The 70,125-nt window shown below is 34.8% G+C and overlaps 5 protein-coding genes and 1 long non-coding RNA gene across 10 annotated transcripts in view; 2 read left to right on the top strand and 4 right to left on the bottom strand.

Annotated features, from left to right (window-relative positions):
- Positions 1–15,087: 15,087 nt before the first annotated feature.
- Positions 15,088–19,857, top strand: LOC126698196 (argininosuccinate lyase, chloroplastic). Its single transcript, XM_050395242.1, has 6 exons — positions 15,088–15,486; positions 16,186–16,566; positions 17,437–17,585; positions 18,109–18,400; positions 18,845–19,009; positions 19,397–19,857. The coding sequence occupies exons 1-6, from the start codon at positions 15,157–15,159 to the stop codon at positions 19,643–19,645; spliced, it is 1,566 nt and encodes a 521-aa protein (XP_050251199.1). The 5' UTR covers positions 15,088–15,156; the 3' UTR covers positions 19,646–19,857.
- A 565-nt stretch (positions 19,858–20,422) lies between these two features.
- Positions 20,423–37,346, bottom strand: LOC126698197 (kinesin-like protein KIN-4C). Of its 3 annotated transcripts, XM_050395244.1 has the most exons (13): positions 27,130–27,253; positions 26,884–27,024; positions 25,884–26,003; positions 25,686–25,802; positions 25,520–25,600; positions 24,354–24,425; positions 24,121–24,214; positions 23,988–24,019; positions 23,166–23,248; positions 22,327–22,389; positions 22,069–22,213; positions 21,476–21,928; positions 20,423–21,046 (listed from the first exon to the last, which is right to left on the bottom strand). In XM_050395244.1, exons 2-13 carry the CDS (start codon positions 27,016–27,018, stop codon positions 20,915–20,917), a joined length of 1,527 nt encoding a protein of 508 aa, XP_050251201.1. In that variant the 5' UTR covers positions 27,019–27,024; positions 27,130–27,253; the 3' UTR covers positions 20,423–20,914. The 3 variants fall into 3 exon arrangements, with proteins under 3 accessions (XP_050251201.1, XP_050251202.1, XP_050251200.1); XM_050395245.1 differs by lacking the exons at positions 26,884–27,024; positions 27,130–27,253 and adding an exon at positions 37,284–37,346; XM_050395243.1 differs by having other exon boundaries at positions 26,884–27,244.
- LOC126698198 (uncharacterized) lies at positions 35,664–36,139 on the bottom strand. The gene is made up of 3 exons (XR_007646407.1): positions 36,027–36,139; positions 35,831–35,947; positions 35,664–35,744 (listed from the first exon to the last, which is right to left on the bottom strand). It is a non-coding gene; the product is annotated as an uncharacterized LOC126698198 (long non-coding RNA).
- Positions 37,347–38,000: 654 nt separating the features above from the next.
- Positions 38,001–48,727, bottom strand: LOC126698195 (kinesin-like protein KIN-4C). The gene is made up of 28 exons (XM_050395241.1): positions 48,518–48,727; positions 48,097–48,253; positions 47,847–47,993; positions 47,605–47,757; positions 47,256–47,509; positions 46,839–47,017; positions 46,506–46,630; positions 46,026–46,062; positions 45,816–45,907; positions 45,610–45,726; positions 45,405–45,518; positions 45,208–45,291; positions 44,892–45,099; positions 44,483–44,583; positions 44,022–44,120; positions 43,820–43,933; positions 43,626–43,742; positions 43,429–43,509; positions 42,246–42,317; positions 42,073–42,166; positions 41,945–41,976; positions 41,683–41,768; positions 40,828–40,899; positions 40,479–40,706; positions 40,208–40,352; positions 39,604–39,681; positions 38,718–39,293; positions 38,001–38,567 (listed from the first exon to the last, which is right to left on the bottom strand). Exons 2-28 carry the CDS (start codon positions 48,229–48,231, stop codon positions 38,226–38,228), a joined length of 3,882 nt encoding a protein of 1,293 aa, XP_050251198.1. The 5' UTR covers positions 48,232–48,253; positions 48,518–48,727; the 3' UTR covers positions 38,001–38,225.
- Positions 48,728–58,188: 9,461 nt separating this feature from the next.
- On the top strand, positions 58,189–65,266 carry LOC126698185 (mechanosensitive ion channel protein 3, chloroplastic-like). 3 transcript variants are annotated; one of them, XM_050395228.1, is made up of 14 exons: positions 58,190–58,465; positions 59,006–59,174; positions 59,286–59,345; positions 59,835–59,986; positions 60,951–61,074; positions 61,170–61,267; positions 61,367–61,480; positions 61,709–61,769; positions 62,163–62,312; positions 62,492–62,602; positions 62,762–62,929; positions 63,040–63,153; positions 63,767–63,823; positions 64,075–65,266. In XM_050395228.1, the coding sequence occupies exons 2-14, from the start codon at positions 59,094–59,096 to the stop codon at positions 64,951–64,953; spliced, it is 2,169 nt and encodes a 722-aa protein (XP_050251185.1). In that variant the 5' UTR covers positions 58,190–58,465; positions 59,006–59,093; the 3' UTR covers positions 64,954–65,266. The 3 variants fall into 3 exon arrangements, with proteins under 3 accessions (XP_050251186.1, XP_050251185.1, XP_050251184.1); XM_050395227.1 differs by having other exon boundaries at positions 58,191–58,465; positions 59,829–59,986; XM_050395229.1 differs by lacking the exon at positions 63,767–63,823 and having other exon boundaries at positions 58,189–58,465; positions 59,829–59,986.
- A 3,739-nt stretch (positions 65,267–69,005) lies between these two features.
- Positions 69,006–70,125, bottom strand: part of LOC126699102 (O-fucosyltransferase 31-like) — a 4,934-nt gene continuing 3,814 nt past the window's right edge. The window contains exons 8-10 of the mRNA XM_050396682.1: positions 70,091–70,125; positions 69,741–69,938; positions 69,006–69,417 (exon numbers count right to left, since the gene is read on the bottom strand). The exon at positions 70,091–70,125 is cut by the window's right edge and continues 193 nt beyond it. Of these exons, the coding sequence (XP_050252639.1) occupies positions 69,208–69,417; positions 69,741–69,938; positions 70,091–70,125 (443 nt within the window). The 3' untranslated portion in view covers positions 69,006–69,207. The remainder of the gene's footprint in view (positions 69,418–69,740; positions 69,939–70,090) is intronic.

The raw sequence follows: 70,125 nt of genomic DNA, 5'->3' as shown, positions 1-70,125 counted from the left end.
TTAGTGTTTTTTTTTTTTTTTTGAGGAACCTCTAATTTAGTTTGAAAGTAAACTTTATCATTTAAAAAAATTTAATCTTGTACAATACTAATATGTATAGAACTGAGGCACTAGTTGCTTACACGTGTGTACATCTAAAAATAAGGATATGTGAGTTTTACAATTAGAAAAATGTATCTTATAATCTTATAAATAGCTACTTTCACGCTAGGAAATCTATCACAAGCAATCCATAAAAGGATGCTATGAGATACTTTTTCCACAAGTAGAAGGGGCATGTACCTTTTTATATGGGTCAATGATATAGTAACATTTTTCAGAGTTTATTGAAATGTCGATTTGTAATTTGATATAATGTTACTTTTATCAATTAAAAACAAACATAACATTACTTTTATACGATCATATTAATGACATGATTTTTATTTTTTACTATAATCAATTACAACATGATTTTTTTTTAATGAAAACAAAATGATATGTAATTACAATTATTGGGACAAAATGATTTTTTTCTTTTTCTTTTGGGTCATAGAATTATTGTTTGGATGCCTATAAAGCCTCTTTTTTTTTTTTTTTCTTCACAACTTGCTAAAACAATCATTTCACTTTATATGAATCCTAATAGTCAAGATTTTAAGATGATAGAAGTTGCAATTGCTATAATATTACTTTAGAATATACGAATCCTAAAATAGTGAAAAACAAAATTATGAAAATTTTAAGGTCACTATAGAGTATAGATGAGACTTGAGAGAAGCGTGGAATTGAATTATTACAAAGTTGAGTCCATGTGCTGGGTCATGGGTGGCTACTTGGAAATTGGACAGAAGGGGCTCGTAGAAATTGTCAATTTTGGTCATGATAAATGATAATGGCGACGTGGTGGCTTGAATGACCACGCACTTGTGTTGCGTGCATGAATTGCCCAAGCAACTTTAACCCAATAGTATACCAATAGTTTTAGTGTGTTCCGCCTTTAGTTTTGGGGGGTTTTTTACTCCACAATGACGCACGAGCGGCACGTGCTCCAATTTAAACAGTTTTCTTTACAATTAAAAACATAATATAGATTTGACTAAAATTCCTTGAATCTAATCTAAACTTTTGTTTTTCCCAATTTTCATGTTAGTCGGCAATGGAATAGAGTAGCTTCCCACCTTACTAGGCACGCAAATTTATCTCTCAATTTATCAGTTTGAATGAAAGATGTATTACTAAACAGTGAAAATATAATTATGACTGATTTGACTTTACTTTCATATTGAGGTTTATGTTTTTTTTTTAATAGAAAATAATATATTATGTGATAGGAGTTTAAGTGATAATTTAATGGTAATGATATCTGTGGGAAGAATATATTAATAGAGAAAAATTATAGTCTTAGGACCTTAATTTTAAGTTAGTCTTGTATACTTGTAGCTTTGTAAATGTGGGTTGTATCAAGTGTTTTACAGGTAGTAGAGTAAGTTCTAGTGTTTAGAATCAGTTGGGATAACTAACTAACTGTATATCTGTGTTCTACATGTGGGTTGTATCAAGACTGTTGTACAGGTAGTAGAGTGAGTTTATGGTTAGAATTAGATGGGATAACTAACTAATTAACTGTATTGGACTGTGGTATAACTGATCGTGCCAACTATGTTTAGAAGAGTATTCCTTCTCTCACTCTCATTTCTTTCTATCTTAGGAGGTCAGATTCCCTTGAAGTAATCACTGCCATACTTCTTATAAAATTCCAACATTTCCGTACTTAGGATATATAGCTTAGAAACTTAACATATAGGCTGATTCCTAGTTTCCTTCAACTCTTATTAGGCTAAGTACTTGATGTCGAGGAATTACATGAGGAAAAGAGAAAGAGAGAAATGCCTACCAACTACATAGAATTGGCCTAAGAAGAGTTGAAGAAAATTCCAAGAATTAACTCTCTGATTGTCATTGCATCATTTTGTGATATCATATGTCTAAGATTTAGACTCCACTTTCCACCCTTACTATCTACCTATTTCAAATATATATTATGTTGTGGTCCAAATAACAATTCATCTTAATCTCCATGTAATAGGTTTTAAGGTGATTTTTTTTTTTTTTTTGAATAATTCAATAGTTACAACAATGGGGAGGTTCGAACCTCAATTCTTCTTATAAAGGAGATAATACAATGTTATTAAATTACAAGGTTTTTGAATGATTATTTCAAACCAAATTATTGGACATCTTTATCCATCATGTGCTAATATAGAAATTAAAAGTTTTCTTCTAAATTATTTTGGAAGAAAATTCATCAGACCCACTACTAGACGATTGATATAACCATTTACTATTTTATGTGTATATTTAGTCACATTATTTATTTAATGAGTAATGTGAATAGTTTTCCAAGCAGCGGCCCACATGATGGACTAAAAGGGATTCCTCTAGGCGAAGGAAATTGTGCTCAAATAAAATTATTCACTCCAATTGAAGTTAAACCTTCGCCTTATATTATTATATTTTGGACATTCTATATTTATTTATAAATTATACCATTCAATGAGAAATAAACCTCTACTCAAAAATTTAAAAAAAAAAAAAAAAAAAAAAAAACTTATAAAAAGAGGGTGTCACTGTTATCTGTCAACTATTTGATGGCGTTGTCATATTTTTATTAACTATTCAGAAAAATTTTAGATAAGTAATAATCCAGTTGAGAGATATTAGTAAATATATATCTCACTATATTTTACAAAAAATAGACTTGAATTCTCTAAATTTATAGGTAGATTATCCCTATATATAATTTATCTTTTGATATTTATTTATTTATTGCTGAGTATATATATGTGAGTATTTAGTTTTGTTGATTCTCAAAAAAAAAAAAAAAAAGTATTTAGTTTTGTCGTTTCCACTCAGCATTTTCATCATTAATATTGAGAAGTATGTTCATGTTGTTGCATTACAGAAACTTCAACCATTTCTCGGTCAACAATATGCGGCTCTCTCTCTCTCTCTCTCTCTCTCTCTCTCTCTCTCACATGTGGGCTGTTGAATTTATTTGTAAACCTGATTTGAGTAGACCATTTAGTGGATGTGAAAATAACTCTTCCTATGAATGCCATTAATATCACCTTATTAAATTAATGATAATCAAATCACAAGAGGAGAAGGAGAATATGACCACGTATTTTATGGTCCTACAAGTTTTTCCAGGAACTGGGGCATATGATTAATTATTAAACAGTCTTTTTTTATTTGTACTTTTTAAAATACATTCACTACAACTAGAAAGTAGAAAGTCTACCATACTAACATGTTTCTTGGTATATGGCACTCATGCTAGCAATAGGGTTATATACATATTATTGGTAACTTACATCACATTGCTTTATAAGTTATAACTCTATATTTATATATATAATTGTGATAAGACTAAATAACATAATATATAAAAATAAATTGGATGATAAGTTCTACCATGTCATATGAATATGATACCCTTTTTTTTTTTTTACTTTTTTTTTTTACTTTTTTTAAAAAAAATCTTAATAGTCAATAATAAGGTCATACATGACAATAAATTTATCATATTTGCTAGTAACTTATATGATTATATCACATAAAACTATAATTCAGTAATTCTACTATTAGTATATTACAGTTAACTTATCTGGTAAAGTTTTTGATAATTGAATTCTCGATTTGTAGTTTAATTTTCACTTACGCTCAATATTGACTAGTGTGAGTATATTCGTCAGAAACTAATATTATAAATTGAAGCTCTATAAATAAATAAATAAATAAAAAGTAATTCTATTGACATTATATTCTCAAAATATTAGAGATTGAATAATCCATTAACATATGCGATTCCACCTTAAAAAACAACAAGGCTCATATGGCCAATTCCACGCACATCCTACCAATAAAAAGTTGAGGCTAATCTTGTTTAGTTCATCCACATCCACGGCCTAAGATGAGGACAAAAGTAAACATGTTGGTACTACAATGCCAATCCTCCACCTAAAAAAGACAGGTCCACAAAGCTCTAACTTACACAACCCCACCCCACTACTGTGATTTAACAAGTTGTCCATGAATGATTCCATCAGGTTATTTATTCAATCATTCATGGCTGACAATGACAATTATTGATTTCATCGACCAGACAATCTTGCGCAAGCCACATGCCACTGCCACCTCGGTCCTGTGACAAATTAAGGCCATGAAAATTTCACACCGGTGATATATTTCAACTTTATACAAATATGATATATATTGCACAAACTATCCTAAACGAGTGTTTGAGGCATGCAAACTATCGATTGGGGTTAGTATAACATTAATTTTAATTTTATATGACAATTAAAAAATATAGTTTTCGATGTAAATTTATTGACTTTACATTATTGTGATGGTAAGAATAATATGACGTGTAATAATATTATTTTTATATGATTCCATTACAAATACAATTTTTATTATATCAACTTAACAACTAAGGAAAATGTTGTGAATTTTTTTTTTTTTTTTTTTTTGTCGTGAATTTTATATATAGCTCTTTGGCTCTAAGAAGAATGATGGTAAGACACATCACACACCAAATACTGAACCTAGTATATTTTAACATCAATTATAAAACTTAAAAGATTGTTTGGCCGGTTACACGTTGGTGTTGATCCTCTAGCAGGAATTGGGGATCTGAGAGGTTGTGATTAACACTTATCAACAGTGAATAAAAAATAGTACCTAAAACTTAATACAATGTCAAGGAAAGTTAAAGGTCATCATCTTATAAGAAGTCCATGTCTAAGAAAAAAATGTTTTTCAATCAATATATATATGTGTGTTGGGGGTTCAAGTTACATCCAATAACTTGTTATTGAATTAATATTTTGAAAATCCAACCGTTGAATTACATGTTCTATGTGCTCTTAACATGCATGCCAATTTTCATATCAATCAGTTGTTATTTACCATTTGATCCATAATATCATCTTTTTTTTTTAGAATATTAAGAAACTTAGATTGGTGTATATCCAAAAGGGTTTAACTCTTAAATACACAACACGAGTTTTAAATCTCTTTAACTCACACTCATTTTTCAATGTGGGATTAACTCACTATTTTTTCTTTTGAGAATGCTAAATATTTTTAACACACACACGGGGAGAGGGGAGAAGGTTTTTTAAAGAAACTTACAATGGTGTATATCTAAAAAAGCCTAACTCTTGGATACACAGTGTAAGATTTAAACCTCTTTAACTTACACTCATTTTCCATAAACTCATCTTTTTATATATTATTTTAAACTACAAAAATTTGAATTTTAACAATTGATTGATAACATGACTATTAATCTTTGATCACCTTAAAATTTTGTAAGCATGGAGAATATACGAAGATAACGTAGTCTAACAGTGGATTTGTCAAATATTCGCATCCAATTAAAAAATATTGAGTGGTGTAATATTACTTAAAGTTATATCATGTGTAACTTGAACTCAATATATATATATATATATACACCACAAATTTTTTTCAAATAATAGCACAAAGTTTATTTAAAAGATGGGAATTATACATGAGACATGTACTTGAATTATATACGTGGACGGTTGGAGGGATACTAATTGAAAAAGGAAGGAGAATGCGCAAGCAAATGCCTAACCATTGTTTAAAGATCAATATATAGCTTCTAGTTTCTACTTTCTTCTTATTATTTTCTTCTTAAAAAAAAAAAAAAAATCTACTCATTGTCTCTTTCAAAATTCCTCCACTTCTATCAATATATGATATATTTTTCTTTTCAATTTTTTTTAATGATTTTAGAAGTCGCGTATCCTTTTTTTTTTTCTTTTTCTTTTTTTCGCATTTTGTATTTTGTATTTTGAATAATTGTATTGCATTAAAATTCATTTTAACTTTTCTAAAATTTTATACAAAAAAAAAAAAAAAAAAGCTCATTTTAAGTGTCTTGAATTTCTATTTCTTCTTTAGTTAAGAGTCTTCCACGTTAGAGATCACTAAAAGTAAAATATCTTTGTAAGGCTTAGGATAGGAATAACATGTATGACTAAGTAATGAAACCGATATTGTCTTGAAAATAAGGAAATCATTCGTTGAAAAGTTATCCTTAACGTGGAACAAACACCAACCTGACTACCTGAGTCAACACGGTGCTTTTCCTTTTCTTGAAAAATAATCATTTTCATCTCTTTTTGTACCTATTCATAATTTTTTTTTTAATCATTTTCATCATTATTATTATTCTTCTTCTGGTAAATAGGCGATATATTAAAACTCAAAGAGAAGCAACAGGCCCATGGCAGGTCCTATTTACATACAAACCAATCCTATCATCCTGAAGAATTTGCAACACATCCACAGGTGGATTCAAAAAATTAAAAAAATCTATTTCCTGCTCCACTCCCATTTTGGCCAACAAGTCTGCGCATCTGTTAGCTTGCCGGTAGTAGTGCTTGATCTGAATTTGCTGAAAACAGGATAGCAGCTTCTTGCAATCATCCATTATAGGGGATATAATAGTGTTATCATAGTTGTAGTTCCTTAAGACATCAACCATTGCTTTAGCATCCAACTCTACAACAAGACATGGAATATTAAGAGAAAGGCACAAGCTGAGACCATCCCTTAGACCCCAAAGTTCAGCTGCAAAACAGTTCGTAGAACCTATATGCCTTGTGAAACCCGCTATCCAACTCCCATTATCATCTCTAACAACACCACCGCAGCCTGCTTGACCAAGTCTACCCAAAACCGACCCATCGGTGTTCAATTTCTTCCATCTAGTCACAACTCGAGTTGGGCTCCTAGGAGAAGCTACATAACACAGAAACTCCATAGCTTGGTTCACAATTACATTGGAAAGATTTTGGTTTTGGCTCTTCCTCTTAAAAATAAGCATGTTTCTACTCTTCCATAAGTTCCAAACTGCTACTGGAAATAAAATATTCCATGGAGGATTACCTTGAAAACAGCTTCCCCTATCTTTGCTATTGATCTTGATCCAATCTTGTAAGTTGCTAGTCCAAAACACTCGGTCAGTCCTTTGAATTCCCAGCTGCCGCCATACTTCTTTAACATTATGGCAGTCCCTAAGAGCATGAAGAATTGTTTCCGAGGCCCTTTGGCAGATTGGGCATGACTCCTCCTCAACTACTCTTCTTTTCACAAGACAAGCCTTAACCTCTATACTTCCATGAGCACACATCCACAAGAAGGTCTTGATACGGGGCAAAGTGTTCAAACTCCAAATCCACCCAAAATCATGCACACCCAAGTCAGCTTCCGCTCCCATGGCAATGGAGTAAGCACTCCTTAAATCAAAAGTGCCTCTTGGATTGCCCATCCAAGAGATTCTCTCCCTTCCTCTACTAGTGAAGGGTGTAGGTATGGCTTGAATCAAGGATTTTACATCCAAAGGCAATTCAAAAGGAATTTTGCTCCAATCCCACCCCGTATCTGTAAGGACATCCTTAACTTCCAATTGAGTTGCACCTTGAGTTAGAGGCCCTTGAATCAAATTCCGGAGAGGGCCTTTGCTCAGCCAATTGCCCCTCCAAAAACTAATATTACTATCCCTGCTAATCATCATCAAACTACCCTTCTTAAAGGTCTCCCTACCTCTTTTTATGACTGTCCAGACCTGGGAGCATGGTAATCTGTCCGGATTTCTAGCATTAAGCCTTCTATTGTTATGGTACTTTTGCCAAAGGACTTGCGCTCACAAAGCTTCGCTCTCCGTGTGCAGCCGCCAATTAAGCTTGGCAAGGAGGGCTGTATTTCTACCTTTAGCTTCCTGCAACCCAAGCCCCCCTTCCTCTTTTGTTCTAGTAACTTTTTGCCACCCCACCCAGTGGATCTTCTTGGCGGTATCCGTGGTTCCCCATAGGAAATTTCTATTTACCCGATCAATCCCATCCAAAATTCTTCCCGGTAACTTAGTGCATTGCATAATATAGGATGGTATAGCAGCAGAAGAGGCTTGAATAAGGACAGCTCGACCCACAAAGGAAAGCATATTCGCCTTCCATCCTGCAAGTTTTTGCTTCACCCTATCCAAAACAAAGTTGTACTCATGGGAGGAGGACCTCGGATGCATAATAGGAATCCCAAGGTACTTACCAAGCGAAGGAGTTGAGGCAAAGCCAAGAATATCACTTAAGGATTCCCTAGTATCCCTATCCACATTAGGCGAGAAATAGACTCTAGACTTCGCCTCACTAATAGTTTGCCCAGATAAGCTACAAAACTCATCCAAAACATCTCCAACAGTAGAACAATTAGTGCCATCAGCCCTAGCAAACAAAACCAAATCATCTGCGAAAAACAAATGAGAGAACGCCGGCCCACCGCTAGACGCCTTAACTGGCTGCCAAAGTTTAGCATTACATTTTTCCACAATAAGTTGACCCAAATACTCCATACAAAGAATAAACAAGTATGGAGAGAGCGGGTCTCCTTGTCTTATCCCTCTTGAAGGGTATATAGGCTCCAAGGCTTCACCATTAAACAAGATGGACGTAGAAACGGTGGAGATGCAACTCATGATTATATCAATCAAATCAACCGGCAAATTTGCTCTAATGAGAACTTCCCTTATGAAACTCCACTCAAGCTTGTCGTAAGCCTTCTCAAGATCGATCTTCAAGGCCATATAGCCCACTTTCCCCTTTTTCTTACCCAAGGAATGAATAACTTCTTGCACTATGATTGCATTATCAACTCCCTTCCTACTAGGAACAAAGGCTGCTTGGAGGGGTGAGATGAGCTTCTCCAAGTGTGGCCTTATTCAGGCAACAATGATCTTAGTGATGATTTTGTAGACGGTATTGCATAGGCTAATCGGCCTATAGTTAGCAATCGTTTCCGACCCTTGGATTTTTGGAATAAGAGCAATGTGGGTCTTGTTAAGATATTCCGAAACTTTTCGCTCCAGAAACACCTTCTTCAATACATTAACCACCGAGCTACCCACAATCACCCAAAACCTATGGAAAAAGCCAGCATGCAAACCATCTGGACCCGGTGCTTTGAAAGCTTTCAAGGACCACAATGCCGCTTTAATTTCATCCTCCGAAGCAGCCCCCCCAATGCTTTGTTTTTCCTCTTCAGAAAGACTAACCTGCCAACGGGAACTAGATGGGACATCTCGGGTAACACAGGAAAAAGAGGAGGTATAAATACCCTCAAACCTATTCCTAATGTACTCCTTGATAGCCTTTTCCTCACACATCCACTCACCCGCTGAATCCTTGATCGCCAAAATCTGGTTCCTTTTCCTCCTAACCAAAGTAGATACATGATAAAAATTAGTGTTTCTATCACCTTGAACCAACCAGTTAACCCGAGACTTTAAGGCCCAAATCTCCTCCTCTTGACTATGCACAACCTCCAGCTCTTTAAACAACTCATTTTGAAGATTGATGAGAAAATTTGAAGGCCTATTAGTTAAAGCTCGCTGGATGCCATTAAGCCTTGCCATGATATTCTTCTTCCTATTAAAAACATTCCCAAAGTGCAATCTATTCCACCTTGTAGCTTCATCAGTGAACTTACTAATGGCATCCACAAGCATTTCAGATTGACTCCAAGACCGAGACACAATGGCAGGAAAAGTGGGGTCAGACAGCCAACAAGTTTGGAACTTAAAAGGTCTAATTCTCCCCCCACCAACTCTTGGCTGCATTTCCAGTAACACTGGACAGTGATCAGAGTGGCACCTGGTAAGATGCACCACTTTAGCTTCCGGATATAACAGACACCAACTGGGATTCACAAAAAATCTATCTATCCTTTCTTGAATTAGGCCATGGATATCTCTTCTATTAGTCCAAATGAACCGAGGCCCAGAAAAACCAATGTCTATCATACTACACTTATCCAGACATTCTTTGAACAAAAGAGACCTATTGACACTAACTGCTCTACCCCCAAATTTATCCTCACCTATAAGCGGTTCATTGAAATCACCCGCTACCACCCAGGCCATGTTATGAAGATCAGCTACATTTGCTAAATTATTCCACAGAATATGTCTTTCAGCAGTCCTAGGACTAGCATACACAGCAGTAAACATCCAGCTAGAGTTTGAATTCCGTACCTTAACTACTGCATGAATCTCCAGCTCAGTGCTTGACAGAGGTGTGACCTCAACTCTATCCGAGCTCCAGAGCATCCAAAGGCCACCAGAATACCCAATAGTCTCCGTATGATAGGCTCCGTCAAATGGCATCCTATCAGTGATCTGCTTAGCCCGATCACCCCCAATTCGAGTTTCCATTACAACCATTATAGCTGGATTATGATTGTGGACCAACGTACTAACATGTTTAAGAAAAGAGGGCTTCGAAGCACCCCTGCAATTCCATACTATTATATTTATAATGATATTGGAGATCAAAGAAGAACCACTTATCAACAAAAGGTAGCGGCTTTGCCTTCACCCTCAAATTCCATCCGCTCCGCCTCAGCATGACTCTCATCTGTCCCAAGCTCGGCGGCATGATCAGCTTGAGCTGAAGTAACCCCTACTCCATCTCCAGTGCAGCCACGAGTAGGTAGAGCACACCCATCAATTGAATCGCTTGAAACACTATTGCCGTGATTAAGCTCCTTCAAAGATTCCATGGGAATTTTGCCATAACCCATATTGGGTCCAAAAAACCTGCCTTGCCCATCTTTGCGCTCACCTTCATCAGAAAAAATCTCCAAGTCCATGGCTTCATGGACTCTGCCTTGACCCATATTATTACACGATTCAGGCTTGCCATCTTCAGAGATACAGCTGCCACGCTCACGGAGAGAAAGGTCACCTCTGGTTGTTGGCCGGTAGTGAAGAGAAATTGACTAGGACAGCCCATTTGTTGACCGCCACGTTTGCTGTGACTGGAACTAGCAGCGAGAAAGTTAGGTTCATGAGGCCTGATCGGCACCTGAGCACTAGCTGTGTTGGCTTCTTCAACGGCGCTCCCTAAATTAGTTTGGGATGCCCTTTGACGTGCAAGTAGTTTCTTGCCCTTGACCGAAAATTTGAGGCTTGGGTTGGGCTTACTAAGGTCCACATCAAACCGGGTACTAACCTAGTCCAGCTCTAACAATTTTTGGCTACTCTCAACACTACCCTGGGCCCGCCAATTGGGCTTATTTACAGTGCGTTGAATAACGCTTTCTAAAACAGGCCCATGCACCTTCCGTTTGGACTCCCTTGCCTTTTCGCTCCTGGGATCAATTCGGTGCGGAATAAAACTTGTCCTCAAGACCGCCTCACTTCTCTTGTGCAGCTGCTGAGTATGGCCACTACCTTGTACTATAGGGACCCCACCACTCCTCTGATTCTTCATCCCATTTTTTTTTCGTGTGACCACTACCCACGGCCCGTACCTATCATCTGTACCTTCATTCTGCTCCTTAGCCAGCACGCTCTCAGTGGGTCCCTGAAAATCTTTGTCAATATCTGCAACATGTTCATTGCATGAACCAACATCCCGCTCCCCTTCTGCCACCGTCTCCGCCTTCTTTGATGGCAAAACTTGCCGGACAACTTGCGGGCGGTACTCTTGCTTATGCCCCATCCTCCCACAGACAAAACACAACTTATGTATACCTTCATAACAGATAGGCTGCTCAAACTTGCCAATCAAAATAGCCGTGGCTAGAGGTTTATTCACATCCACTTGAACACAGAGCCTAGCAAATCTTCCTCTCGATTCAGAGGCCGTATGCGTATCCACCCTTAAGACATTGCCTATCGTCTTACCGATTTGGTGCAACGCTTCTGCATTATAATATTCAATCGGCAAATCATTTAGTCTTATCCAGACAGCAATGGAAGAAACGTTAGCCATCGCCGGACAAAAGTTTGGCGTCCACGGCCTGATGGAAAAAAAGTGCTCACCGATAAACCACGGTCCCCTTTTCAGAACAGTTTCGAAATCTTCTCTCAAATAGAACCTTGTGAGAAAGAACCCATTTCCTAAGCCCACGCAATCTAATCTACCCACTGGTTTCCATAAAGCCAAAAGCCTATTATGGAGGTAGTTAAACCCAACAGACCGGCCATAAACCTTCACAATGAGAGTTTTTGCCCACGGTGTACGAATCCGTTGCTTAAGATCCTTGGAGAATTTCACTGCTAGAAGGCCGTCACGAAGAGCTTCAAACTCATCATCTGACTCCACATCATCTTCCATAAGGTCGCCGAAACTAAAAGCCTGCGTGAAAGCTTCTAGAATCTCGCCTACCAGCTTTTCTTTGAACGAAGTTGCATGGTTCCAGGGGCTGAAACCTTGACTCGGCGTTGAAGGAGTAGACTCCTGGCCATCTTGGAAGCCTGCATGGCTAACTTTTTTAACTTTTTTATTACTATGTGCTAATTCCTCCTGTTCTTCTCTAGAAAGGGAGAGAGAGCGTTCCATAGAGAGAAAACTACTTTTTCTTCTTCTTCTTCTTCTTCTTCTTCTTGTTTTCTTTTTTTTTTCTTTTTTCTTTTTAATTAAAAAAAAAGAAAAAAAAGATCATGGTTCTAGTCATTTCCTACTCCACGGAATAATCCCTCTACATATATGACCTGAGAACCTAATTAAATATTAATAATAACTCAAATCCAAACACTTATGACCTTTGAAAGCATACAATGAATGTCTATTTTATAGTGAAAAATTAATTTTCATGCATTTATTGTATTTGACAAGTGAAACAAATCAGCCTTATATGTCTTTTTTTTTTTTTTTTTTTACAAGATAGAATTCTATTCTAGCTTAATCTAAATGTATATGTGTGTGAAGCTCTTTATTGGAGACTTGAACCCCGACCCTTACCCCCACACTCTACTAGCACTTATACTTGTGGAGTGACCATCACACCAAGAGTGTGCGGTGATGCCCTATATATCTTATTCACACTATAAAAAAGCAAATAGTTGTACTCTAAACTATTATGTTTTGTTTTACTAAAAAAAAAACTATTATGTTTTGAGGTTCAAATGATACTCTAGTGATAATGACATTCTTTCTTGCTAATTTAAATATGTGGTTGGAACTTCACCCCTCTACTCCCCCATTATCTACTTACCTAAAAATAACTATTAAGTTTCTATTTTGTTATTGTTTTTTTTTTAATAGCTAAAATGTACTTCTCATCTCTAAAATTAAGTGCAAATTTGATTTTTATCCATAAAAATTAATAAGTAACAATTTCGCACTTAAAATATCTAAAATATACTCACCATTCCATTTATTTTCCATTAAATTTATTCTAAGTTACAATATCTTTTTAATGTATCATAACACTACGTTTATAGATTCCAATTAACTCAACTGGTAAAATCTCTGATCGTGAAATAAGAAATTTAGGATTCAAACTTTGCCTATATCAAAACCTAACTAGTGTCTTGATCTGGTGATAATAATGAGCAATCATTATAGAACAGACATCATAAGTTGAAATTCTATCTGATCTATAAAAAAAATTATAGCAACGCTTTGTTTGCTATTGATGTAATCTATATAACAACAAACCAGAAAGATGAAATTCATATCTTATAAAAACTTCAAATAATTTAAATTTTTAAATGACAAAATTTTAAGAACGAAAAAGTATATTTCATTTTCACCTCTTTTTTGTTTGCCCCAAACATGGCTTAGCACGCATTCTCATAGACCAATAGATAACAGGCTGATTTCTCCAGGCCTAATATTCCCATAATAAATTGGACTCATCAAACCCAATTCCGTTCTTTACAAAGCCCAATTGTCCAAAGTTCAAAATAAATACCGGGTCACACCAATGACCCATTTTCCGACAAAAAAACCCACTAAACTCTCCCTTGGCATGGATTATTTTTGCCAATTTATTTTATTATTCAGTTTATTTTTGCTACTATTCATGGGTCTTACTGTACTTTTTGGTACTATCATAGGTTCCACTGTATTATTTCAACTAAATTTTATCTTTATCTACAGTACTTTCAACAAAAAAGTTTTTAATTTCAATAAAATAAGCGAATCTCAAACGGAACTTACATATGATAAGCAAAAATGAAGTACATGCATTTATTGTATTTGAAAAGTGAAAAAAAAATCAGCCTTATATATCTTATTCACACTATAAAGATGCAAATAGTTGTACTCTAAACTATTATGTTTTGTTATTCTAATATATATATATATATATATATATATTTTAAGGTTTAAATGATACTCTAGTGGTAATGACATTCTTTTTTCTTAATCTAAATATTTGGTCAGAACTTCACCTCTCTACTCTCCCAATATCTACTTATCTAAAAAGAACTATTAAGGGTTTTTTTTTGTTTTTTTTGTTTGTTTTGTTTTTGTTGTTTCAATAGCTAAAATGTACTTCTCATCTCTAAAATTAAGTGCGAATTTGATTTTTATCCATAAAAATTAATAAGTAACAATTTCGCACTTAAAATATCTAAATTGTACACACCATTCCGTTTATTTTCCATTAAATTTATTCTAAGTTACGATATCTTTTTAATGTATTATAACACTACGTTTGTAGATTCTAGTTAACTCAATTGATAAAATTTCTGATCGTGAAATAAGACATTTAGGATTCAAACTCCGCCTATATCAAAATCTAACTGGTGTCTTGATCTAGGGATAATAATGAGAAATTATTATAGAGTAGACATCATAAGTTGAAATTCTACCTTATCTATAAAAAATTATAACAACACTCTGTTTGCTACACACGTAATCTATAACAACAAACCAAAAAGATGAAATTCATATCTTATAAAACTTCAAATAATTAAAATTTGTAACATTTTAAATAACAAAATTTTATGAACGAAAAACTATATATCATTTTCACCTCTTTTTTGTTTGTCCCAAACATGGCTTAGCACACATTCTCATAGACCGATCGATAACAGGCTGATTTCCCCAGGCCTAATATCCCCATAACAAATCGGACTCATCAAACCCAATCCGTTCTAAACAAAGCCCAATTACCCAAAGTTCGAAACTAAAACCGGGTCACACACATGATCCATTTACCCGACGACAAAACCCACTAAACCCCCCCTCGGCAACTCCAAAAAAAAAAAAAAAAAAAAAAAAAAAGCGAAAACGAAGTGCATGCCACTAAAAACCCAAACCCACCTGACAAATTCGCTTCTTTCAAATGGAATCTCTTACCTCTGCTTCCTCAACTTCTACGCTATTGTCGCTCCGATCCAAATTCTCAAAGCCCCAAACACCGTCGGTCGGTTTTACCCATTGGGTCAAGCCCAAGCCCAAGCCCAAGTTGGAGGTCCGGTGTGTATTGGAAGCCATGAACAACGCCAGCGCCGCCGCGGAGAATGACAAGGAGGTGAAGCTGTGGGGTGGAAGGTTCGAGGAGAGTGTGACTGACGCGGTGGAGCGGTTCACTGAGTCGATATCTTTCGATAAGGAGCTTTACAAGCAAGATATCATGGGGAGTAGAGCCCACGCTTCCATGCTCGCCAAACAGGTTTTCCTCTTTTTGCTCTTTTTTTTTTTTTGGGTGTCTGTTTGTTTCCTGAGAAAATGTCTTGTGGAAATGAGGAATTATGATTTTTGGAATGAGTGACACTTTGTGAGTCTCAAAGTCGAGGTTTTTGATTTTGATTTTGATTTTTTTGTTTGTTTTGGTTTTGGCAAGAATATTCTTCAAAGTCCTTGGAAGTGTGTACAACTGTAGTGTATGTTCTATTATATGTGGAGTTTGTTTGTTTCCTTAGAAAATGTTTGATGGAAAAAAGAAAAAGAAGTGGAAATGAGGAATTGTGATTTTTGGAATGAGTGAGGTAATTTACATGTAATACCGACACCTGGTTGAGTCTCAAAGTCAAGGTTTTTAATTTTTGTACAAATATAGTGCATGTTCTATTTTTGTTGTACAATGGGTGGTGATATGTGTTATAATGTTGCATGTTCTATTATATTTGGAGTCTGTTTATTTCCTGAGAAAATGTTTGATGGAAAAAGGGAAAAGAAGTGGAAATGAGGAATTGTGATTTTTGGAATGAGTGAGGTGATTTACATGTAGTACTGATACTTGGTTGAGTCTCAAAGTCAAGGTTTTTTATTTATTTATTTTTTGGGTACAAATATAGTGCATGTTCTATTTTTGTTGTAAAAATTTAAAACTCATAGACAATGGGTGGTGATATGTGTCATTATGTTGTAGGGATTGATGAGTATGAGTGATAGGGATAGTATTCTTCAAGGTCTTGATGAGATTGAGAGGAGCATTGAGAATGGCGAATTTGTTTGGAGAACTGATAGGGAGGATGTGCACATGAACATTGAAGCAGCGCTTACTGATAAGATTGGTGAACCTGCCAAGAAACTTCACACTGCTCGGAGCCGAAACGATCAAGTCTCGACAGACTTTCGCCTGTGGTGTCGTGATGCTATTGATAAGATTGTTGCACGCATCAGACATCTTCAGGTTTCAATTGTGATTTTGGCATTGAAGAACGAGGGACTTATCGTTCCCGGTTATACACATTTGCAAAGGGCACAGCCTGTTTTGCTGCAACATCTTCTCTTAGCATATGTTGAGCAGGTTTGAATTTGATACATTTTTGCACTATCAAAGACTATGGTTTACTGTTCATGTTCTAGCTGTGTTTATAGATGCTGGTTTTTCTGGACATTTTTCTAAAATCCTGTTTTTAATTAATAAGAATATATAGAACGAAATCGTCTCTCCTTTGAGAACAGGGAGAAGACGTTGGATGAGTTAAAGGTTTTATGCCAGCGTCATCTTTTTGAGTGGTCTCGTTGTTGGGGCTTTACTGATTCCTCCAGAGTTTATGTTTTCCCTTAGATTATCTTTCTGATCTCCCTCTCTTTTGTGTTATTTGTTTCTTGTTGTTCATCATCATGAACAACTTGTACTTTTCATTTTTTTCTCATTAATAATAGTTCTCGTATTACCTATCAAAAAAAATATATATATAAAAAAAAAGTTGAAAAGAATATAGGTGCACGAATGCTTGATACAAAATAATTTTGCTTAATTGGTACATTTCACACAATTCGGTGAATTTTGAACCCATGAACTCACCTCTCCAATGCTCTTACGAAAGGAGGAGGTGCCATTTGAGTCAGAGCGCATTGGCATGCTTGATGCACAACTAAAGGACTCTAAGCATTATGAAATAGCAAGACAGGCTGTTGGAAAAACAACCATAAGGATGGACTCTTAAGCCCCTCTAAACTTAACATTCTTTGATTGAAGCTCTTTGGTGTTTCCCATAATAATAATGCTAGGGACAACAATTTTCACTAACTTTTTCATTTTGTTCTTTTAACCATGCATAAATTGCCGATAACGTTATTACTGGCATAATCATGAGAGTTGAAACATTTACTAAGATGTACTTCCTTTTTTTTGAACTTGAAGAGACTTGGCCATAATGTTGTCTTGTAGCTTGAACGTGATGCTGGTCGGTTATTAGATTGCAGAGCTAGGCAGAATTTCTCCCCTTTAGGTGCATGTGCATTGGCTGGCACTGGCCTTCCCATCGATCGATTCATGACTTCAGATGCTTTGGGATTCACTGCTCCCTTGAGGAATAGGTATGCCCTTGATAGTTTACTCCTTAGGTGTCATAGGTGAGAATTTTTGGTCTTGTGGCAACATGCAAAATGTTTTAACAGTTTGTGGTGGTGTGTCTCTCACAGTCATCTGTTAATTCCAATCTCACATTATGTAATAAAAATGCATATGCATGGTGATTGTTGTGTAATGATCTCAGCTTATCAATGTGGTAAACAGACTACAAGAAATTGCATATATCTAATGTTGGATTTTGTCTGGAGATTTTCTTGTTTGGTTTAAAGATGAATTTTGATGCTAAGATACAAAATGAGAAAGCAAACATATACCATATGGACAAGAATTTGTTTTCAAATGGTGCCTTAGAATTTGTTTTAGAATATCTATGATCTGTCTGCCCCACATGATCAATTTGAAGAGCCTGGCAGTGATGGTTTTTTGTCCATTTGCATTCATCTGCTGGACGTTTTTGCTTTGTATTTTACATACTTCTTGATCTCTGGCATCCACAAATAACTGGTGACATTTTATTATTTTGAATAGTATTGATGCAGTTTCAGATCGAGATTTTGTGTTGGAGTTTCTTTCTGCTAATTCCATCACAGCCGTTCATCTTTCTCGGCTTGGTGAAGAATGGGTACTGTGGGCTTCAGAGGAGTTTGGATTTATTACACCAAGTGACTCTGTTTCTACTGGAAGTAGTATAATGCCTCAGAAGAAAAATCCAGATCCAATGGAACTTGTTCGTGGAAAATCTGCCAGAGTCATTGGAGACCTGGTTACTCTTCTCACATTGTGCAAAGGGCTTCCTCTTGCTTACAATCGTGATTTGCAGGTAGAATGCTTTCATTTCTTCATTTGGTGAGCCAAAAGAAAAGGAGAGGGGGGGGGGGGGGGGGTGTGGTGGGTCTATTTCAGCCTTCGTGCATTGAAATCTGATAACTCACTTCATGTCTAGCTTACCTGCTTACTAGGATACATATGTATGCATGTAACAATGATTCATTCACAAAGCATACTTGCATGCTTGTATTATGTGTTAAATCTATAAATCTTTTGAAAGTAGTTGAAGATATTATAGATGCTTTACACTTATCAAAAAAGATATTATAGATGCTTTACTTCTTTCCATGAAACCTGGTACAGCTTTCTTGTTTGAGCCATGAATCTTCTATATAGGACAGAGTTTGAAAAAGCTAGCTTACCTATATATATACACTCATCCATATTTTTTTTTAAATCCCGTCAGTCTTTTAAATATTTGTTTTCCTTGACACAGGAAGATAAGGAACCTGCATTTGACAGTGTAAAGACAATTTTGGGGATGCTTGAAGTGTCAGCAGAGTTTGCTCAGAACATTACCTTCAATCAGGAGAGAATACGAAAGGCTTTACCTGCTGGTCATCTTGATGCCACCACTCTTGCTGATTATCTTGTGAAAAAGGTAAGCCGTATATTTTGATAAACTTTTTCACCAATGGGTGTAGTTCTTTGATTTTCAAATTTCCAGCATGAATAGAAATGCAGCACTGAAACTGCTATGAAAGAAGTTCCACAGTTGATCCTAGTATGTTTTTACACCCTTGGAATTGTTGATCTTAGCCACCTAATTTATGCATCGCACTGGGATAAAATATATTTCAGCTTCAAGTTGGTTGACATTTCTAATATTCAAATGACCCATAAATTGCATGCAGAGATAGTGAGGAAGGAATTGCAGTTTATACTTGCACCTCAAGATTTTTTAGATACCAAGCCTTCCTCTCTCTCTCTCTTTGGTTTCTCAAAACTTGTTACTCATAGTTTATTTATTATTGTTATTTTCTTTCAGGATGTTCCTTTCAGAACTTCTCATGACATAGTTGGAAGGTCTGTAGCCTTGTGCGTCTCAAAAGGCTGCCAGCTTCAGGACCTGCCTCTAAAAGAACTGAGAACTATAAGCCCATTTTTCGATGAGGATGTATACGAGTTTCTTGGAGTAGAAAATGCAGTGAAGAAATTTAGCTCATATGGTTCCACAGGATCTGAGTGTGTTGCCAGTCAACTTGACTACTGGGTTACTAAACTTGAAATAAAATGAAGCTGACTCTGGGAGTAAGTGGTGCTAGAGATCACTTTGGGACTTAGAATGGCGGCGCAGTGAGCATCAAAGACTTAGCAATAGGATTTGTGTTAGGCATCAAGATGGTGATATAAACACTATTTTTAGATCAACAATAGAGCAAACCCTTTGTTGCATGGAAAAAGTTCTTCATGAGTTATATAATAAATATTGTTTGTCTTTCAAATTAATCTACATTATGTAGTTCTGATGCTCATTCCGTTTCCACCATCGTAAACGCTCATTTGGGGCAAATAAAAAACGACTGAAGTTTTGTCTCCCATTCTACTCCTCACTGGGACAACCAAGTCTCCTCTCTGTAACATATAGGGGTCCTGAAGGTCAGTAATTCAATCATATTAGCTGCATCAGGGTTTCGTGCTATGGAAGCCCTTATAAACGGCACTGAGATCTTTATGTAGGCTTCAAGTTCAAAGTTTAAGTACAAGACCTAGAGGAATGATTATACAATTCTCAATTCATATGTTTGGGCCTGTTTCAATGTCCCATGCAAACTGAATTAGTTGGATTGAAATCTTTGACACGAAATTCTGTATTCAATTATGGTGGAAATTTTCGAGAACCCATCACTCTGCTTTGATGGAGTTTAAATGTATACTTTTTAACTTCATTTCACACTTGCCGATGCTGAGTTTGAGGGGCTTCTGACCAAACGATACTTTGAACTGAATTTCATAAGCTATAGCAATAAGCAATGGTTCACCTCAATTACGAAGGTGACAGCAGGCTGCAGAAGAAGATGAAAACCCAATTTTTCCTATAGAAAACAAAAATTCAACAGCACTCAAGCAACCAAAGTTGAGTATCAAATTATTACACCATATCAAATACACAACCCATTCTGTAAAAGATCCATCAATCTTTACTAAAAAAAAAAAAAAAAAAAAAAAAAAAAATCCACTCCTTATATTAGATCCATGTACTCTCAAAATTCAAATAGAAATTTTCACTTCAAGCTGATGCCATACATTTCAAACTTCTGTGTTGGTGTGAGTAATCTACGAAGAGGGGATTAAGGAATGATTGTCAAGTCAAAGGCAGCAGTTCTCTTTCTGATTCAATGCTCTAGCCTGCCGTACTAGATATCTTGAAGTAGGAAACACCAGTCACCTTACTAACAAACAAATTCATCAAGCTGATCAGAATTACTCTATATCAATGGTCTGTTATTTGAGGACTGCTTGCTGTACAGGCCCGGCTAATTTCAAAACAGTATCTGCTTGCACTTCACTTTTTATCTGCTTTTCTTGGGCCTTTGATATTTTCAGGAAGTGAGGAAGGTGGGTCTACGGTTACAACCTGAATTTCTGGTTTTCGCCCTTTCTTCTTCCGGGCAGGTTTTAAATCATCTGATTCAATCTGCAGGGATTCAAATTCTCTGTTAGCAAGGAAGGAGAATATGCAGCAGTGTAGCACAAGATGGATCCCATCCATAGTGCTAAAAGAAAATAGAACAACACCAGCAAGCATTAAGTTATGAATATCAGTTGCAATAAGGGGATTGCAGTCCCTAGAGAGTTCAAAAGTTCTTATGAGACAATGCAGATAGCCAGGTGCCAGAACATATAAGGTGAGTAGACAGCAAAATATCATTTCCTAGCGTGTTTGGAAGTGCTGAAAGCTTAATTGCTTATAGGTTAAAGATAGTTGTAGCTAGAAAAAGTAAGACTTTAAAAAACTGTACATAAGCAAATTAGTTAAAAGGCTAGTGCCAAATAGACATGCATTTTTAAGTACTAAATATGGGAATGGCTTGGGTAAAAGACAAATTTGTGGGAAGAATCATACCAGCCTATTCCCAATGTCAGATAACGGTTGCTTTCTTGTCCTATGATTGCCTTTCATCTCAGCAGGCTTCTCGTCTAGTGCACGCTGAAGTAGCATTGCACCTTGCGAAGCAACTGTATCGGTCTTCTCTGCCTCAACGATCTCTGAACAATTCAGAACGCTTTCAGCCATCTCTGATTGTGGGGTGCTACTCAACTTGACTTGAACTGCTTCTCTATTGGTGCACTTAGAAAGTGCACAGCCACACGATTTTCCACAGCCAGCACCAGTAGATCTGCATCTGCATTTCGTTGTCTTGCACAAAGACTTCTTGCTGCATGAGCAGCAAATCGTAACTGCATTTTTCTCCTTTGCAGCATTAATGTCCCCAAAATGTTCCGATTCACATGTATCCAGGCTGTGAAAGAAATCTTCGCTACTCCCAGTAGAAAAGGAGGGTTGGCCTAAATTATCCTGATCAGCAGATGTTTAAATATTTAAATATCATAGTCTATTCAAATTCATACAAGTGAATTAATGTATTATTTAATTTTGTACAATATGAATTTCTCGTACATCAAAGCTTTATATGTGTTACAGCCAAATAAACTAACCTGTGATTTCCCCTTATGAACAAATTCAGCCTTTTGAATTTGTAGTTGTCTAACCAAACCACTTAGGCTGACTATTTGTTCCTTCAGATCTTTTATATCTTCATCCTGCTCCAAGCAATCAACTTCTTTCTCCTGTAATGGGCACCTTTAAAGTTCAAGAAGGAAAGGTTCATCAAAGCATGGAATAGCCAAATAAACTGCCAGGGAAAAGAACACAGAACAATCCGGGAAGAAAAAATCAGCAATAAAGTTTCTCACCTAAGATTTTCTTGCTTCAGCAATTCTGATTCTTCCCTGAGCATTGCAACCTCCTCAGCCATCCTAGCCATCCCAGTCATGAATTGAATAAAACAGGCATACCAGAAAAATGGTTCCACATGCAGCTTGAGATTGTTAAAAATAGAAGCTTTAATTTATTTATTTTTTTCAAATTAACCTCTAGAAATGCAGTAGTACATAATATTGCCCAGTTTTATCACCTTCAGTCTCCATAATACCCTACCATAAAAATTCTGGATAGTGGTATAGGAGGGAAATATAATATGCATATATATACCCCAAACAAAATGCTAAAAAAAGCATATGCTGTGAGACATATTTGATACTTAGCTAGGGATATACATGACTCTAACAAAAGATGCTCAAGAGATATAACTTGTTTTCCTTCAAGGCAATCAGAAATGTAAAATACAGTATGCATCCACGCTCCTCTCTGTACATAGTTTCTTAATGGAAGAGTTAAATTTTCAATAATAAAATTTAGTGTCAACTACTTTTCCCTACAGGTATATAGAGCCTGTCAGCATCTAGACCAAATCTAGTCATAACAACAGATTATATTACAAGAATAGAAATTTTTTAAGTAACATGCACATTTGGTGGGATGGCAGGTATTGAACACATAACTTCACTCTTTACTCTGTTCTTACAAGTTATAAGAGGAGCCAATGCGCCATTTGAGTTAGAACAAAACTAAAACTACTAAAATAATGAAGTTTTGAGTTTATTCATACCAAGGACCGAACCTTTAGCAAAGAGAACATATGAAAGCACTATATTAGTATTAGTTCAACAGGGGTAAAGATACAAAGACTCACTCTTCCATTTGACGTTCATATTGAGAACATAACTCATGTAACCATGATGAGGTTCCAAACTCATGCTCAACACCCTCCAGGACCTGCACCAACCATTTCAAGTGAGGTGAAATATAAGAACTCCCCTAAAAGAAACTAGAGACCACAAAGTCCCAGGAACCAATCTAGGCATGGATTAAAATCAAATACAGATGATCTCGTTCAGCACAGTCAGCAATTACACATGCATCTGTAGCATATAACTTTGGTCATTGCCTTTATGATTGAACTAAAAAATATGAGTTCCCAGTGTTATAAAGGTACACTTTGCTCTTTATCTGCAAGACTGGACTGTCCAAAATAGAAGCACCGTTTCAGATTTTGGTCTTGAAATTCTAATATGAGGGGGAAAAAACTTCTTGGTAATTGGTGAAAAATGTCATGTAATCTTGAAGAATTTTAGTCTGTCAAATCAAACTATAGTATCAAAGTCAAGTAGCCAGAAATTTTGAATAGGAGCGCATGGAAGAAAAAAAGACCACATTCCAGCCATGATTTGCAGTTATTTGGCTTAGGGAGTACATACCTATTTCATGGGTTTTTTTTTTTTTTTTTTTCCTAATAATATATAAAACATATTAAGGTTTATATTCCAATTATTTAACCAAATTAACTTGCAAGTAAACACCCATGCAATGAATCTATGCAAAAATGTCATCCCATAAGAAGCACAGCCAAATGGCACTTTACATATATCACCAAATAATTAACTGATCAATGTAAATGCAGTGTGTAAATCAGCCACAGATTTTAAATAATCCTTCCAATTCCGTAACAAAATACCTGAACTCCAGGAGTTTTGCCAACTCTGGCACCTACACATAAGATTTAACCAAGACAAAGATAAACAGATGTCAGATTGTATTATAATGGTGGAAAACAAACAAGAACAGAATGAAGCACTAGATCTCCCAACCAGCTGATCTGCGTAACAAAGCCTTTCGAGATTCTATCAGCTCTCTTAGCCGTTTTGTGGCCGCAGATGCCTCTTCTGTCTTTCGTTGTAAGACCTGCACAAAAGGACCAAAGTTAGGAAAACAAATTTCCAGAAGGGACTCACTTCCCCTCCCCCCACACCCCCCCCCCCCCCCCCAAAAAAAAAAAAAAAAATAGTAAGCTTATATCATCATAAAGAAAACAAGGCTTCACCATCTTTAGTCTCTGGTTCGAAGCTAATAGCTTTTGCATCTCATACGCATTCCTCCTTTTCTCCTTCCTAAGCTGTTGATGCAGATATTCCAAAGAAATCAAATATATTGACATAATGGAAATCCCAGATAAAATGCCCACAATCATCCAGATGTTTCAACAGCAACCTTAAGAACGCAAAGCAAGTTACTAGCATGAATCTCTGTAACGCTAAAGGTAGTAAAAATTATTTGAGCGCATGTTCTCACACCATTGTATGATTTGCTCTAGCTTCAAATTCAATGGCTGTGTATGACCAAGTTTACACTTACTACCAAGACAACTTGAGCAATACGTATTTTCTCAACTAAGTCCAACACATACTCCATACAAGCAAATATAATAAAAAGACTTAACTGCATGAAGTGTTAGACAGTACCATGACAAATTCTGATATGCTGACACATACTCAAAGCATGATCAAACAATGCATGCAAGCAATCTTTTTTCTATTGAGACTAAGTAAGGTTCTATTATGTAATGTCAGTTGAAAGGGACTTTGATGGAGAAGATAATTCATATTGCGTTACAGGCACCTTGAACATATTTTCATGTATTAGATAACCAAATTCTATACAATATTATAATCAATCAACATGGCACCACATTCAATGAATAATACTTAAAATACAAGGTCTCATAATAAATAAAAAGTTTAAAACTCAAACAATTGTGAGTAACAAAACCCAAAGAAAAACATTAACCCAAAGGTTTGTTAGTAAAAATCAGAAAGCAAATAAATAAATAATCAAGAAATGATGATAGATAAAGATCGGAACATCATGCAAGGTAGAGATCATGATTAGAGCCTTTATTGGACTTCATAACAAAATATTTCCATATTTCAGTAAGGCTATATTTATAGAAAAATAAATGAATAAGATGAAACCAAATATGTGTAGAAAGACATCATCCTGAATAACCTAAACATAACAAACTAAAACATTAAATCTTGGACAGTCTGAGGAGGAGAAGCCTAATTCAAAGCATAAATTTAAGACCAGTGCATAAGAATCAAACCAAGATCCCCAAAGATTTCTTTTTCAACTTAACTATGGTGCCAATCTTTGAAATTCAATCTTAAGAAAACGATTAAATGATGCTGAATCCTGTAGTAATGCATATACCTGAAGAACTTCTTTTTCCAGTGAAGCCTTGCTTAATCTAAACTGCACAGACTCTAGCTTGTTCTTACAATGTAGTTGAACCTAAATATTAAGAAAGTGTTAATACTGGAAACCATGAAATGAACAACAGTTTATATAGACAAGCTCATCTACAACAATACAGCACCTTCTGAGCCTTTAAACTTTGGATCTCAAACTGCAACCTTCTTGTTGCTTCATTGCCCTTTGGTCTTTTAGTTGAGAGTTGAGACTGAACATGTTGTTTCTTCTTCAACTCTGTAACCTGCAAAAGCATAATATGGTTTCAGAACATGCAATGATGTTGTTATTAAAACATGTTATCACTATGCAAATAAAAAGTAACCTGTTCTTCAAGGACATTCAGCTTTTGCAGATAATCCTCTTTAAGCTTTTCAACACCACCATTAGAAGCAGGTGAAAGTGAACCATTCGCTACTTTTCCCCTTAGTTCCTCAATCTCCTTCTGCCAATTTTGAACAAAATTTCAATAAGGAAGCAATACTGAAATACTCTTCCAAAGTTTTTGTTAGAATAATGGACAAAAATAATTAAACTCACCATTTTCTAACGGTTTAAACTTTTAGGACATGCAGTAATTTGTCATGTTGTTCGAGTAGGTAGTCCTAAGTTCAACCTTATACCCATTTTACCTCCCACTTAGAAAGTTAAAATATCCCATGCATTTGGTCCTATTTATTAAGTGGGAGTTTGGACTCACACATGAGGGTAATATTAGAATAATGGTTCAAATTTCATCATTTCTTAACAACTTAAACTTTTAGAACAACCAGTAATTTATCAGTTTTCTCTGAAAACTCAATTGCATTTAGGGAAATTTTATTTTCGAAGAGCTTATCCTTGTCTTGTTTATAACTTTCTCTCATCAAATAAACCCTAAGATCCAAATATCTGAAAAGCAGGATTTCGATCATTTCTGCACACAATCTCAGCTACCAAAGCAATATCAGATTCAACCTAACGGAGTTTCGTTGTTAACTCAAAGTCCCTGTGAATGAAAATTTCAAGTAATACCTATAGCCCAATCAAGTTAAACTTCCAGATGAAAATAAAATTCCTAGAAAAAGACTCAAAAGTCAAACACACTTTAGCAGCTACTCTTCGACATTTCCTACATTTTCTTATCATCCAAACAGACTCGTAACAATCACAAAACCAAAAATAGCACACGATCACATTCTCGGCAACCAAACAGACACCACAGAACACAGCCGACGACCTTGAAAATCAGAAAATCACTCATCCAAACTAATAACAAAATATTAAAAAAAAAAAACAAAAACAGAAAATCCAAATCCAAATCCAAATCTAAACACATAACGGACCTGAAACGCTTTGTTTTCTTGTTCGAGCTGACGAACTCTCTCCTCGTAATTCTGCTTTCGCTTATCATCAGAACCTGGCGACGATGAAGAAGCAGCTGGACTCGCTTGCTTTGAGCGACGATTCGCCTTCTTCATCTTCTTCTGCAATTCAATTATGGCTAAGATTTTTCTTCTATCTCTCTCTCTCTCTCTCTCTCTCTCTCTCTCTCTCTCTCTGAAATGAAACCCTAATTAATACGGACTCACCTATTTGTTTGAATCGGATTCGAATCCGAGGGAGGCTTTTAAAAAAGCTAAAAAAATATCGTTAATGGTAGAGAATAGAGATCCATGTTTCATTGCTCACTGCTCTTTTTAATTATTACAATGATTTTCTCTTTCATTGTTCATTCATTCATACCACGACAACTCCTAGCTTGCCACGTCGGCAGTGGAACTACTACAATGGGAGCGAAAATTTTGAAATTCAAATTTGTAAACGAAACGTTGTCATTTGGACTTTTTGAGTTTGGGCCGAGAAGGACCCAGACTCTCTGTCTCTGTGGCCCATCTGGCCCATATGTGGAACGTTGTCGTCCGGGATTGATTTACAAAACGACGAGCCTTTTTTTTTATAAAAAAAAAACACAAAGAGGGATTATTTGGGGGTGAATATTCAGTTTTTTATTAGCGTTGTCATAAAATAACAGAATACATAAGTCCACATGTGGACTATCAAAAAACATAAAATCTTGATTTGAATCTAATCTTATTCTAGTTTAAGCCAATGCATCCGCACATTTGTTAGCTTCATGAAAGCAATGCTTCATCCTCACTTGAGGAATTTGATTGATGAAGGTCTTGCAATCTATGATAAGAGAAGCATGATATAAATTACTATAAATTCTTCAATAACCCAGCCAAGCACAGCTATACTGTCAAGCTCTTTCTCGTTTGCCAAAGGTTTAATGTAATACAAAGTATCAAATCAACCCTAGTGTTGATGCCACCCCTATAGATCGAATGAACCCTTTAACCCATCTCTCACTATGGTCATAGATTAAATCCACTCCAGAACCAATGAGCCTTGAACGCACAATCATACCCTCCATTTGAACCCATTATGTTGACGTGATAATAGTGTCTATATAGGGAGTTCAAGTTCAACTTGTTTTGGAGAGACAATTTCAATGTTGAAACTTGGAACTTGTCTTTTAGACGAGTTTACTAGAAGGCTATTCCCCAAATAGCTTTAAAAACTATTAATTTAGCAAATTATTTCTAAAAATTATTTATTTATAATTAAAACATAACCTGGTATACATGGACTTGCTCCTTCTTGCAGGTCATCTTGGAAAAAAAAAAACGATTTCGTTCAACTTTATCTTTTTGATAATTCAATAGTTACATGAGGAAGTAAGGATTTGAACTATGGACATCTTTTTTGGACACACCAAGAGATGTTAATTGAGTTGCAAGATTCTTGACCACTTTGTTTAACTTTAAAATTGTGAATTTAATTCACTTAATCATAATTCCAACATATATAAACTAAATAATCTGAATAACTAGCTTAACTTCGAAGGAAGTAGTAAGCATATGATGGTAGATATCATGTCTTTTGTAAAAAGCCACAAAAAACTTCTTTCATGGAATCCTGATAATTGCATATATCCCAAAGTTCACCATGTTGGTACCACTTACCAAGTAGGGGCAAGGATATTAATTCAAAGGCCATTGTTCCCTTTTCATCTAATGTTCTTTTCGGATGGAAAGGACTTGCGGGAGCAAGAATGCTAGACTCCTCCATTGATTCATCCGATTGAACAACATTCTTCCCATCTCACTGAATAGATTGCTACTATTTGATGCAGCCCATTGCATAGGGTAACTCAATATGAATAATTCTAACCCATATTGTGAGGTATAATTCTTCCACCTGGTCAATCTCTTTTCATACTCTCTATAGTTCCAATCTAGAAATTTCATGCCTTAAAAAAAGATCCCAATGGTAAACTCAAAAAAGTTATGGGAAAAGAGCTTATTTTACAACTCAAAAACTTAGCTAATGCTTCCACATTCGGCACAATTCCTACTGGCACTATCTCACTTTTGTTTAGGTTCACTCTCAACCCCGTGAATAACTCAAAAAAATACAAAATAAATTTCAAGTTTAGAAGTTGCTCCCAGTCCACTTCACTGAAAATTATAGTATCATTAGCAAACAACAAATGAGAGATAGTTAAAGCATCACCATTCCTTCCCTCGATTATGAACCCCGTCATTATTCCTTGCTTAACTGCCTTATCAATCATTGAACTGAGCACTTCCATGATAAGGATAAGCAAAAGAGATGACAGTGGATCTCCTTGTCTCAGTCCTTTGGAGCTTGAGAAAAAGCTTGAAGGACTACCATTAACAAGTACAGAGAAACTGACAGAAGATATGCACATCTGTATCCATCTGCTCCATCTCTCTACAAACCCGTATCTCTCTAACAAATATAGAAGGCTCTCCCAACAAACATGGTCATAAGCCTCAATATTAACTTTGAAAATTAGTCCTGGCAATTTGCTCTGAACTCTACTTTCCAGGCATTCATTTGCTATTAGGACAGAATCTAAAATATGCCTTCCCCTTGCGACTGCATTCTGTGAATCTGATACCAGCTTACCCATTACACTCCTCAATCTATTTGCCAAAACCTTCGTTAAGATTTTGTAAGGACTTCCCACCAAACTAATTGGGCTGAAGTCTTCAATATTAGATGCAAGAGCTATGAAAGAGGCATTTAAACTCTTTTCAAAGGTGCCTCCCATATGAAACTCGTGTAAGAATCTCATCACGTCTTCTTTGATCACTCCCCAACATTTTTGGAAAAAAGCTATGGTGAAACCATTGGGACCAGGAGTTTCATCCCCATTCATGGACTTTAGCACTGAAAACACTTCATCTTCTTCAAACACCCTCTCGAGCCATTCTCTATCTTCCTCCCCAAGGGTAGAAAATTCAAAACCATCCATCTTCGGGCATGTTTCAACAGTTTCTTTGTACAAGTTCTTATAAAAAGCAACAATCCCATCTTTAATTTCACTCTCTTCCATGAGCATTAAGCCATCCACTTCCAAGCTCCCAATATACTTAGCTTGTCTATGGGAATTGTACAATCTATAAAAGGATTTTGTGTCACCATCCCCTTCCTTCAAACAATGTGTCCTGGAATTTTGTCTCCAGGTCATTTCTTCTACCTGAACAATCTTTTCTATCCCAATCTTCAATTCATCTCTACTCCTTATTTCTTCATCATTTAAGCCACTCTCCTCCTTTAACTCTAGCCACGATAGCTCACACAAAGCTCTACTTTTCTGCATCCCAATCTCTCCAAAAATCTCCTTATTCGATGTTTTCAGATCACCTTTTAGCTGATTGAGTTTCATGAACAAGACAAAGCTGGACGAGCCCATAAACCTATACATTTCCCACCAACTCTGCACCTTATCCACGAACCCAGGTACTTGTAGCCACATATTTTCAAATCTGAATTCACATTTTCCTCTACTAGAAGCACCACAATCCAACAAAATGGGGTGATGGTCTGACACTAGTTGTGAAATCAACCTCTGCACTGCATCCAGAAAGTGTTTCTCCCACACTATCGAAGCCAAAAAACAATCAATGCGAGAGAGAGAAGGTTTGTCCTCGTTATTACCCCATGTGAAAGGGTCACCTTTTAATGGAAAATCCAGCAACTGAAGCTCATTGATAAAGTCCGAGAAGCCATGCAATGCTTGTGAAAAATCACGACAATTCCATCTTTCATTTGGAAATCTGAAAAGAGGGAAAAGAGTTAAATTCTTATATTACTGCTAAAAGAAACTATTTAAGTAGGTTACACATGCACTCGGCGGGTTTTAAATCCATGACTCTGCCTTCAACTCAACTCTGTTCTTACAAGGTAAGGAGTTGCCAATTGAACAAGATTTTACTGGCTACAACTAACAGAAACTTGAGTTGTACAAAGCTTAAATTACTAACTAAGGAAGTTCTGAACTGATTCAAGGACAGAACCTTAGAGAGACTAGCCACCAGAACAGATGAAAGGACTATATTAGCCTTAATTCAAAAGGACACAGACCAAACAGTCACTAAAGAACACAACTGATATCCTTGAAAATTAGATCACTCTACCAAACTAATAAAAAAATATTTTAAAAATCAGAAAATCCAAATCTAAATACATAAGATGGATATAGCACAGACCTGAAACGCTTTGTTTTCTTGTTTGAGCTGACAAACTCTCTCTCTCTGTAAGGTTGCTTTCCCTTATCATCATAAGCTGATGAGCCTTAAAAATAGATCCCAATGGTAAATCCAAAAAGTTTATGGGCAAAGAGCTTACTTTACAACACAAAACTGCAGCTAATTCTTCCACATTCGGCACAATTCCTACTGGCACTATCTCACTTTTATTTAGGTTCACCCTCAACCCCGTGACTGCCATAAAGCACATCAAAAGACATCTCAAGTTTGTAATATGTTCCAAGTCCACTCCACAGAAAATTATAGTATCGCTAATGCGAGATAGTCAAAGCATCACCATTCTTTCCCTCCAGTTTAAACCCCGACATCATTCCTCCCATAACTGTCTTATCAACCATTTTACTGAGCACTTCCATAGTAAGGGTAATCAGGAGGGATGACAATGGATCTCCTTGTCTCAGTCCCTTTGAACTTGAAAAAAAGCTTGAAGGACTACCATTAACAAGTACAGAGAAACTGACAGAAGATATGCACATCTTAATCCATCTTCTCCATCTCTCTCCAAACCCATATCTCTCTAACAAATATAGAAGGCTTCCCAGGCTTTCATTTGCTATTAGGACAGAATCTAAAATATGTCTTCCCCTTGCAAATGCATTCTGTGAATCCGATACCAGCTTACCCACTACACTCCTCAATCTATTTGCCAAGACATTTGCTAAGATTTTGTAAAGACTTCCCACCACACTAATAGGACAGAAGTCTTCAATATTAGATGCACTTCGTTTCTTTGGAACAAGGGCTATGAAAGACGCATTTAAACTCTTTTCAAAGGAGCTTTCCATATGAAACTCATGTAAGAATCTCATCACATCTTCTTTGATCACTCCCCAACATTTTTGGAAAAAAGCTATGGTGAAGCCATCGGGACCAGGAGCCATATCCCCATTCAAGGAATTTATTGCTGAAAACACTTCATCTTCTTCAAACACCCTCTCAAGCCATTCTTTGTCGTCCTCCCCAAGTGAAGAAAATTCAATACCATCATCCACCGTTGGGCGACTTGGGCCCCATTCCTCTGTTTCTTTGTACAAGCTCTCATAAAAAGCAACAATCCCATCTTTAATATTGCTCTCCTCTGTGAGCATTAAGCCATCCACTTCCAAACTCCCAATAAACCCAGCTTGTCTGTGGGAATTGGACAACATATAAAATAATTTTTTGTTACCACTCCCTTCTTTCAAACAATGTTTCTTGGAGTTTTGTCTCCAGCTCATTTCTTCTACCAGAGCAATCTTTTGTATCACAGTCTCTGATACATCTCTACTTCTCATTTCTTCATCATTTATACCACTCTCCTCCTTCTTTAACTCTAGCCATGATATCTCACACAAAGCTCTATTTTTCTGTATCCTAATATCTCCAAAATCCTCCTTATTCCATGTTGTTAGATCATCTTTTAGCTGGTTGAGCCCATAAACCTATACATTTCCCACCAACTCTGCACTTTATCCACAAACCCAGGTACTTGTAGCCACGTGTTTTCAAATCTGAATTCACGTTTACTTCTACTTGAACCAGCACAATCCAACAAAATGGGGTAATGGTCTGACACTAGTCGTGAAATCAACCTCTATATCGCATCTAGAAAGTGTTCCTCCCATTCTATCGAAGCTAAAAAGCGATCAATGCAAGACAGAGAAGGTAGGTCATTGTTACTACCCCATGTGAAGGAGTTCCCTTCTAATGGAAAATCCAGCAATTCAAGCTTGTTGATAAAGTCCGTGAAGCCATGCAATGCTTTAGGAAAATTATGATAATTCCATCTTTCATTTGGAAATCTGAAAAGTGGGAAAAGAATTAAATTCTTATATTACTGCTAAAAGACATTTTTTAAGTAGGTTACACATGGACCCGGTGGGTTTTAAATCCGTGACTTCACCCTCAACTCTGTTCTTAAAAGGTAAGGAGGTGCCAATTGAAAAAGATATTACAGCTACAACTAACACAAACTTGAGTTCTCCAAAACTAAATTACCAAAGAAGAATGTTCTGAACTGATTCATGCCAAAGACTGAACCTTTGAGAGAGTAGCAACGAGAAGAGATGAAAGGACTACATTAGTAGTAATTCTAAAGGAGAAAATATACAAGGACTCACTCTTCCATTCGACTTTCATATTCAGAACATGATCCATGTAATGGTGTTGTGACTTCAGGTTCATGCTCAACAACCTGCACCAACCATTTCAAGCGAAGTGTAATATCCAAGAAATATAAGAACTCACCCAAAAGAAAATATAGACCAACAAAAATCCATGAACCAATTTAGGCACGGATTAAACTCAAAGACAGAGGATTACCATCCAGCAGCCAGAAATTACACATGCACCTGAAGTATATAACTTTTGGTCCCTAGCCTTTATGATTGAACTAAAATAGTAAAATGTTTAAGAAGTCCCAGTGCAATAGATGTTCGGTGAACCCTTACTATGAAGGCTTTACTGTCCAAAATAAATATGATGGGTAAAAGACTACTTGCCTAATGGGTGTCATGCAATCTTGAAGAATTCAAATCTTTCAAATCAAACTGTAGTACCGAAGGGAACTTTCTGCAATCTTGCAAAATTAGGATTGGAGTGGATGGAAGAAAGTTGTCTGCAATCTAGCCATGATTTTGTAGTTATTTGCACTTAATAAGTGTGCAAGTATTTCTTCTTCTAAATTATGAAAACATAATAATGTTTTAATATCTTCAACAAATAATATAACCAAACCAAATCCCCAACTCACACACACCGGGCAATTACAATGAGGAATCCCTAAATTCACTTGCTAGTAAATGTCCCCAAAATGGTTATATGCAAAAATGTCATCCCATAACAAAACAAGTACATCCAAAGAGCATTTACTGCTAAATGTAGAAGCACGTGTGAATCACTGAGAGTTTAATGCTTCCAATTTGGTTATACCTGAACTCCAGGAACATTGCCAACTCTTGCACCGACATGAGATTTAACTGAAAATAAGAAAAACAAATGTCAATGTATCATAGTTGTGTTAAATAAACAAGAACCGCTTTGATGGTCAGTAGATCTCCTAACCGGCTGATCTGCATGACAAAGCCTTTCCAGATTCTAACAGAGCTCTTAGCCATTTTGTTGTAGCCACAGACGCTTCTTCTGTCTTTCGTTGTAAAACCTGAAAAAGGCATAAAGGTAGGAAAAAAGTTGTCCAGAAGTGTCTCACTAAAAAAGAAAAGCTTCAATTAGTAGTAGGCTTATAGTGCCTTAAAGAAAACACAGATTCACCATCTTTAGTCTCTGGTTCGAAGCTAATAGCTTTTGCAACTCATACTCATTCCTCCTTTTCTCCTTCCTAAGCTGTTGATTCAGGTATTTCAAACAAATAAAACACATTGACATAATAGAAATCAAAGATTAAAAAAAGAAATCAACAATTATCCAGATGTATAAATAGCTATCTTAACAAAGCAGAGCAAGTTACTAGCTTGTATCTCTTTACCGCTAGAGGATAACATAAAATATTTGAGCACATGTTCTATTTTACAATCTCCTCAAGCTAGAAATTCAATGGCATCAAGCACGCACCACGTTACCACTTTAAACTAAAATAACTTGAGCAATATATTTTTCCCTCAACTAAATCCTATGCATACTTCAAACAAGGCAATATAATACAATGCCCCAACTGCATGAAGTGGTGTTAGACGATACTATGAGATATCCTGATACACCGAAACATACTCAAAGCACAATCTGACAATGCATGCTAGCAACTTTTTTTCTATATTGAGACTAAATAAGATTCTATTACGTAATTTTAGTTTAAAGGAACTTCTGATGGAGTAGTTTACATGTGAGTTACAGACACTTTGAACATTTTATGAAATATAAGATATCCAAATTCTAAAGAGTATTATAATTTACCAATGTGGCACCATATTCAATGAATATTATCTATACAAGGCCTCATAAGAAATTGAAAATTTTATGTGTTTCAGCTTTTTGACATAAATATAAAAAAGTCAATCAAATAATGAGAACAGACCCAAGGAAAATCAAATATAAAATACTAAAACCTCAAGAAAAGAACTCAATCAGCCCAAAGATTTGTCAATAAAAATCAGAAAGCAAGAAAAAATTTAACAAGAATTACTGCTAGATAAAGATGGGAGCATTATAAAACATTAAGATCATCAGATTACCCTTTTATAATATTTTTTATGACAATAGTCACAATATAGTTCAATATTTCAAAACAGATATATTTAGATAAATAAATGAATATCTGAAGCATGCATCTCAGAGACCTCTGAGGAACCCGAACAACAATAACATAAAAAACTCAAACATGAAATCCTGGACAATTTGAAACCAATACATAAAAATCAAACAAATCGAACTCAACCCTCCTCAAACATTTTATTTTTTATTTTTCCAACTTAGAAATGGGCTAATCTTTAAAATACAAGCTTAACCAAAAGATGGAATGATGTTGAATCCTATAGTAATGCATATACCTGAAGAGATTCTTTTTCCAATGAAGCCTTGCATTCTCTAAATTGCACGGACTCTAGCTTGATCTTACATTGCAATTGAACCTAAATATTAGGGAAGCATTAATGGTGTAAATGATAAATATGAACAATAATTTACATAGACATGCGCATCTTCAACAATAAGGCACCTTCTGAGCTTTCAAACATTGATTCTCAAACTGCAACCCGTTTGTTGCTTCGTCACCTTTGGGTCTTTGAGTTGATCGATGAGATTCAACATGCTGTTTCTTTGTCATCTCTTTAACCTGCAAACACAGAATAAGGTTTCAGAACATGAAATAGTGTTATCAAAACATCTAGTTACAACGCAAACAATAAATTCACCTGTTCTTCAAGGACATTCAGCTTTAGCAGATAGTCTTCTCTGAACTTTTCTACACCGTCATTAGAGGCAGACGAAACATTTGCAAGCTTTCCCCTTAGCTCCTCAATCTCCCTCTGCCAATTTTGACAAAAATTATGATAAGTAAGCAATACCGATATCCTGGCTTTTAACTTTTAAGGTGATGTTTTTTAAAACTGACTTTCCATGGGTAGGGGGGGAGGGTTCTCTCGAAAAGCAAATAATCTTTTTAAAAGTGCTTTTCTGTGCTTTCATTTTCATATCTGGATTGAGAAATAATAGCCTTAGTACACTGATTTATGAAATAATTATTGGTAAGGCTGGGGCTGAAAATCCTTCTAATTTAAATAAGCCAAATAGCTTTACAATGCCGAAATATTTTAACCCATAATCTTAGCAACCAAACTGAAATAAATAAATGCCCTATGGTCTTATAATGGAGTTTCTATGTGTTCTCAAAGTCCCTAAAAACATAAATAAATAAATAATGAATACTTTCAAGATTCAAAAACACGAGTTTCTACTCTTCCTAATTTCAACTTCCCATGACTCAAAATTAAAAATCTTAAAGAGTCAAAATCACTTTGACACTTGCGCTTTGACTTTTACAGATTTTCTCACCAGCCAAACAGACTTGTAAAAACAAAACCAAATATCTTGTATCAACTTCAAGTGGAAATCATCCTTTTCTCAAGTATGTTGTTCACTAAACTTTAGCCCGTGAGCCATTTTAGTCGTCAAGTTTAAAATGATCATTTTTAGTCCCTAACAAACTTAAAGTGATAACTTCTAGTCCCTAAAAAACTTAAAGTGAATTATTTCAGTCCCTAACAAAGTTGAAGTGACCACTTCCACTTCCAAAAAATCTTAGAGCTATTGGTTTTAGTCCATAACAAACTTAAAATGATCGTTTTTAGTCCCTAATGTGTCTAATAAAGCGATTGCTTCTAGTTACTAAAAAACTAAAAAGCCAATCATTTTTATTTTAGTCCCTAACAAACTTAAAAGTAATCGCTTCGGGTCTCTACAAATCTTAAAAGCAATCAATTTTAGTCTCTAACAAACTTAAAAGTGATCCTTTTTAGTCCCTAACATGTCTAATATAGAGATAAATGTAGGGCTAAACTTTAAGGACCAATAATTTGCACAGGATCACATTGCTTTCAATTGTTTTCCCACATTTTCTCGGTAACCAAACAGAAACTACTAATAGAACACAAAACAACAATGACTTGGACCTGAAACGCTTTGTTTTCTTGTTCGAGCTGACGATGACGAAGAAGCATCGACTGGGCTCACTTGCTTTGAACCACGATTCTTCTTCTTCTTCTTCTGCAATGCAATTAAGGCTGAGATTTTAAGCTAATAGAAACTAGGAAATGGAATTTCAAAACCCTAAAAATCGGTGAATCAATTGTGATTTTGTGTATAATAAAGGTCTCGAGCTTAATGGAGCGAAGAATTTGGAGTTCAATTCAAAGGCTTTGCCACGTCAGCACTATCCGCTACTAGTACAATGGAGCGAAAAATCGTTAAGTTGGAATTTGAATTTGGAACGGTAAAAAGAAAGTAGTCGTTTCGATATGGGATCTCTGCCGTTTTCGGCGAGTATTTTGGGCCGAGAACAACCCGAGCTTCGGCCCATGTGTGGAACGTTGGTCTGTACCCAATACACAAAACGACAATTTGGGCCCATTCAGCCTCTTTTTTATTTTATTTTTTTATAAAAAAAATAATAATAAACAATTCATACTTGTTTTTTTGTCTTCAAAATAATAGACTTTTTTCAGAAAAACAAAGTGAATCTAAAATTAAATCTCCAAAGAGAGTAATGGATTTTTTTTTTTTTCTTTTTTTAAGAAAGCCATGAACAATGTTGCAAAACAATCATCCTCGTCGCCCAAAACAATGGCAAACCCATTTCCCCAAACACTCAAAGATCAAAAGCAGAAAAATAAAAAATAAAAACTCATGTATTAAAACTCGTACTACATTTCCCTACACAATTGAATACTGCACAAAGGCTTAGAGCGATAGCCACAGCAAAAGATCAGGTGTTTGATATCATGTCTGTTCAACGAATCTGAAAAAAGCTTCATTCATGGAAACATGATAGCAGTAGTACATGTCACATTGTTGGTACAAATATCACCAATCAGGGACAAAGGAGAAATATTAGCTCAAAGGCCATTGTTGTTCTCTTTTTCTTCTGGCTTTTTTCTTCTATGCTGGACAGGACTTGTTGGAGGAAGAATTACAGACTCCTTATTCACAACTGATTCATCCAATTGACTGGCATTCCTATCTCTTAATGGGTTGCTACTATTGGATGCTGCCAAACGCATAGCCCTCGGTAACTTCAAAGGAATATCTGCTACCTCGCTAGCACTGTTACTTTCGGGCTTCTGAGGGACATCAGTGTTTTCTGGCTGTGAGGAAGGTGGAGGAGGATCAGAAACAAGCACAATAGTAGATTTCCGCCATTTCTTTCTCTGAATAGGCTTTGGTGCATTTGGCTTGGCCTGTAGCAAGTTAAAAATTATGATCAACAAACCAAACAGATTTCTGTAAGCGGAATGAGCATGAGAAGTAAATCACAAGAATAATGAGATATACAAAGGAATAATACTAATAAGCTTATCGAAATTAGGCAAAGCTAGAATGAGACATACCAATTTGTTTCCAATGTCAGCAAGAGCCTTCCTTCTAGGTCCGTTATCATCATTTTCCTCAACAGGCTTCTCAACCAATGCACTTTGTAGTAACAATGCTCCCTGAGAAGCAAGACTGTGACTCTTCTCAGTTTCATCAGAACCTGAGCCACTCCCGTTCCCTTCAACACTCTCTGACTCTGGTGAGCCACCCAAGTCCTTCAAAACAGTTCCTTTGTTGGCACACTTACTAGGCAAACAACCACACAAAGTCCCACAACTACCTCCAGAAGCTCGGCATTGGCATTTCATAGTTTTGCAAGAAGAGAATTTACTACAAGAGCAGCAAACACCTGATACAGCAACAATTCCCTCACCTGAAGTGTCTAATTTCAAACCTCCTGAATCTTTGGTATCTAATGTATTGGATGCTACACTTGTTCTAGAAATCCTTTTCTTAATAGGTTTTTCTTCTTCTTCTTCTGACTCTACCACTGACTCTACCACCCAATCATCATCGTCGTTATTTCTTTCAATATCTGAATGCTCTGATTCAGATGTATCCATGTCTTCCAATATGAAGGAGCTCCGGTAGCCCTAAAATCATGTATAGAATAATTCAGCCAGAAAAATACAAAAAAAAAAAGAAACAATTTTTGGCTGATGGTAAAAAAAAAAAAAAACAGAAATAGAAACAATTGACCAATAATATGTGACTGGAAATCATGTATTTAGAATAATTCAGCAAGTAAAATACCCAAAAAAAAAAGGCAAACTATTTTTGGCTGTTTGTCAAATAGAAGAAGAAAAGAAATAGAAACAAGTAACCAATAATATGTGACTGGAAATTCAGCAAACATTGTTGTCCACAAGTGTAATTAAGAGGCCTACAGAAGGGTGCGCTTACCTGCTTGCGCAAGTCATACTTATGCCCTCCATTGTTCAGGTCCCCATCCATTGCCATTCTCATTTTCAAGGCTGAATTCTATTGCAAAGTAAAATAGCAAAAAAAAGAAAGAAAGAAAAAAAGATAAGAATAATAACAGACAATCATTTCCAAGAAAGTCAAAAGGTTTGCATTTTTTTATTATCAGATAGAACAGTGGGTAATGACATTTAGGCAATCTTTTAAAAATAGTGCATTTGTTTGCATCAGATGCATAGCCAAGGAAAAAGGTTCTCTTTCAAATTGCAAGCCAGGAATAATTCATCCATTCAATTACCAGGTAAAAATATTAAAATAAGTTTACAAATCAAAATGGCATAGAAAGCTATATAAAATTTTAGAACACCAAATGGACAGTTTAACAACATATGATGTCACTTAATAAGCATAGCTATGTTGATCCAAATCCAATTTAATGAAATAGATGGCCCACCCAAATCCAATAGATGTTATGTATATATGTAGATTGTATCACAATTGTTTTTTCCCTCTCCCAAGATATATTACTCATGGCCAGATTAGAGGAATCGTAAAAGGCATGGATCACACTGAGCCATGCACTTACCTGTGACTTCACTTGATGTATAAGTTCTGCTTTTTGCATCTCCAACTGCCTGACATAACTACTGAGTCTCACAATCTTTTCCTTCAAATCTCTTATTTCTGAGTCCTTCTCTCTATAGGCAACTTCCTTATCTCGTACCATGCACCTGGTGAATGGAGAGAAAAAATCAGTTAAATTTATCACAAAGAATTTATTTAAAAAACACATGAAAAAAAAACCTTAAATTTTGGCAAAGTTAGCAGTACAAACTTTGACTTGACAAAATTACTACCTGGAGGAGGATGCTAAATTGAACAAATAATTCATTATATTTTTTGCATCAGCAAGGGACCGGACTTGGTTCCAACGACCCCGGCCACTAAAACCCCGCTCACGCTCTTCTGCTTCTGACAACTGTGACGCCATCGAAACCAAGGTGCTAGATGAAGTTGCAAGCATGTTTTCAAGTGCAAAGATCCTTGAATTTCTTGCACCAGGAGATATTGCATCAGGGCAGTCACTACATCAAAAACAATTTAATAAATAAAAAAAGAGAACAATGTTATTTAAGCATTGGTTGCCATCTAATGATAATCTTAAGAAACCCAACAGAGAACATTCAATTAGGAGGAAAAAATCACCTTAATTTTGATTGCCTGAGCAAGTCTGCTTCTTCTTTCAATCTTGCAACCTCCTTGGCCATCGTTGCCCTCCTATAATACCAACAAACATCACTTGGATCAACTCAGGCAGTAAAAGAACTGAGTAAAAGAGCCATTAAAGTCTCAACATTCCATGTGAAAATTTATATTATACAAGCAAAAAAAAAAAAATTTCTGGAGTTTCTATATCAAAGGATAATAAAATGTACTAAGCACGAAACCAACGCTAAATTAATATGGCTACAACAAAGAAATTTCAAGCATTAGAGACAACATTGAGTCAACATTAATTTAACCAAAGCTTGAAAGAGATTAATATCCAAATCTTCTCATCTAAGGAATAATGCCATCAAATTAAATAGAGTTCCATTTATAAAACATTAAAGTTGTATTTTAACCGCTTACAGAATGTTGGTTTTTAAAGAAAAATATTTTCAATCAATGGAAAAATAAAGCTTTGTGAAAATAACTTCTAAGTACTCCTCTTCATCATTTTCACAAATAAAATGGGCAAAAAAATAAATAAACTTGTTAGAGTTTAGACAGAAAATGCATGAAACTACAATGCAAAACCATTTAAAGATGCCTATCAGAATACACAAAAACCTGCAAATAGATTATATACACCCTGTAAATCTGACCAACAAATTTTATATATATATATATATATAAATAAAAAATAAAAAAAAGAAGAAGCCTTTTGATCAACACACCCAAGACACTAAAAGAAAAATCAAATGAAAACTGATCATCTTCAACCTTGTCAATTCCAAAAAGCACAAAGGCATCTAAGTGAATTCCTAAAGTGGAAGAATTGAAATAAGGACAACTCACTCTTCCATTTGACGCTCATACTCAGCACGTACTTCATGTACCCGCACAGTAACTTCAAGCTCATGCTCAATTGCCTGCATCAAAGCCTTCTCAATAATAAAAATATGTTAGTAAAAGAGAGAGACATCCCAGATTCAACAAAAACATGAAATAATGAATGACATCCCATTTACACATTTACACATCATTGTGTACACAAAGCAATCCTCCTAAAACAGTTTTTTTTTTCCTTCTTGAAGTACTCCTTATACATTATAAATACCTGAATTCCAGGACCAGTGCCATTTCCAGCACCTGCACATAATAGTTTACTTGTTAACAAATTATAATCAACATGCTGCAGAGAGAAGGGAGGGGGAGTGAACTGCATGATGTAGTATATCTCCTAACCAGAAGTTTCTCGAGAGGAAGCCTTTCGAGATTCTAAAACATCTTTTAGCCTTTTTGTAGCCATAGAAGCTTCTTCTGTTTTTCGTTGCAAAACCTGGCATGAAAAAAAAAATGTATGAAATAACTCTCTTGAACTGGGAAAACCATATCATCCTAGGCAAACATCACCTTACCATTTTTTGTCTCTGATTCAAGGCTAATAGCTTATGCATCTCATACTCATTCCTTCTCCCCTCTTTCTTAAGCTGGCAATTGACAAAAATGAAATCCAAATGACTAGCTATTGTATGATAATAAACAATGTTGATAATACAAGACACGATAGTCAAGCTATTCTATGCATAGCATCTTAAAACTTAACAAATAAAAACTATATCTATTGTTCAGCATCTAGCAAAAGCAGATATCTGCTGTCTCATAAAAGTTCAAAATGGAAAAATGGTTTAAGTTAAAATCTAGGACTCGAGAACAATTCTCCCACATTTAAAAATGATGTCACTTTTTTTTTTTTGGGATAAAATGATGTCACTTATCAACACAAATTATATTTTAAGAATGAACTTTCCAAAGACAAAGTTGAACAAGATTTTATATCAGTATTTCATAATGAAGTACATCAAAAATTATTTCCTAGACTTCATGTACATAGTGAAAGCCCTACACGTAAGCAGAGGTAACACACAATGACGATAAAAACAACAGTCAACTATACACAGGCAACTTTGTTACACAAATATGTGCTTTTTTATTATATCTAATATCTTCAATTTATATTGTTTTGATTTTTTAAGTAATCAACTAGAGAGAAATTACCTGGTTTCAGTATGCTGCACTCAATGAAATAACAGCCTCAAAAAATGACTCACAAGTTGCATTCAATCATAATTTCTTTTGCTTTGTAAAAAAAAAAATTGAAATAAAGAAAAAGTTGTCATAATTTGATAAAGCCAATTAAAAAACACGTAGAGAGGGAGAGAGATGGGTAGACACATAGATTGACATATGTATGTATGGTTACACTCTACCATATCCATGACCAGACCCTAAGAAAGATGGGATCTAAGAGGCCCACAAACAAAGTTCAACAGTAGATACGACCAATAAAGTATGTTGAGCATCAAACACTTGATTCTGAATCATGTAGATTAATTTTATGTTCTTCATCCAGTTACTGTAACCTTAGTTTATATGCATAAGAATATTTTATTTTTAAATCTTTCATAAGTGAACATTCATACCCAACTTTCATCATTAAGCTTATGCAATCTATATCCAGTATTAGCATTTAATCTCTAAAGTATTATAAAGCCATCAATTGAACATGCAAGAAAGGATCACTCTATAATTTTTGCATACCTGGAGAACTTCTTTTTCTCGTGATGCCTTCCATAACCTAAACTGCTCAGACTCTTGCTTAATCTTATGTTGCAGTTGAACCTATAAAACACAATACAGTACTATAATGAGAAAAATGATTATTTTATCTACTTAAAATAAAAAATTATTATTGTATCTATTTGACTGCAACAAGCTCCTCTACAATCAAATTGCACCTTTTGAGTCTTTATTCTGTGAATCTCATCTTGTAATCGTCTTGCTGCCTCATCACTCTTTTGTTTTTGTCTCAAAAGTTGAGCTTGAGCATCCTGTTTCTTCTTCAACTCTGAAACCTGCAACAAAAAGTATATGAGTCCTGAAATTGTAAATGCCATTGAAAGGGCTAAAGTGGTTCAATTTCAACATTCACCTGTGCCTCCAAGGCATTTAACTTTTGAAGATATACTTCCTTCAACTTTTGAGCACCATCATCAGAAGTAGACGAAATATTTGCAAGATTGTGTCTCAGTTCCTCAATCTCTCTCTGCCAATTAACAGCATAGGTATTTTAAAAATGCCTTACTAACAGGACATTCAAATCAGAAGCCAAGGCTTACAGAAAGAGCACTGACCTGCAATGATTTCTTCTCATGTTCTAATTCCTGAACCTTCTTCTCATAATGATTTTTAAGAACCGAAGTATCAACACTTCCAAACCGCTTCATTTCAGCCTTCACAGAGTAAATTATGACAGATGTGAACAGCCACAGCAACAGACAACAATGCAGATCCAAGAAATGTAAATATTTAGCACTAGATTCACAACCAAATATGTAAATGGCTGAGACTATATAGTTGTTATTTTTTGTCCTGATAAGTTTAAGATGCCCACAAACTTAAGCTAGTTATTTATTAGAAACTTTTTACAAAAGTCTAGTGATTCGTGTGAAGTCTTTCAAAGGAAAACTAAAACATGTCCCATTTTATGAATCAGAAAACATCTATCAACAAAATGCTTTAATCTCCTTAAATCAAACATACAAGTAAATCTAGGTAGCCAAGATGGGGTAACTAAAAATGTGATTTTGTTTACCTCTTTCTGTTCAAGTTTTTTGTCCAATTCTTTGAGCTCCATATCTAATTTTTCTTGGAGAGAGGAATGTTCTAGCTCCTTTTCTTCATCTACAGTCTCATCTGTACATCAGTTTTATATAATTAAATTTGCTCATTGTCAAGTGGCCAACTCTTAGGATGGAAGATAAAATGCAAAGATCACTACAACAAAAGGAACTGTTGAGCAAAGATGCCCTGTCAAATGCAGAATATTCCTAACTACTGTGGTACCCTAATCACTAAATATAAAATAAAATAAAAATGGCATGACACGGCTTTCATCCTGTGGAAAACAACTAATAAGGGATTGGCATTAGTTGTAACAAAGAGCAATGTGTTCAACAAAATGAAAGACAGTAAAACAATAAAAAGAGCTTTACAAATGCTACCTGGAATATTCATGGCTTTTATGTCATAATCAGATGAAAACTCGTTAGTACATGGAAATAATTCGTTCTTTGAGTGGAGCCCATCATCATCTAAGTCAGCACATTCAACAAATCGACTGCGTTTTGAGCTATTCAAGTTTTTCAGATGCAATAATTCTCCTTCTAACTCTTGAATTTTTGAGGCATAATTTTTCAACACGTCAAAATCCTGAAATAATTAATGATGTTGTGTCAGCAAAGTCTTTTCTTTCATCAGAAAAATGCAATAACTTGAGCAACCAAAAAAAACAAAAAAAAAAAAACAATGCACTCAAACCTGATTTGAACTAGAATCGATCTCATCCCAAGATTTACCATTTCGAGCTAATTCAATTTTCATGACCAACTTGTCTTTTTCAACCTGAAGTGTTTAATGTAGGTGAGATCATATAGCTGGATTTTAACTAGTGTAGGGAAGATTATAAGAAAATCATGACATCTTATATAACTACTAAAGAGAATTTTGAATAAAACCTGAGCATCAAGAGCACGTTGTGTTAAATGCTCAAAGGTAACTTTACGTTCTTGAAGCTCCCTGTGTAACTCTGCATTGCTTGCTTCAAGTAAAGATATTTTGTGTTTGAGAATCTGGAAAAGCCACTAAAGGTTAATAAACATCCAAAACCAGCAAATTAGGACCTTAGGAGCACAAACAGACTTTTATCATTCAATGACATACCTGGAGTTCTTCAAATGGTGCATTCATTCCACCTTGATAAAATAGAAGTTCAGTCTGCAATTGCTCAATTTGGCTCCGCATTCTTTGCATTTGGGCTGCCATTGGATCACGATTGATCTAAATTAAGAAAGAGAGAAAGATCATCAGAAAGAGAAGCATAACATGTGGAGGTGAAAAAAAGAATATAATTATGAGAGAATACTTACAACTGCCTTGTTCTGAATGTTGCGAGCACGATTTGCATACTTCAATGTGTTCAGGGTTTCCTCAGCATTTGTGTCGGCAGGACTTACACAAGCTTCAATCAATACAAAACATTGTAAACATTTTTTAAAAATTTTAAATAAAAAAAAAAAAAAGTAGGAATTACAAGAAAGAAAGATTTAAGATGCTTGAATAAGTATATTGACACATACCAATCATAACCGTTTTGCTGTTTCCTCCAAGAGAATCCTACAGATTCAAGTTTCAATAAACAATCATGAGAGAATTTTTTACAAAGTCAAATTTTCACTTTAAATATCAAAAAATGTTAATATTAACCCTTATTGCAGTCTCCATATTACACCTTCTTACTATGTTTTCTTGTGTTATGTAAAATATAATGTATTAATCCAATTTCCACAAATATTTGCATCTATCTGAGCGTAATCAAAAGCCTAGGTCAATTTTCTTTATGTATACTTGTTTTCTAGTAGATCATCTAGATTCAACAAACAAAAAGCATTCCCGTTTAACTGACCATAGGTAAATGAAGTCCATTACTTACATGTGTCTACATAAAAAGTAAAGAGATTTAAGAGCTTTAAAAAATCTTCAATTTTCATTGGTACAAACAAATTTTGAAAAATTATACTTACAATTTAGGTAAGAAAAATAAATATTTATTCACTTGCCTGTAACAAGCGTGTTAACTTGCTGTCACGATATGGAACGTGACCTCCTTCTTTCCTCTTCTTTTCATCTCCCAAGGCACTTATCACATTGCCAAGTGCCAATAAACCCTTATTGATATGAATTCCTACATCAAATAAACTATTAAAACAAACACAAACAGGAAAAACTCCAATTTAAATTATGTAACATACTTATCTTCCATATATCACATTCACAACAGATAGCTATTTTAGAATTTAAAACTACAAAACTATAGATGTTCATCTTGCCACTATCTTATTAACCATATTGTAACAGATTGAAACCCCTAGACTAAGTCTCTAGCATCCTACCTTCTTTAAAACGCATGCCATCTGCACCCGTTCGTTTTGCCCGTTCAGAACCAGCAAGATCCACTAAATGCAGTTTTGCACATAATATGTCATCACCAATGTCTTCATTTGTTACTCCGGCTACGAAGTGAGCAACTTTCTTTTGCTCCATAGTAATTGTAAAGATAGCATGTGAGCGACTGGAAAACGATACAAAAAGTTAACATGAAGTTCAACATTATAAATTATACAACTTTCAACATAATAGATCCTTAACCGTTAAGACTTCACCCTACACCTAGCACTTGCAAAGAGGGTGCCAGTTGAGCTAAAGCTCATTGGCAACAGTTCAAATTATGAAATGTTCATTTAAAACTACAAAGCTATAGATGTTCATTGGAAACATTTCAAAAATATATAGCATTATGAAATTTGCACCTTGATTGGCTATTCATATTAGTACTCCCAGTGGCACGAGCGTGGGAACCACGAGATAGATATGTTGCCATCTCTTCTTTTGTCCTAACTTCTGCCTCGGTGACTCCAGCAAGTGTTATTCCTCCATTCACCGTTTCTCTAATTTGTATGGGAACCCTTGCAGGCCCTGCATGCTTTACTAGAGCTGCCCCTTCAACTTTAGAGAAGACGGGCGAATTTGGATCTAGTAAATCAAACACTTCTTCCTTGAATATCTGTCATCACATCATACCACATCAAGCAAATAAACTCAAGTAGTGAAGCGAAGGAAAACAGAACAAAACAAGCTAAATAGAAGTATTTCTTTTACCTCAATAAATGAGACTCTAATCAAAAATTCTGTCGAATCTTTAGTTACTTCAACTCTTTTGAATATGCTTTCCATTACTTTAGGTATGACTCCTACATTACTTCCCTCCCCTGAATAGTTAGTCCCCATGGTGTACGTCTTCCCCGACCCCGTCTTAAAAAACACAAACAGAGTAAACTCAGCAATGTATCAAAAAATATATTCGAATGTTCTAACTGTATAAGATAAAATGAAAGTTGTACCTGGCCATATGCAAGAACAGTGGCATTATAACCATGGAAGAGTGCATCAACAAGAGGAGAAACACAATCATCGTATAATGCAGAACAGGGCGAGCCAGTACTACCATAAACATAATCGAAGGTGAACGAATGCGAACCAATTTGCACCTAATTTTAAACACCAAATTTCAAAATTTTAGCAGCTCAATCATACACAGAAAACCTAAAAATTTCAAATTCGATCAAAACTAATTTTAAAAAAATCAAGTACCTGAGGTTCACCAGGAACCACTGAAATGCAATCTGTACAGCCAAGTAGAAGCTCGGACGTAATCAAAGGCCTAACGTTAACCGCGACTCGCACGCATTGTGAAGAATCTACACTTTTCACTTCCAAATTCTCCATCTCCAAACCCAAATCTCAAACCCTAAATAAGCAAATCCCCCCAAATCCAAAAAAACGAACAAACAAAACAATAGCAAAATTAGGGTTTATCAAACAAAAAAAAGTCATCCATCTACCCAAAAAAAAAAAAAACATTTATCATTCAGCGATTGAAATTAGGCTGCAATGCGAAGAGCAAGATTTGAATCGTAGAACATGTAAAAATGCTATAAAATCTGGATTCAAAGATTCAATAGCTTGAAGATGAGCTAATGAAACTTGGATCTGAGAGTTTCTGAGAGAGTACCTGTAGGAAATGGAAGAGTTAGAAGTGAGCGAGTGATATAGAATTGGAGAGTGGAAATCGAAGAAAAAGTCTCTCTGAGAAAGAGAGAGAGAGATTGAGAGAGATCGATGGGCTTTTTTTGGTTGCGTTTGTTTTGTTTGGTTTGGTTTTTTTTTTGAAACGAAACAGAGAGAGACACACAATGGGGGGGGCCTGACTGAGTTGTGAGAATTTGAAAGCGGACGAGAGGGGTTGAATTAAAATGAATTGGAGAAAAGGCGCTTAGGTCCGAATTCAAATATAGCATTGGTCACGTGCACGTCATGTGCGTTGGGAAACGGTACTAATTTGCGGGCATATTTGGAATTTTCTTGGAGCCGGCCGAACAGGCTGGCTGGCTGGCCCGCTTTAAATGGATGGTATATTCACTATATTGGTATCGGATTGGATTATCGATTATGGGTGTATTTAATAATCCAACTCAATTAGTAATTAATTTTTTTTTTAAAAAGAGCTACACTTAGCTAAAAAGTCCAAAAATTTTAGGTTAACCCAACTAAGTTTGTACACGCATTTGGATTAGTTTTTTACTTTTTTTTTTTTTTTTTTCAATTTGTTTATCTTATTTAATTATGTACGATTTTTTAAAACCTTGTTTTTTAAATACAATTATACCTTTTTTTTTTAATTTTAATAGGAAATAGCATTAAATAGAATAAAAGTTTACCTATAAGCTATTAGCTAAGTCAAAGCTCCAAAGAGACTCTCTACATTAGACATTTAAGCGCGATGAGTTTTCAAGTAAAACAAATTCTTTAGTCTGCATGAATCCATTCTATGCCAAGGCATTTACACACTATACTTTTGTTCAATTTTCTCGTAATAACACCTTAGTTCATTGTCCATGACGTACAGGTGATAAGTTTAATTAATTTAAAGAATGTGCTATAAATTTAGACGTTTTAAATTTTATTTATCAGAGTTTCAACCTATGGGATTTTTTTTACTTTTTGGGATGTCTTATGGATAGTGGAATAGTTTAGACACAACTTATTAAAAATAATAAAAAATAAGACCACCTTATAGTTCCTTCTCAAGTGTTAAGTGGTAAATATAGAATGGTAGAGCTTGATTATATTGGAGCTAAAGTAATCAAGTTATTTTGGTTCTTCTGAATACATTAATACATTAGGTTCCGTTTGTTTCATTGCAAAATGTTTTTCTAATTTAAAATGTTTTAACTCGTAAGTTATAACTGGATGAAGCCAACAACTTTTAGCAAGTTTCAAATGTGTATTTACGTGACTTTTTCTTCTTCTTTTTTCCTTCTATTCACTAAGGTATAGTCCTACATTTTAATATCGAATTAGATAACGACAATGTTAATTAGCAATGCTTATCGTAAGTGTCAATAGTTTTTTTGATAACAAATTATAAAAAATTAAAAATTAAAAAAAAAAATGTCAAGAGTTTTGCCCTACTGTAGCTGTAGCATTGCCAATTTCGTGAATTCCAATAATCAGCTCATTTAATATTTCTTATTAGAATAAAAATTTGTCATTTTTTTACTATTCCTATGAAAAAAAAAATTTGCAAGTTTCAACTGTTAATAAAAAATGACGGTGTCTCTTGTTTTCGAATAAAAGATTTCGAATTCAATCTTCTCTTAAACCAAAAGGCAATTGCATGTCTTAATCTGATGATAAAAACTAATCATCAAGAGCAAATGCCATAAATTAGAATTCTCTATAAATAAATAAAAAAATAGAAAACATAAGTAATAAGTAATAAGTAATGCTTATCATTTCAACCCAAAAATAATAATAATAATTAAAAAGAATAATGCTTATCAAGTGTCAAGAGTTTTGCCCTACAGGCTACAGTAACATTGGCAATTTCGCGTATTCCAATAATCAGTTCATAATATTTCTTATTAGAATAAAAGATTGTCAGTTTCAACTTCTAATATGAAGAGGTACAAGAGGGAGTTTAAGAGCATCTCCAGCAGAGTAGACAAATTTTTGTACTATTTGGAGAATGAACAGTGACTTTTACCTTTTAGCTACCCACTTTTTCAAATACATTTTCCAACAGATTCTCTATCTTATTCTCTATCTCATTTAAATATTATTTCTTCGTTCATTATTTTTTTTTTTTTAACAACTACACTATTGTTATGGTGCTACTCTCTATTATAGAGATTTTTATGCATTTAGTTACACTACTGGAGATGCTAAGTTATCCATTCTTCACATAAGCTTTAAAAATCCTCCAAACGTAATAAAGGCTAAAATGAGTAAAATCTATATTTGTTAAGGCTAAAATCACAGGTTGCAGAGTCTCACACTCTCACTGGATTGGCCCATAATGACACATAATTAGAGCAAAGCCTCTTTCAAACAAAAAAATTAAAAATTAAAATTTAAGCCAAGCCCTTTTAAAAATTTAATCCATCACGATTGTAATTTGTATAGAACAGGCGGGTTATATTTTCAAATTGAACTCTTAATTACAACGGTAACCGACTAACCGTTAACTCTTTTCCACCTACTACTACCTTTTTTTATTTCTTTTTAATTTAACAGCCATCATTTCAAATGTGCACTAAGGAGAAGATGAGGAAGAAAACACGTCACGTAGAATAGTGTCCAAAAAGGGACAAAGATGAAGAATGAGAAAAGGTGTAATCATGGTGGAAGAAACTCATGAATTTGGGAATTTGTTTCATTGAATTAATTAATTAGAAAGATGTAAGAGACTATATTTAATTACTCTGAGATTAAGTTTGTAATTAGTTCCTACACAATACTCTCGTAAGTCTTTGAAATGACAATTTCAAACCACAAAAAGTTTAGAGAAATATGTTCAAGTGAATTGTTTAGATGAGTTTTTTTTTTTTTTTTTTTTTTTTTGCATTTTAATCATAATGTACAACTTTTTAAATATCATATTTTTCACTGCACAGTCATACTGGTGCAAGACAAACAAAATATATGAAACAAACTGATAAAAATTAGCTCATTCAAACACGCAATAAGTGTAAGGTGTTTGCAGCCTAGTTGCTTGTTTTGTTTTGTGGAAGTAATATTGTATTTTTAATGGTTGAATAAATTTACAATTCTTATGAGGAGGTTCTTAATCAACAATTCACCATTGCAAAGACTTTATCAGTTAGGATAATCTCAATTAGAAAGCATTTATACTATAAAATGATATTTTCATTATATACTATTCATTATTCACGAGTGATGGACATGCATCCATCACATTTAATAGAGACAACTAATTTAAGAGATCTTGTCATCTTTTAGCTATTTCAACCTCTCCTCCTTCCTCTATATATATAGACTTAAGCTTTCACACAAGGAGAAGCATTTTGAAAAACATTGAGAGCAAAGAGAAATATATGTGTATTCTATATTAGTTTCATAAATAATATGTTGTAGTAAATAACCACTAGAACATAAGTAATTTAAATATAATCTCATCCTTATATTTCATTTTTCTTATCATTATATTTCCTTTATTTTACAATACTTTTTTATTTTTTCTTCTTTTCCATCTTATATGAATAAAAAACTATTAAGTAGCGATGGGCCTTCTTCTTTCCTTCTTCTTCTTCTTCTTCTTCTTCTTCTTTTTTTTTTTTAAGGTAAATAAAAATAAAAAAATAAAAAAGCCCATCACTACTTGGGCTGGGAGAAGTGCAGGTACCAACTATGGTGAGTAGTGAGTACCCTAGAAACGGACTGAGAAATAGCATAGATGGTCAATGGCCCATCCTACTATAACAAAAAATAATCCACTCCACGTCTCTACCTGGCCCGAGGCACAAAATTAAAAAGATACATTCTCATATCTTCCAAAAGGGCCATCATAAGGAGCACCGCAAGGTGCCGTTAACAATTTATTTGAAAATTTTTTAAAAATATTTTGTCTGTTTTACAACTTTATCTTATTTTTTCAGTTTTATAATTATTGCTTGATGTCTTTTTTTTATTTTTTTCTGATAATTTTTTTGTCTTTTCTGCATCTTAACAAGCGCTCATCGGTACTTGTTAAAACATTTCCCCTTCCAAAATAGACCTTTTTTGGTTTTTTAGTGTTCATCCTCACCCAATCGCTTCACGTGGAACCAGTTCGACCTGATATGAGTAAAAGGGCATACCATTTAATTCAACTTCCTTCGTGTGTAAAACTCCAATGAGCCTAACACAAAATTTGGATTTTCAATGAGTGTTTGGTATTCAAAATTTAGGATTTTCCATTTATTTTTAATTTGAATCTGAGAGTTAGCTTGTAGCTCATAAAGCATATTAAATTACATATATAAATTTGGTTCATTTTCATGTCAAATAAATTTGACCTTGTTCTTGACATATTTGATTAACTTTTTTTTAATATATATATAATAAATATCATGAACAAAGTTTTTACCATTTCACAAACATATGTTAATAATTAATAAGGAAATTATAGATGATATTGTATTATTTGAGTTAATTAGAGAGGCGATTTTTGTTTATGAACTTATAACAATTATATTCACAAACATTTTATTGTTAAAAATTGTGTATCATTTCACTACAAGATAAACTACATATTATCAATAAATTATAAATAATTATATTCATATCTTATGAATATAATTATAAACATATACAATCTAATAAAAGTATATTTTTAATACATATATACATACAAAATATAATATTATATAGAGCTAAATAAAGTTTCATACTCACAATTTTATTCTCGAACACTTTATTATGTTTGAGCTAAGTTCATTAATTATTTAAGTTACCTAAGTACTCCTATTTCTCATTAGCTTAAAAAATTGATCTACACACACCCTTTATAAATGAACAATAATATTTCCCAAATATTTTAGGGTTCTAGTCCAACTTGATTAGTCTCTTACCCCATGCAAACATTCATCTCTACCAATACTCTCACCGCCATCCTTTCCCTTCTCTCTTATCTCTCTCACAAGAGACAAAGCTACGATCAAGAATCAAGAGTTCCTTTAGATAAATAATTAAGATTTTTACTCTTTTGATCCCCTCCCCCCCCCCCCCCCACCCCCACCCCCACCCCCACCCCCACCCCGCGCACCCCCGCACCCAATATATGAATTATCTTTCAAAATAAACAAAAAAAATATCTGTTAATTTTATTAATTCTTAAAGGGGAACTTATAAATGAGAATACAGCTATAAATATTTCTTTTTTGATAATCAAGCAAAAAGCTATAAATATTTCATAAAGACTATATAAATGTATAATTTTATTTACTTTTAGTATAAAAGTTAAGTCTTTAAAATTCTTAATTTTGTATGACGATATCTTAATGAATTTATACAATTTTTTATGAACTAGTGATATCTAATTAAAACTTATAATTTTAAGACATTATGTATACATATATAATTAAGAAGTTCAAAAGAGTAATTGAATCAATAATTATGCATGTGTTGGTTTGCTACTCTCTCATAAAAGATGAAAAATTTCACTACCTCTAAAACAAAACGTGTGTATAATATATATGCATGTGTGTGTGGACATGAAAATTTGTCCTCCCTTCAAACAATAAATCATGGCTCTGACCTTGTCTCTCACAATATCACTCTCAAAAGTGTCAATGCCACACTTGATGAAGATGGGCATGGGGAATTTCTACCGATTCTAGGGCCAATGGTTTTGTCGTCTTTATTAAACGTACTCTATTTTGAAAAGAATACATTCATGATCCAACCTTGGTTTGCTCTACATTGATAACATCCATATTTTAGGTTATGATAAATGGAAGGTTGAGCAAAGTAGAATCTACTATGCTCGACATCAACTAAAAACGTACTTAGCATCTAGCGTGGACTCATTATGCGTGATACACCAAGCATATCCTATGTACATCATGGAAAAACATATGAAGATTTTAGACTTGTGGGCATTTACCATATAGAAATTAATGATCAAACTACTTCCACATGGAAAACACGGATTAAGCCTGATAATACTCAGAAAATCAGTAGGCTGGATGGCGCGGGCTTTGATGATTCAGAGGGCCTGAAAAAAGAAGAAACAAAATATCAAAGGAGACCGGGGTTGACCGGCCACAAACCCTCCAATGATGAAGTTAGTTTCTCTCTTCTGATAAATGGAATTCCAAACTTCTGGGGATTGTGTTTGGAAAAAACTTACCTTTGTTTGTCGGAGGTTCGTGTTTATATAGATTTATGGAAATGGTTTTTTATTTAGTCCGGAAATTTTGGAGTTAACTTCCATAACTGCTATGGAAGTTGTATGCTTTGCTCTTACTTTTCATAATCGTCGTTGGGAATGGTCTATGACAAAGAACCTTGATTCTTGCGTTCTGAGCTATAAGTGTGGAGCTCATCCTGAGCTTGCATGGACGAGAGATCACCCAAAAGCTGTAGTTAACGTATCAAGCTTGTCTTAGAAACTTTTATGGACGAGCTTGTCAAGGATGAGTAACATATATAGCTTGTTTCTGCCATTCTTGCCCTAGACGGCCCTCATGGACGAGATTGGAGTTGGTTCATTTCCTGACACCATCAAAGCCTGTAGCACATTCATTTGGATATGCATTATAAATCATTAATGACCCTTGAGAGAGTAATAACAATCTCAATAATTTTAAAAGGGAGAAGTTAGTGGATGCTCTAAGGACATCAGGGGCAGCGCTATGTATGATTCAGGATGGTCACAAGACCATCATGAGTTTGGATTTTTTTTTTTATACCTTAACAAAATGAATTTTAAATTAATATGGATCATTGACCACCCTAGTAAGGAGATAAACCAGGATTCGAACCTAGGGGGACCAAAGCTTAAAACCAAAAAAAAAAAATTATGAAAATAAAAACTAACATCTATTTCATATTCAAGAAAAAAAAAGATTCATTATTTCCATATTTCATAGTTCTATTGTACCTAGTCAAATAAAAAAACAAACAAACAAATATGCCCTCACAAGCCACAACAATATTAATGTTAAATTGTTAACGTTTTAGAGTCACCAACTAAAAAAATGGACTTCTCAAAAAAAAAAAAAAAAATCTAAAAGAATGGAATACAATTACACAGCCACGCCCACAACATGACACCAATGTTTCTACTCTCTAAAATGTTTGCTAAAGCCATGATTTAAATAGTTATTTAATGCTATCTAATTATTGACTATTGGGCATTGGCCACACAAAGAATTAAATTAAATCACAAGAGACAAACACAAGTTCATATATATATATATATATATATATATATGTATATTGGCCACACGGCCCACACCACACAAAGTGACAAAGAGTCAAAGACAGTTTAATGACTCAATATCAAAGACTTTGCTCGCAAGCTCAGACATATCCGATATATATAGGTTCGTCTCTGCACCCTAGAAAAAAAAAAAAAAAACTTGACCACCTTAAAAAAACTTGAACACCCTAAATAAAAATTTGAGCCCATTAAAAATAAAATTTGACCTCTCCAAAATTTTGTTCTATTAAAGATTGAACCAAAAAATTGTGAAAAATTCTATATTCACAATACTTTCACAACAAATTCTAAGTGAAAAGTTATTACCAATGAACAAAAAAAAAAAAAAAAATTAGTGATATGTAAATTAGAACCAATAATAATTGTCAACTAAGATTTGTTGTGAAAATTTTGTGGACAGTATTTCTCAAATATTGTCTAAACAAATAAATTAGTCTAAAAGCCCAAATCAAATATTCAATTGTGATATTTTAAATTATTTTTTCAAAAGACATATTTTTAAATATAAAAAAGTATATTTTCAAATAACTAGTTGGTTAGTGCTTGCTTTAGTCTTTAGTTGAACTTTTTGGATTTATATGATACATCTTATACATAAGCATATGCACTAAAATAATGCTTCAATACTTTCTTGAATATGATTAATGTAATGGTTTAATGCATGAGTTGAATATTTTGAATGAACTTATAGTACTATTTATTCTTTTGTTAGCACTATTAACAAATTTCTTATAAGGAAATCACTTTTACTGGAAATTTTATCTTCTAAGCAAATTCATAATTACTTGAATAATTTCCTTTTAGATTCTAGACTATGAGAAAAGGTCTTATTTTTTCATCCTAATGATAAGGAGAAAATAAAAAGAGTATATTTACGAAGATATTCTTGTCAACCTCTTAACCATGATTTCCCTAAAAGGAAATCAATGGAGCATTGCATGGATTTAATCCTAATTAGTTTAAAGAATACAAAATATTAGTTGGAACATGTCATAAAAAAGGATGATGCATTTTTTTTATATTGTTTCTTATTTAGGTAAGATTTTGGTAATTGAATGGGAGATCAGTAGTTTAAAATTACTTGATTGTGTGTATTGATAAAAATGTAGTTGATAGCATTAATAATTGTAAGGACACGATTCGTAACCACAACAGTGTTGGGTTCGCATGTAAAAAGGCCCAAACAATATCATTTGTAGAGCGTGGGTTTAAAAGGCTAGGCCTTAGTCACCAGGCGGTGAGTCTTTCGTGGTGTTCATACATGGTTAAGTCATTTTCGCCCTAGGATTCTTTCTCCAGGAGGCGGGCTGGGAGGCTCTGGTTTTTTGCCATTTTTTCCTAGCCTCTTGTCCTGATTGTTCCCTTTTCCTTTTATACTAGCCTGTGTTTTTTTATCCTTCGTCCACGTGTAGGATCGACATTCCAAGACTGATACTTGTCCCATCAGCCCATACCCAGAGTGGTTGGGGTGGTTGTAAAAGCTGGAGGGTATGGCTCTGTCAGGTGCAGAGTATTGAATGGTGGTAAAGACAGCTTTCCCTGGTTGTTATTCTTTCCAGCATACCCTTTTCTATTGGCGCAGATATTTTAGATTTTTTCCCAAGTTGTTTCTGTACCATTTTTGCCCTTTCTTTTTATGGGACCTCGGACATGCCGAGGACTGAGCTGTGTCCCAAGGCCATTTTGTACTTGTTTTAATGATCCTAGGCTATAACCCTTCTCGGCTCGGGCCTTGGGCCCCAATGAATAAATGGGATTGACCCACGAATTGTTGGGCCCCACAATAATGAAGTTATCATACAACAATTTCAAATATGAAAAACTCATAGAAGGAAATTTTAAAACTTGATGCATTTGAGATTTTTTTTATGGCAATATATTCAAGTTTTATTTTTATTAAAGTTTGTTTAATTTAAGTTTTTTAATGATCACTTAAAAAAAATTCCTGGAGCTGCCATCGATGGACATCAATTTATAAAATATTTTTAGAAACTTTTTATAGAATTTTTTTATATTGATAGTTTTTTATATTTCTTAAAAAATTAGTATTAAAATTTTTATTAAACTAATTTATTAACAAATGTCTTAAAATTATCCGTTAACCAAACTCTTTTTAAAAAGGAACCAAACCAAAGGAATCAACCATCAAATTCCATTATCCTTTAATTTTGGGTGAACCGAGGATAAAATTAAGAATTTCAAATTCAATTTAAACACATTTTTTTTATTTCATAACCCAAACCGCGTGATAGCTCCACAGTCAGCACACACCCAAACAAGCAACAATGAAATATCACCAACCAAACCGTCACGTTGGCGGCAGCGAAAACCACATTTTAAAATTTTATTTAAAAAAAAAAAAAAAAAAACCGCACGCAACTCAAATAGTCTTTATCACCGTCGGTCGCCACATAAACACATCCAAAACCTCGCAATCCCATTGGAACACGTGTTCTTCCTGAACTTTTACCCACTGGCGTATTTTAGCGTCACGCCAACTGTTGAATTGTATTCTCTCTGTTCTATTTTGCTTTTTGTTCTTCGAAATTGATCGGGCATCGGAGAGTGTTTTTTTTTTTTTTTTTGGTTCTTTGTGTTTGTTTCTCAGGAAAGTTGTTGGATATCTCTCGCAGCTGGAATTTTTCTCGGCTAAGTGAATTTGAAGTTAGTCTGGTATGTCTGGTATAATTATCTGAGAATTTATTTATATTAGCTTTTGTTGTTAATTTAAGTTCAACAGTATGAAATTTGTTAACAGGACGTGTAAAGTTTAGATTCTTTGAGATCTAGGTTTTTTGGTTTAGATTCTTTGAATATTGGTATTATATTATGGGTGCGGTTCGGATAAGCTGTCGTAAAACGATATTTTGGGTTTAAAATTAGCAAAAAGCTGCTTGTTGTTAAGAAATAGAGTTTTGGGTTTTAAAAACGCTCTTTTAAGCTCCGCCTAACGAAATGGACCCTATATATTAATCATTTTTTTGTTTACAAAAAATTAAGAAGGAAAATTGTACTTAATTAAGTCATATAGTACTATTAAATGAGCTAAAAGGAACCAAACAGTACTAGTATTTAAATATTGTTACATTTAAATGAGTTAACGAAACCAAATAGTACTAGATGGAATTTTTTTTTTTTTTTTGGGTGTGTTTTTGGGCCATTTCCTGTATTTGCTTTTCCTTGCACTGAATTTTGAACTCTTTACATTGGCAGGTGCTATATAACTTGATTTTAGAGTCTGGACTGCATAATGGTATTTTGTTACTAGTGGCATTTGCACAAATTACACCTCGATCCAATAATGGCACCCGCTGCTGGTTCTATCCGATTGTCCCATGAATTGGGGATATACGGTGTTCATAGATGTGGCAACCAACATGCTGTACGTGATTATTATCCTATTAATGTGTTTACTCGTGCCTTAAAGTTTCTTTTTTCGGGCCTACAATGCTAAGCTTTTGTTTTTGTTTTTTTTATTTTGTTTTGATCACAGAGTGTGATGGGAAAGGATCGATTAAACTTAGTTAGCACCAATCTTTCATCGAATGGTTTGGTATGGTTTCTGTGGCTTCAGAATTTCATGCGACTTTTTTGTTGTTTTGTGCATGGCTGCATGTTTACTTATGTTGCTTTCAACATTGTTTCTCAAAGGACAAAGTTTTCTTCCAAACTGGATTGGGAAAATATCCTTCAACCCATTACGTGGTAGTTTAGAAGACCATCGATGTGTATTAAATTACTTGATTGTTAAGTTGGTCATGTGACGTATTTAGTCATCACTCTACAAATATAAGTGCTTATGGGTGTCGGGGGCAACGATCGGGATTCAAGTCTCCAAGAGGAAGCTTCATTTGTATTCTTGTGTGTGGTTATCTATTCCTTATTCTGCATGCTAAGATCTCAACAGGTCCATGCTTATAGTTTAGCGGGCAAAGCCTGCAAGTGCAAGCATGTCTCTTTGTATGTGAGGTGAAATTAAAGAGTTCTCGTTTTTATAGAATCTGTACCTATGGAAAATTCTGTCTGTTGATGTCAGCGACAGGATGCCTGGAGTCTCCATCTCTTGAGCAGTGTGCGAGGTCCAATATGTCCTGTATCCTCCAGATGTAATGTTTTCTTGTGCCGTTCTGTTCTAGTACCTGGTGGAGGAAATGAGATTCCTCTTCTGAAATCTGCAACTGTGGTTTTGACAAGGTATATCAATTTTCGGTCTTTGTATTTTATCAGTTTTTTTCTTTCTTTCTATTTCATAGCTCAGGTAACATGCTAATGTAGTTCCTAATATTATTTGTACTCTCAGAATATTAGAATTACCTGCATTTTGTGATTGTCTGTTGGTGAATCTAGTTTCACTGGACTCATGGAAAGGTTGTGATTTAATAGCATCTCGTGAATGTCATTGTGACTCTTTAAGTGGATCAGCATCCTATGATGTCGCTTCATGCACTTACTTTTGGGGTATTCCTTTTGTAGCTTGTTAACTGTTTAATTAAGGAGCCCAATTAGTTCTGGAGTTCAATCTCTCTCTCTCTCCTCCTTCTAGCTCCTCCCTCCCTTTGGACTGGGTGAATGGGGATTATATGAAGGGCATCAAATACATTGTTTAAGTTCACAAAATTATTGTTTATTATGCAAATAAGAGCTCCATTTATGGCCTAGGTGGACATCCTGCCTATACTTGCATCAGTAACGTAGTGAACATATCTGAGAATGGTACTAATGGGATCGCTTCTGAGTTTTTTGTACCTTTACTTTCTATTTTGGGAGTTCTCAGGTAGCTAGGTGGGTGTGTGTGTGTGTTTTGATGTATTTGATAGACTGATGGTTCTATTGGCCTTAAATTACTTCTCAGTGGTGGAAAAAAGGTTTTGAATTGTTTTCTCATTTCTAAACCATTTGGCTCTTCCATATAATTTGGCCTTATGGAAAGAATTCTTACTAAATATTCAGGTAAAAGATGTTTCAATCAGAAAATTTTCTTATCACTTTAAACCAATCATTATGCTGTAGTCTCCCCCCCCCCCCAAAAAAAAAAAAAATCCTTCTTTCTCCACTTTAGAAGGGGCAATGTTCCTGTCCTGTGTTGCTAAAAATTAGCCGCATTTTTCTTCCATGGTCTTGTACTTTTTTCTCTACAATTTTCTAATTTATCTTGCAGGTCATATGATGTGTTACGTGGAAACCCTCATATGCATAAATTGATTCCAGCAGTTGGTATCATTGCTTTTGCTGCTTGGGGTCTTGGACCACTCATGCAACTGGGCAGGATTGTATTTCTTAATGTATTTATTCTACTTTCCTTCTATCATGCTTTTTCTTAAACAGTGGCCAAATCCCTTAATGAATTAATTCTCTCCTTTATGACAATTTGCTGCAGAGAACTGATAGTAGCTGGAAGAAAAGTAGCACGCACTATGTTATGACTTCTTATCTTCAGCCTTTGCTGCTATGGACTGGGGCAATACTCATCTGCAGGTGCATGAATATTTTGCAAGTAATTTGAATTAAACTGTCTTTCCAGAGCATCAATTTTCATTCACTCTATCTGTACTAATTACAGCCTTCTTGTTTCAGAGCATTGGATCCTGTAGTCCTACCTTCAGAAGCCAGCCAGGCTGTTAAACAACGACTTCTGAATTTTGTACGATCACTATCAACGGTCCTAGCATTTGCCTATTGTTTTTCAAGGTGAGTGTGGTGCTATGGTGTCTCTTAATGCACGCCTCTGTGTGTGTGTGGAGATTCACTGGTTTTCTAGAATATTCTACTTTGATCTGTTGTCATTGTTTATAATCGGTTTGATCTATATTCATTGTGGTTGATCTTTGCTGTTGATTGTTCAGTTATTCCATATGTCGCATCTGGTAGTGTGGTTTGAATTATGATTCTTTTTGGACATTATCTTTTCCTTTGCAGCTTGATTCAACAAGCACAAAAATTCTTTATGGAGACAAATGAATCCAGTGATGCAAGAAATGTATGCTTCTGTTAATTTTTCATCATGTGAATTTCTTCATTTCCTTATCATGTTTCCTTGATGCATATTGGTTTGCTGCAATAATTATTTTGGGAAAGTGAATGTATGGAGAAAAAAGTGCAGTGAAATTAGGAATCACATAGGCTAGTAAACAACGAACGCATATTTAAAAGACACCTTTGTAAGATAGTATCTCATCTATTACACCTTTTAGCCTTTCTGAGAAAGCATCATGGCATACTCCCCCACATTTTACTTTTTACTTATTTTGTCTGATTTTATTTTTTATTTTTTTGGTTCAAGTGGTCAGGAAATGATTTAGCTCTTTTGAGAGAATAATTTGAGAGCAAATACAAAGTCTCGTTTTATAATATTTGATTCTTTCTTTGGCAGATGGGCTTCAATTTTGCCGGGAAAGCTGTTTATACTGCAGTTTGGGTTGCTGCTGTTTCCTTGTTCATGGAGTTGTTAGGTTTCTCTACCCAAAAGTGGCTAACTGCTGGTGGTCTTGGTACAGTATTGCTTACCCTTTCTGGCCGTGAGGTACCACCACATTTTCTTTTCATATAGTCTATTGAAGTCATTGCAGTTTTTATGTTTGTAGCGTGCCCTGCATCATCCTTGTATATATGTTCAAAAATTGCTACCTGTCAATGTTTTCCTTAAGCCTTTTGTTGTCAAGATAAACAACAAAACTTGATTCATATTCTTTATGGGTTCAGATAATTACCAATTTCCTTTCAAGTGTAATGATTCATGCAACACGGCCATTTGTTTTAAATGAATGGATTCAAACAAAGATTGAAGGCTATGAAGTTTCTGGAACAGTAGAGGTTTGTATTACCTGTCTTTTTACTAAATTCTCTAAGAAAGGGAATTTGCATGAGTGGCAAATATATATATATATATATATATTCACAATTTACAGCTTTTTCTTCTATTTTATTTAACCTCTAAATAAATATATATTTAATTTCCAAATATTTTTCCAGCATGTGGGCTGGTGGTCTCCAACAATTATAAGAGGTGATGATCGTGAAGCAGTTCACATTCCAAACCACAAGTTCACTGTTAATGTTGTGAGGAACCTTAGCCAGAAGACGCATTGGCGCATCAAGAACTATCTAGCCATCAGTCACTTGGATGTCAACAAGATCAATGTTAGAAGCAATCTTGGTTTATCTGTGCCATTATACTTGGGTAACTAGGGACTTTCTGTTGGTTCTATCACCTGTTATGAGCAACTTGGTTGTCTCTTTTCTGTGTGCAGATTATTGTAGCCGATATGCGTAAGGTTTTGGCCAAAAATCCGCAAGTAGAGCAGCAAAAGTTGCACAGAAGAGTTTTCCTGGAAAGCATCAATCCAGAAAATCAGGCTCTTATGGTAAGGGCCTTGTCTTGACCTTTTAGTTTAGTTTAGTTTTTGTTTTTAATTTTTAAATTTCTTTTCAGCAATAAATTTTTTTTATAGTTTTTTATTGTATGATTTTTCATTTCTTGAGAATGTTTCAATGATGTATTCACAGTTTGTATCTTTATATATATATATATATATATATATATATTTATTTATTTTAATAATAAATTTTACTGCTCGTAGAAAGAAGACTTAAAAACGCATTATGAGAATGAAGTGTTTTAATTGTGTCAACAATTTCGACTTAAGTTTTGGTTTAATCATCTAAACTCCTTGAGGGTTACATTCCACCTTTGAAAATAGTGTTTACTGACAGGCCAGTAAACATCTATTCAATTGCTTCATGTAAGATAACTTTTTTTAGCTTACAGAAGTTTTAAAAAAGGTTTATATCCTATATAGCATCCGGTGGGCCCTCTTCCCCACGATTTGAGTTCATCTTTTTCTTGCTTCTATCCCGGTTATATAATCAGAAGATATACCCTCTGCTATAGTGCCTTTCTTCGAGTGGATGATGGTTAATAATGACTTGGTTTTATTACAAGTGTTAACACCTATCCATTCGGCGATGTTGTTGCAGATTTTGGTTTCTTGCTTTGTGAAAACCTCTCATTTTGAAGAGTACCTCCGTGTCAAGGTATGACTATTACTAAATGCTTCATGCAATTGTGGTGCATCTTGTGCAAAGTAATGTAATAATTATGATTATATCTCTAGAAGTCAAGCTGGGAAATTGTATGGGAATATTTTTAAACCTCTCATTTTGGTTTTTTGATTATATCTTTAAACTCAATTAGCTGGAATATTTTTTCTAGTAATTTACCATGCTGTATTTTGTCATTAGCATGAAGTTGACCTCGTTAATGATTAATTAATGCAATTAAACAGGAAGTAATACTCTTGGATCTTCTCAGAGTTATCAGTCATCATAGAGCCCGGCTGGCCACACCCATCCGCACAGTTCAGAAAATATATAGTGATGCTGACTTGGAAAATATTCCATTTGCTGACACAATTTTTAGTCGTTCAAGAGCAGCTACTAACCGTCCCTTACTACTCATTGAACCACCCTCTTATAGAATCAGTAGTGATGATAAAAGTAAGACTTCAGCTCGTCCCACACAAAATGGTGAACATGATGGCAAGGTTGAAGCAGTGTCAACACCTGACTCTGAGGCAGATACCAAGGCTGGATCAGTATCAAGTCTTGACCCCAAAACAGATCATAAGTCTGAGGCAATTTCAGCCTCAGATGGAAGCTCAAACTTCAAGGCTTCAGCAATGCAGATACCTGCCACCCAAACTGGGAATCCGGTGTCTAAAATTTCTGTCCAAAACAACTCTGAAATGCTGCAGCTCAAGAATGAAAACAGAGGAGATGCAGGGAAGGAGACAACAGAATTGAATTCCAAAGATGTAATCCCATTTGAATCAATGGCTGAGAAATCATTAGCTACTTCCGAGGAAGCTGGCAGTGAGAAAATGGATACTTCTACTGCCACTTCACAAGTAAAGCTAGATGGTGGGAGGGCTACTACATCGCCATCAACTGCAAGGCCTCCCTTAGAAGAGAATATTGTTCTTGGTGTGGCTTTGGAGGGGTCAAAACGAACGCTTCCAATCGAGGAAAAAGTGGCTTCATCTCCTTTGCTTGCCGAATCAAAAGAATTGACTGCTTGTAGGAATGGGAGTGAATCTCCTCTCGTTAGCAAGGATAAGAAAGACCGTCAAAGTACAGCGTTTCCTAGTGGATCACAAAGTGATTAGCTGCATCAGAGAGGTGATAATTGCCGATGCAGACATCTATGCTCCTATTGATTCAAGTTGTACAAGTGTATGCAGCTGAGTTTTTAAAAGCAGCATTACATGATGTATGATTGTAAATAATTTTCAAATCAGTTAGGCACATTCATGCCCAAATTCATCCACCACAGCCCCTCTTGGGGTGGGGGTGCAGTGTGGTAAAGGATGGGCCAATTATCAGTTGCAGACATGAAGATTTGCCATTGCTGTAGATTAAAGACTCGTAAAATAGTGTACGTATTGTTTTTCATCATTGAAAGTGTTTTTGCAAGTCTTATATTGCAATTCGTCAAGAGGGCTTAAGTCCCATTAAAAGTACATCCTCTTTAGGGCAGCCTTGTAGAGGAATTACTTGCATAGTCTCTGGAGCAATTCATGGATAACAAGGGGATCGGGCATGCCCTGGGAACTGCACCTCTTATTTATTTATTTTTTTATTATTTACTGGATGCAAACTCCTGCTATGAGTAGAAAAATATAATATATTTATTTTATAAAAATATAATGTAAAATTTATAAGTTAAATAGTGCAATGTGCATGTGTTATTTAAAAGTGTATATATATAATTTAATAAAAAAAATTAAATTACATAATTATAATATTTATATATATATATATATATATATAAATGGAGAAGATGTTATTAAAATGACTTTAAAAAAAAAAAAAACCATAATTGATTGACTAATTTGAACACTTCCAAGATTTTTTTTTTTTTAATAAAAAATTATACACCCTCATTCCATTAAAGTTTAAATTATTATATAAGTTTAGAATTGTAGCATTTTTTTTTTCTTTTCAAATATGAATATTCATACCTATATTATTAAAACTTTAATTTTAAAGTAATCTATTTTATCATTTTTATTGCTTTTTTAAGTTTCATATTTCTAATTACTAATGTCTATTTTGTTTGTATGGTGTATGGCTAAAATAGAATTAAATTTCATACTTTTTAGCACAAAAATTAATTTTTTAAAAAAATTGAACCCAAAATTGAAAAAGCAACCTAAAAAAGAATCAATTTAAAGCTTAGTTCAAAATGGACCGAATAGATTGAAGTGGATCAATTAGACTAAAGTGGACAACAATGGACCGAGGTAGACTAAATGAATCAAATAAACCAAAATGGACCAAATTGGCCCAAATAGACCTAAATGCAACACTAATATGGTTTAATAGAAGCATAGCAACAATAGATGTTTTATGCATGTTTGTGTCTTTCGATTTCACAGAATAAGCAGAAAAGATGGAAGATTGGTTCAGACCCAGAGAGAGAGAGAGAGAGAACACTCAGTTTATTGACTGGCAATGAGAGCTGAAACCTTAAATAGTATAAGCTCAAGTGAAATCCACATCTATACATAATGAGAAAACTGATATCACAAATATTTTTGATACACAAGCCGCAAACAGATAGAAGTGCTTGGCAATCATAACATACAGAAAGTCGAGTCAAAATCTGTGAGATTGGGTTCAATTAAGTTTGACACATGCAATCAGGAGCAGGATAAGTATATATGGATTGCTTCTCCTTTCTTAACCTGATCTGTCCTTGTCGATTTTTATGTCCTTCAAGAACTGCCCGTTGGAACTCTGACCACTCCATGCTTTTATTCAGAAAGAGCTGGCCCAAGAGTGCCATGTTTGGTCTTATAGTCTTCAAGTTCATGTAAGCTCGATGTCCCACATGTTGATAAAAGTAAAATTCTATTTGATCCATAATTTTGATATGTGGACAGAAGAATTAAATGTTTCAATTTCATAGAATTAAAAGTAAGACTTAAGCTCGTCCCACACATAATGGTGAAAACGATGGCAAGGTTGAAGCAGTGTCAACACCTGACTCTAAAGCAGATACCAAGGCTGGATCAGTATCAAGTCTTGACCCCAAAACAGATCATAAGTCTGAGGCAATATCAGCCTCAGATGGAAGCTCAAACTTCATGGCTTCAGCAATGCAGATATCTGACACCCAAACTGGGAATCCGGTGACTAAAAGTTCGGTCCAAAACAACTCCGAAACGCTGCAGCTCAAGAACGAAAGCGGAGGAGGTGCAGGGAAGGAGACAGCAGAATTGAATTCCAAAGATGTAAACCCACTTGAATCGATGTCTGAGAAATCATTATCTACTTCCCAGGAAGCTGGCAGTGAGAAAATGGATATTTCTTCAGCCACTTCTCATGCAAAGAAAGATGGTGGGAGGGCTACTACATCGCCATCAATTGCAAAGCCTCCCTTAGAAGAGAATATTGTTCTTGGTGTGGCTTTGGAGGGGTCAAAACGAACGCTTCCAATCGAGGAAGAAGTGGCTCCATCTCCTTCGCTTGCTGAGTCAAAAGAATTGACTGCTCGCAGGAATGGGAGTGAATCTCCTCTCGTTAGCCATGATAAGAAAGACTGTCAGAGTACAGCATTTCCTAGTGGACCACAAAGTGATTAGCTGCATCAGAAAGGTGATAATTGCTGATGTGATCATCTATTCATCTATGCTCCTATTGATTCAAGTTGTGTACAAGTGCATGCAGCTGAGTTTTTAAAAGCTGCATTACATGATGTATGATTGTAAATAATTTTCAAGTCAATTAGGCACATTCTGTGGTGGTTCAGTAGGGTAAAAGATGGGCCAGTTATCAGTTGCAGACATGAAGATTTGCCATTGCTGTAGATTAAAGACTCGTCAAATAGTGTACGCATTGTTTTTCATCATTGGAAGTGTTTTTGCAAGTCTTATATTGCAATTCGTCAAGAGGGCTTTAGCCTGTCCTTGTAGAGGAATTACTTGCATAACAAGGGGATCGGGCATGCCCTATGCAACGTACAACTGTACCTCATATTTATTTATTTATTTTATTATTATTTACTAGTTGCAAACTCATACTATGCACAGGAAAGGTAATATACTTCATTTCTATCTCATACTGCGTGTAGGTGCTCCTTATATCCCATCTTCATCCCAGATGGTCAACCTAACTTAACTGATTAGGAGTATGGGGTCCTGATAGGGAGCGGTTAGGGTGTTACTATGGTTACGCCCAGATAGGAAAGTTACATTGATCGGCCCCCTAACCATTTTTTTAACTATATATATATATATATATAATAAAAAGATTTAAATTACATAATTATAATATTGTTTATATAAATGGAGAAGATGTTATTAAAAGGATTTTTTTTTATAAGCCATAATTGATGGACTAATTTGAACATATCCAAGATTTTTTTTTTTTTTTAATAAATGTACACCCCCATATCCAAGATTTTTTTATTTTATTTATTTTAAATGTACATCCTCATTCCATGGAATACATGTAACATGTTACATTAAGTTTAAATATTATATAAGTTTAGAATTGTAGCATTTTTTTTTTCTTTCCAAATATAAGTATAGTGCCTATATTATTGAAACTTAAATTTTAAAGTAGTTTTAGAAATTTTTATCATTTTTATTGCATTTTTAGGGTTCATGTCTCTAATAACTAATGCCTATTTTGTTTGTATAGAATATTGCCCAAATAAAATAAAATCTCATTCTTTTTAGCCCAAAATTTAAAATGCAACTTACAAAAAGAATCAATGTAAGGCCTAAGGCCTAGTCCAAAGTGGACCGAATAGATTGAAGTGATCGAAGTGAACAAATTAGACTGAAGTTGACAGCGATAGACTAAAATAGACCAAATGAATCTAAATGCAACGCTAATATGGTTTAACAAGAGCATAACAATAATAGATGTTATGCTTCAAGTTTTAAATATTATATAGATAATGTGTAGTTTTAAATATTATACAGATAAGTTACACACGCACCTCAATCTCTAGCTTATTATTATGGGAAATAAAAGTGTTAGTTGAGCCCATTGGCAACAATATTCAATTGAATCAAGAAGCCAAACTTCTTGATGTAAAATTTGCACCTCATTCATTCCCTTTTATGTGTATGTTCGTGTCTTTCAATTTCGCAGCATAAGCAGAGAAGATGGAAGATTGGTTCAGACCAAGAGAGAGAGAGAGAGATAGGAGAAAGAACACTTAGTTTATTGACTGGCATGGAGAGGTGAAACCTTAAATAGTATGAGCTCAAGTGAAATCAACGTCTATACATATTGAGAAAACCGATATCACAAATATTTTTGATACACAAGCCGCAAACAGATAAATGTGCTTGGCAATCATAACATACAGAAAGTGGAGTCAAAATCTGTGAGATTGGATTCAATTAAGCTTGACACATGCAATCAGGGGCAGGATAAGTATATATGGATTGCTTCTCCTTTCTTAACCTGATCTGCCCTTGTCTATTTTTATGTCCATCAAGAACTGCCCGTTGGAACTCTGACCATTCCATGCTTTTATTCAGGAAGAGCTGGCCCAAAAGTGCCATGTTTGGTCTTATAGTCTTCAAGTTCATGTAAGCTCGATGTCCCACCTGTTGATAAAAGTAAAATTTCATTTGATCCAGAATTTTGATATATCAGAAGAATTAAATGTAAGTTTGTAACTATATATATATATATATATGAAATTACACTTTACCACCCTAAATTATATAACATGCTTAACTATATGTGTAACTTTACATTTATTTTATAACATATAACAGGCTTTTGTGCCATTACACAACCCTTAATCCCATTGGTCCTATCATATCATGTGGCCAACCAAAAAAGTCATGATTTGATGATTTTGATAATCTTGTCTTACTACAGTCTTTGTGAAGGCAATTTCACAAAAATTTCTGGAGATACTTACCAAAGCATTATGCATATTGCCAGGAGAAGCAGAAATGAAGATGTTGCTCTGCATGCTCACATAATAGTCAACTGCTGCTAATAAAGAAGCTTTGCCTTCAACCTTGGCCCTTTCCTCTACAGAGGCAAGGCTCTTCTTATCTTCCATTAGTGGAAATAACTTGCGCAAAGTTGAGATCCTTGCCTCTCCACCATAAACCTGATTTTTAAAATAAAAATAAAAATCATTGATCCAGGTCTCAAGTCCTAACAGAAGACACCTGTTACCACTATTGAATGAGAAATCTCTAACAGACATAAAAACCACTTAGTTGTCAAATGATTGCACTCAATGAAAAAGTCATGAAAAACCTTGTGGGAAGCAAGATAAAGGCGGGTATTATTGT

The sequence above is a fragment of the Quercus robur genome, chromosome 9, assembly GCF_932294415.1.
Source record: "Quercus robur chromosome 9, dhQueRobu3.1, whole genome shotgun sequence".
Taxonomy (NCBI): domain Eukaryota; kingdom Viridiplantae; phylum Streptophyta; class Magnoliopsida; order Fagales; family Fagaceae; genus Quercus; species Quercus robur.
This window is presented reverse-complemented; position numbering and strand designations above follow the sequence as displayed.

Bases quoted from the DNA above. Each gene is read 5' to 3' on its own strand.
- LOC126698196 (XM_050395242.1), top strand. From the start codon at position 15,157: ATGGAATCTCTTACCTCTGCTTCCTCAACTTCTACGCTATTGTCGCTC. The intron at 17,586-18,108 runs GTATGCCCTTGA...TATTTTGAATAG, and splicing joins ACTGCTCCCTTGAGGAATAG to TATTGATGCAGTTTCAGATC. The intron at 19,010-19,396 runs GTAAGCCGTATA...ATTTTCTTTCAG, and splicing joins CTGATTATCTTGTGAAAAAG to GATGTTCCTTTCAGAACTTC.
- LOC126698197 (XM_050395244.1), bottom strand. From the start codon at position 27,018: ATGAAGAAGGCGAATCGTCGCTCAAAGCAAGCGAGTCCAGCTGCTTCT. The intron at 25,803-25,883 runs GTTACTTTTTAT...ATGCTTTTGCAG, and splicing joins TGAATGTCCTTGAAGAACAG to GTTACAGAGTTGAAGAAGAA. The intron at 25,601-25,685 runs GTGCTGTATTGT...CTTAATATTTAG, and splicing joins AAAGTTTAAAGGCTCAGAAG to GTTCAACTACATTGTAAGAA.
- LOC126698195 (XM_050395241.1), bottom strand. From the start codon at position 48,231: ATGGAGAATTTGGAAGTGAAAAGTGTAGATTCTTCACAATGCGTGCGA. The intron at 46,631-46,838 runs GTAGGATGCTAG...TATTTGATGTAG, and splicing joins TGGCATGCGTTTTAAAGAAG to GAATTCATATCAATAAGGGT. The intron at 44,121-44,482 runs GTAAACAAAATC...TACTCTGTGAAG, and splicing joins AAAAACTTGAACAGAAAGAG to GCTGAAATGAAGCGGTTTGG.
- LOC126698185 (XM_050395227.1), top strand. From the start codon at position 59,094: ATGGCACCCGCTGCTGGTTCTATCCGATTGTCCCATGAATTGGGGATA. The intron at 59,987-60,950 runs GTATATCAATTT...TTTATCTTGCAG, and splicing joins GCAACTGTGGTTTTGACAAG to GTCATATGATGTGTTACGTG. The intron at 61,481-61,708 runs GTGAGTGTGGTG...TTTCCTTTGCAG, and splicing joins TTTGCCTATTGTTTTTCAAG to CTTGATTCAACAAGCACAAA.